Consider the following 72089-nt stretch of genomic DNA (forward strand, 5'->3'; position numbering starts at 1 on the left):
TAGCTTAACTTTTTGACAAGCTAAGAACTGTATACTTTATCATCTAGTTCTCTGACTAATTAAATTTTTCATTTCAACAAGAAACTGTTAAATATTAAACACTAACACAAAAACTTTTTTTTCTTTAATATCTAAATAACGTTTTCTTATGCATACAAATGTTTTATTTTTTATAAAACACAGACTTAAAACTTTTTTGTTAACATTGAAAACAAAATTTTATTTGATATTACTCTGTATTCTACATTTATCAATTCTTTTGTTTTTCTAGATATTTTTTAAAATTACTACTAACCTACAGTCTATCATTTTTATGTGTAGGGCTTTCAGCAAAGCGGTTTCCTAATTAAGTACTACCCTTTTAAAATTCAAAAAGGACCATAAACGAAAATTAGGCAAAACCATTTTTGGTGACTTAAACATATGCTTTTAAATAGTATTTTGAAAATATGTTGTATTAATGGTATTTAGTTTATTCATATTTAGTCCAAGGACTTGGTGTACGAAAAAACCTTTCGGTTATCGAGTCATACACCAGGATACAGTTTAATGTCATGTCACTTCGTTTAAGTACATTAAGAACTTTTATTTTGTCATACAAGAAAGTTTTTTGTTTTACCTAATTTCTATCGGTTTTTATAAATATACATAGTTAAAACATAAACGATATTTAATATAACTATAAAAAGTAAACAACTCTTTATTATTAACTAAATCTATTTTGCTTTCAGAAAACAAAACTTATAGTAATTTTTAGAAAGACGTATAAATGATTTATAAAAAAACAGTCAAAAAGGTCAACAAATCTAAAAAACTGTAACACTGTTTTTATAAAATAGAAATCTAAAGAATTTTCAACTTAAGTATGCTCTTTAAACATTATTTAGTATAAACCAAAAAAATAGTTTTGAAATTTTTTTGAGAAAATTCAAAACCATGCAACCTTTACACAAGAAAAGTAATACTGATCGTAATTAATTACCTTAGTTGTCCATTCATAATTAACAACATCATAACAGCATACTGTATTGTTGCTGTACTGAAATAAATATATTATATTTCCAACGGATACAGCTTCAGTTGTGAATAAATCATTTTTCAAGTTATGATTTTTGAGAGCAGTAAATTTTCTACTTGTATTGTCAAATACTTCACAGTTATTTTTTCCTAGACCAATAACAAACAATTTGTTATGAACAACAACTTGTTTATGATCACTTTTCGGTTTAATCAAATCAGCCATTGGTGACCATTTATCAGCAGTAACATCATATGATTCAACAGAGTTTAAATACCGCGAATTTCCATCCCATCCTCCAGACACCACTATTTTACCTTCAAATAATGCAGAAGCTGCAAAAGACCTCCCTACGTTTGTTCCAGCTACAGCTGACAATTCATTGTTGTTTGTATTAAATTTGAAGCAAGAGCTAAATTCATTTCTTAGAAAACCAGCAATAAGAAACACTTGATCCATATATGCACATATACTGTAATCTTTATGATTCTCATACAATTGAGCTACTTCTGTCCATTCATTCGTAACAGGTGAGTATTTTTCTACAGAGTGTATCAAATGAAGGCAGTCATTTATACCACCAAATATATAAATTTTATCTTTTATGCAAACTGCTTGAGAGTGCCTTCGTGCTTGTTTTAACGGAGTTAGAGCTTTCATATGCTGTAAAGTGGACCCTTCAATCTGGTTCACATTTTTGACAACTCTGTCTGATTTATGATCACGACCGCCACAAAAAACCAAGTTAAAGTTACCATGATTGCAACATCTGTGTTTATAAGGAGAGCTAACTTTAAAATTTTCTTTGTCTTTTAATACATTACCTAACATTTCAAAACACTCTTCAACTTTAGTAAATGACGAAAATTTATTTAGAATACTTCTCAGTTGTTCATCTGACATCAAGTTCAGGCGAATTTTAGATAAAAGCTGCTTAGCATGTTGTTTACGTTCATCGAAATTGTGGCTCAACCATTTGTTAGCAAAGTTATAAACTTCAAGTTCTGAAGTAATGTGCAGTTCAGAACTAGCAAGTATTATTGCAACAAGGGTATAATCTAAACATAAAAAGTTTTGAGTTTCGGCTGTTCTTGTAATACAGTTTTCAATGTAGCTAAAAGTTTGTTTAGCAATGGTTTGTAAATTGAACAGTTCGGAAAACTGGTATGTTGTTACAACATTTTTCATATTAATAAGACCTTTTACTTTTTTGTTTACTCTGTTTTCCAAAGTATTATTTGGGAAATACTCTTTATTCTTGCTTGCTAGAACTATTTCATCTGTTCTTAGGTTATAATCTGTAAAATCATAAATTTTTAACTTTTTATATACTTGTTTCAAGTATAAGTTTACTCTTAAACTTATACATTTAATCCAAATTAAGAAACTAAAGTGCTTAATTTTCATTACATGACAGTTGTTATACAGTTTTAACTTTGGTTATTTAATCAATAGTACATAAAAAACAAATTACCGTTGAATTTTTTACGAAATAAGATCTTAACAATTCCAAAAGATAAAAAATTATTTAATATAATATCTTTAACATTAAAAAATAAATAAATACCCGGTTTAGAAAAGGTTTTGTTATTTAATTGCTCATAAACCTTTTCCCTGCATTTATTCATAAAATAGTAAGGATCAGAATCTCCTCGGCTACTATTTGGATCTTGGTGAGTTTTTTCATGTTTAATCATCTTTACATCAGTATGAACCTCATTATCTTGTTTTGTCTTACTTAGTTCGCGTTTTGTGGTGTTTTCACTCATAGTAATTTACTAAAACCTTTAGAAATTATTAATAAATTTTGAATATTTAGTTAGTCACGGATCCCTCTGTATAAAAAATAAAGGTTATCAGTACTGTACAGTTTATAAATTATAAATTACTTTTATACAAAATTTGCTACCAAACTTTTGTTTTTTTAGTATAAATTTTACTATGGAATTATAAATATCAAATCATCAAGAGCATGTGTTTAAACATATCCCGATCTCAGTCAACTCCATCTAAAACATTTCTAGCTATCTAAGCGTATTTAAGGAAACAGGCAACACTACCAGGAAGCTATAAAAGCAAGTTGGTACGATCCAGGCTAGTATATAGTTAAAAAAACGAGATAAAAAAGTTATAAGAGGAAAATGAGAAAAAATATAGTAATTTTAAATCCTCAATTCGGCAAAATGCGGATTAGAAAATACTTTCTAGAGTGAGTGAATAAAACTTAACAGAAGACCATTCATAGAAGAAAATTTTTGACAGGAAAACATTAAAAGTGTCCTACTTTGTATGCTAAACATGTGACAAATGAAGCTGGCATACAATTGTAAAATGTTAGACATGCAAGAGAAAAAGAAGCGAATGTGTGACAGCAAAAACAAAAGTTTAAGGTCAAAAATTAGTTAAAAAGATTATTGGGAAATATTACCAAAAACAAAAGACATATACAGTTTGAAAAATGGCTTAGATTATGTCACGTTGAAATAAAATAAACTTGAAAGTTAAACTTTTAGTTTAAAATCAAGTTGAAGGTTAACTCTTTTGTTTTCTTTTAGTAGAAAAAAATTGTTTTATTGGTAAAAGTTAACAATATTGCAGCCTTCAGCATTGCTTAAAATTGAGGATGTTTTGGCTGAAGAATCAATTAAGTGTACAACCTAACTCTTATTAGTTTATGAATTTGGCGCTGTAAGCAAAAAAAATGCTTTGTAAGTTAGACGAGACTCAATTTTTTGCTTCCTAATAGGTTAAACTTAAGTAAGAGATCTATTGTAAATTTATTTTAAATCTAGTAGTCTTGCGTATTAATGCAGTTAAACAGTTATTTTTTATTTATGCTGTTTTCTTTTTAATCTAAAAAGAAAAGATTCTTACAAAAGTGCTGGTCAACTATTTTGTATTATATATATAAATAAAAACTACTTTAAATCCCATCATTAAAGTAAGTAAAAAGTGTTTGTCTTTTTAATCTAAATAAACTTGTTTGTAAAATGTTTTGTTTATGCTCTTTGAAATGAAATGCAGAATGATTTGTTGTAAACTAAATATTTATTTGAAAACAGCATTTACGGTATACATTTTGAAACTATATAGTATAAGGTCTACCTTTCTGGGTGATAGGGGCCTAGTTAACTGTACTTCTGTAAGTATTTAAAGAGATTTGCGCGTCTGTATTAGTGGGCAATGAGCTATTGCTAATGTAGATTGTATAAATGCTACTAGGTAATTTGTTTTAACTACTTGGTAATATGCTTGATCTATCTGTTCCTCTCTTTTCAGCTAAGCTCAGGGTGTTAAAACATTACTTAGTAAATTCAGATATATTTTACCTGCTTTTCCTTGACTTATTAGGTTAAATGTGCGGTTAATAACTTATAATTAACTGTTTATAATATCATTTTTTTTTATGAAGTGGTTTTATTAACAAGAGACAAAGCAGATAATCGATCATCAGAAGAAACAATGCTTCAAAAAAAAATTACAAAAAAACAATACAATCTTATGAAAAATAGACTTTCTTGAGAAAAATTAGAAAAAAAATCTTAAGTGTGTCTTAAACAGATTCTTAAATGTAACAGTAAGTCTTAATGATAAAAACGAGTACTTCTTAAACAGAACTTAAGTATGATTTTAAAACAAGTTGATGGCTAACTGAGCACACAAGTATACTTTGTTTAGGTTTTCATACAGTAATTTGATAAACATCCTTTCTGCGCGACTGGTGGTCATTTAAAGAACCACAAAAAGTACGCATTTTTCCACAACCATAGGTGTTGTAAAATGCGTACCTCTTTTTTTATGACTACCTCTTAGTTAACTACCATGTATCAAAAAACTACTAAAAAGTTTTTTTGTAATGAAGCAACAAAAAGATCAATAAACCAAGAGTTATAAAAAGACAAATAATTGAAATGTTAAAAAAATATTTTACAAAAATATCTGAAGTACAATGCCTTATATTTTCAAAGTTTAGCAAAGGTAAAAGTTGGCTTTAATTAGTTTATTTTAATACTGATGACAAGTTTCACATTTAGCTCAAATATTAATTATAATTTTTAAACTACGTCTTTAACCCTAAAGTGAACAAAGATTTTATCAGATAAATACGAATTATTTATTTAACTTTTATAGTATACTTTACTAGTTACGGAGCCCGCCAAAATTTTCTAAACAAATTAAGCAAGTTTACACACATTTATGCTAAGTATGTGTTGCTTTTAGCTGATTAATCTGGTAGCTATACCATTCAGTAGAAGTAGACATTTATTAACAACCATAGTTATATTGCCCCTTTGTTAAAATTTTCATAGCTATTTTTAAAAAGTCAGCAAATAAATTCGCCCTATTCCAATCATTAAAAAATATAATCTTAAAATATTCATCAAGTTTGATAATATAAAAACTAACTTTGGAGGAGTTTGTTTCTAACAATAATAATTCTCATATTAAACACCATATTGTAACTGATAAGGCTGTTAATAAATTTGATAATCTAAATGTATTTTCTTACCTCTTAACTACAATAAGATACTAATTTAAAGTTTTTAAATTACTATGATTGTAAGTAAAAGTTCTAATTAAACTATAGTTTGCAGTTGAGTTTTATAAAAGTCTCTTTAACACTATAACTATTAAGGCATCAAAATGTGAGAAACTTAATCTAAATATCAAAAGAGTAAAAGGTTGTTTCAACAAAACATTTTGTGCTTACAAATGTTATGTAAAATGTTATTAAAAATCAAGTTGTTGTATAAATTGTTGTCATCAATAATTGTTCCGCACAATTTTTCGGCTTATTGCTCTAAACACTCATTTAATTCATACAACTTATTGATATTGGTTTAAGTCATAAAGATTTTCTCAGCTGTAGTAGGATACATGTTAGTTATATTGCTTATATTTACTAATTTTTAGTTTAGTATAATATATTTTTTGTTTAAAAAGAGATAATTTATAGTTATTTTTCTAATTTTACAGCTAAGTACCTTAATTGCTATAAAAGTGAAATTTGATCAGCTTTAATCTACAAATTAGTTTTTAAAGTTAAATAGTTGAGCCTTTTAAAGCTAAGACGAAAGTACTTAAAAACAAAAAACCTGAAGAAAAATGTATACAAAATAGACTTTAAAAAACTAAAATAGAGTTTTTATAAACAAACGCGGAAAATTCTCTATGTGGCTTTTCAAAGACAAAAGAAATCATTTTTGTTTCACGGAAGTAATTTCAAATTTTTTTTCAGAATTAAGTTCAGACATCCCAGCGAAGAAAGAATTTAAATTGTTGATATGTTTCTGCGATTACCGGAACTTGTCAAAATGCGATTCAAAAAAAGGTTTCAAAGAATTACACGACAATGACTTAATAGGTGAATATGAGCTAACAATGAAAAATCCTGTACCTCAAGTATTAACATGTGGAAATCGCAAAAATATTCCAATTGAATAAAGTGGAATTGATCAGTGTGAAATAGCACAAAAACTGACAGAATATGACTAAGACAGTAAAGTTTTTAAATTTTTTGATTAAAGTAACTGCCCTGTATGTCTCAGTACTTACAAAGAGATCTTCGATAAAGACCTTCATATTGTCCTGCCAATTTGTGGACATCCGTTGTGTTGTAAATGTGCTGACAATACTGTTGGGAGTATATATAAAGAATGTCCATGCTGTAAAAGAAATGTAACATCTGATTCATAGAAACTTTAAAAGTTCAATGCTGATTTATAAATAAACCAACAAGGTCAAAGAGGTTTTTGTTGTAAGATTTTAGAAAATTATACTTTTAAAGTGTTTTGTACCACAATAATTTGCGTAAAAAAATTATCAATATCAATGAAACAATTTCAAACTTTTTATTCATAACGTAATGCAATGATCACGAACTAAATGACTCTATAAAACAAGGCAGAAAAAGCGATATATACTATTATCAAGTGTTATTAATTAGTGCTAATTATATTCAAATTATAACTGGTTAAGTTAAATAAGTCTGTTAAGTTAGCAAAAATTATAAAGAACTTGATTAACAAAAAAAGAATTATGGTAGAAATAGAACCATCGTTTAAGTTATTATAAGGGTTTGATAAAATTTATAAAAAAATACTTTTTAGATATGGTATAAAATAAAAATACGATTAAAATAAAAGCACAAATACAACAAACTTATAAAAGGGAAAAGTTGCAAATATAAACATGACAATGTTATGTTTTAAAGTAAAATTTAAAGTGTCTGTAATTACCGACTAATTCAGTTTTGGAGTTGAGGAATAATTTTTTGTCAGCGAATGCTATTTCCAATGTTTCTATATAACACAGAATGCATATTCTACTCGGTTTACGTTGATTAATTTTATGTATTATCTTTTATTTAACATTGTTCTTGATTATATCTTTGTTGAACTTAGCAGTCTGAGCTTAATTTTATGGGTTTTTTCAGATTTTTTGTTTCTGAAGCAATGCTTATGTTCGTTGTATCTTGTTTTAAATTTTTAACATTCTTTGAAAAAAATTACAAAGTAAAAATAGCTGTCTTGATTGGTGTAGTTTTGCAACTATTTTTTAATTAATAAAAGAAAACTATATCGTTATTTTAAAACAGTAATTTTACAAAATGTAAAGTAGTTTAAGATAATATTAGAAATAAAATACTTAAAACCCTGTTCAGTAAAGTTTTTAAATCTTTTTTAATCCATAAAAGCAAGTGGACAAACGTTCCTAAGTAAAAAGTTTAGGATAACTAATTTATTTATTTAAAAGTACTTTAATAAATATGAAATTTATCACAAAAATAGGGAGTCTTCTACTCAATTTTTCTCAATCTAAACACGTAGAGGCATTTTTTAGGGTTGTATTTAATTTAGTTTACCGTAACCTAGCTGTTGTTAAAAGACTAAATAAAGTTTAAAAAAATAGATACCAAAAATGCTGTTTGGTAATAAATTTTAATTTTTTTCAAATAATGACTTATTTTTTCTTATAAAACTATTTAATCAAGAGTATAAACAGTTAAAATTCTTTATAAAGTGTTACTAAGGGTCAACAGGCCTTTGTTATCAGCAAGCTTAATTTCGGAAATAATAATACTAGTGGGCCGCATTCGTACTTTCAGTCTTTACTTCTCATAGCAGACCTAGAATATCTAGCGTATGTTTCGAATTTCCCGTAATTTTTTTCTAAGACCTCACTTCAAACTTCTTATTTTTTTATGTAAATTTCAAAACTTGTCACTTGCGGGCCGAATTCGCATATTCGTGGCTGCATGATGCCTTCAGCCTGTAGTTTACCCTGACTTAATATTTACTTCTTAGAATAATTAAACCATAGTCTTCAATCTACATAAAAATGAATATTAATTAGTGTTAAATTAATTCTGATTACAAGATAAAATTTTTACCTTCTAACGTATATCATTAGTATAAATATTTTATATTTAACAGTTTTGGGTAAAAAATACTGCACACTTGCTGTATTTGAAAAAAGAAAAGAAAATTATTGTCTTAATCTGCGGTTATACTTTCAATTTTTTAAATAAGAAACTTAGTTTAGTCTCGAATATCTTATATAAGGAATTAGGTTTTAAACATTTTCGTACAAAATTTAAATTGTGAATTTGTCTATACATGTACTATTTTATCTTTATTGTGCAAAACGAGAAACAACTTTAATTTATTAAATTTTTTTAAGTACGAGATAGACATAAGTACTACCGACCAGCTGACTTTTACGAATAGAAACTAAAATTATGTCTTTTACAATTAACACATAATTAATATAATGTAAGTGATAAAATATTTTAAACAAAAAACGTCATACTCAAGTAACTTTTGGCAAATATGCATAACAATAGTGTTTTTATAGTAATTAACTTTAAAAATGGTTTATTAGATTAAAGTTATTACCTTAGATTTAGCGGTGTTAATAAGTTTTAAAGCTTAATTTTCTCTATGGTTTGCTTTTTCAGAACCAATTAATTTATTTTAATATAAAAGTGCGCCACATGTGGTAAAAACTTATAAGAAATAAGTTACTTTTAACTACCTAGTAAATTAGTTCATTACTAGTGAATATTTACAACTTTCTGTGTAAAAAAAATAAATAATCTAGCAAGAATAAGTTAACAATTGCTTAAAGTTATTTACTATAGGTTTAAAAAAAAATTAAACTAAAAGTTCTATCTTGAGTTAATTGTTGGTATATAAGTATATATTTTTAGTAGTTATTTTTATAGTCTGTTAAATAAGTTTTTATTTTTGATGAATTTAATATCATAACTAATTTCATACATATTTAGTTTAAAGTAAATATAAAAACTGTATGAGCAACCCTAAGTTATGTATTTTAACATATCACCTCTAAAGTATAATAAGCTATAAAAGAGAATACACCTGTGCTGTGACCTGAATACTTATAAAATCAATTTCTTAACTATGATGTTTTGTTTTAAATCTTTTGGAAATCAGATGCTAAACAGTGATATATTTTGTAATTTCCAACTTAAAAAAAGTATTGGTCAGCTTAAAGTTATTTATTTTAATTATTTCTACTGTTAAGTATTTTTTATTCGGTTTGTATAAAGTACTATACAGTTTCAGCAATAAAACTCACATAACTAGTGCATAGTAAAATTTTGAAAATCTAACCTCTGTAGAGATAAAGTATAACTAAAAAACTAATGGTTGTAAATTCTAATTAAAAATTGACATTTAAAAAGTAATAAATCATATTTTAGGAAACTAAGAGATTTTTAGACCTGACTGTTGTTTAACTTCTTAATAAACTGAATGAAAAAGTGATTAGTTTGAATGAATGTATAATATTATAAGTAAAATTAGATGCTACAAGGGTTATTTTGCATTTTATTAATAATTGATATTTTAAGTATAATTTCACATTTTAAATGACTGTTTAAGACTTACTACTTGCTACAAACTATAAACTCATAAAATAAAATGAAATAACTTGCTGTTTTGTTAATATGTATATACTTCGTTACATCCTGCTGATATTGATTTTTTTAACCTTTTACATATTATTAGGATATTAAGACTATGTCATTAACTTATTTCTTTTCTTCACGTAAATTTTGTAATTAATTATGATATTTTCTCTTAATAACCTTTAAGTTTATTTTACAAGTAATAAAAGTTTTTGAACATGTATAGTTGAATTTTTTTTATACACTTAAGTAAGCTTATTACCTAATTTATTTAATATTTACTTGAGTAGTTTTGAAGTTTTTTTCTTCTTAGTTTTTTTTTTTAACATTAAGTTGTACAATTATTAGTTTTATTTATTGTTATTTTCTTACATGTATCTGATTTTTATTAGTGTAAGAACTAGTTATCGTATTTGAGTAATTTACATATTAAAAAAGTAAAAAAAAATTCTTTATAATTTATATTTTGTCTTTATAAGCACATAGATCAGCAGATATTCTTATAATAGATTATACTCTACAGTTAATGTTAACACTCAGGTTTGTTATTACCAGTAAAAGGAGAAGTATGTTAGTTATAGCAATAAACTTTTTGTTTTATTGTGGAACTTTTTTTTTGCATTTTCTAGGGTTGCTCTTATATATAGTGAAAGAACAAAAATGTGAACGCACATGATCATAAAATTGAAATCTTTCGTGAGACGGTGTGATGCCTATAATAGACTATGGTTTTCAGAGTTAACATTAACACTGCTGGGTTTAATATAGGAGCAAACCGATTTTTTTCTATCACAATTAGTTTTTTTATTTAACATTTCTAAAATAAAATTTTATTAAAATTCTTATTATAACTTATTAAAGTTATATATAAAGTATATGGTGCGAAGCTCAATGACTGAAAGGTCTTTCTCAACACCAATCCATTGACCATAGTTGTGAGCGTTCACATTTTTCGATTTTAGTAAAAATTTTCTAGAAAAAAAATATTTTAAAATATAAAATATTATTTTTTGCTTTATTTTTCTTATCTCAAAAATAGTATAACAGTTATTAAGGTTTGATTAAAACAAAATTCATAGCACACAACGTGCTGATAATAACCCACTATTATCAGAACTAGATATGCATACTGTGCAGAGTATAAAATAAATGTATATATGAAAATATAAGTTTTGTTTAGATTACAAAGCAGAAAAAAAATCTACAAATACAGTATCAAATAAAACATTAAATAAGTATTTAAGAAATAAATTAATAAGTTCATTTTAATTCTCATACTAAATAACATACTAGTATCACAAAAAAAATTTTTTAAACTTTCTAGCTTCTAAGTTTAATTAATTGAATTTTTTTTTACGCATTTGAATGTTTAACTTGGATTCTCTAAGACCATTTACTTTATTGCCCCTTGGCAGAAATTCAAAATAAATCGCTCTCATTTTTTTTTCTATGTATGGATGATTAAATAATTTACCTTCAATTTATATTAAGCCTTGTAAAAATTTAGTAAGATATTTAGTTATCGAATAAAGCTTTATGTATAAACTATAATATTTTTTATTTGACATGAATTTTGTTGCACTAAATACAACACTTAAGTTAGTGTTGGGCAACTACTTTAGTCGGCGGGTTATACTTACCAGTTAACTTTTTTAGTAGGCCAAAAATACTTAATTAAAATAATAATTTAAACAAACCGTTTGTCAAAAACTATCCAATAAAACATAATTAACAGCTAAGTTTGGAATATTTAGGCAAATGAACCTATATTTTGTTTATTTGAAAAGTTTTTTACCCTATAGTGCAAACAATTTTTTAGTAGGTAATATCTGTCCCTTAAGTTGCAATAAGTTGGAGATTAGACTCAAATCTAAGGCTGCTATTTAATGTTTATAAGCTATGAGTATATTTTTATTTTCAGTTATATACTCTATGTATCCCTACTTAAAAAAAACTATTTTGTTAATTAATTGCTTCTATTAATCTAACTTATACAAAACACATTACGACAAATAAACATTTGTTTAGTTTGTTGAACAAAAACGAAAAAAACAAATTATTGCTCATACTTTTTTTTGGTCCAAGGACCTGGGTACACAGAAAGACCTCTCAATCATCCCGTTGCATGATCCCAAATGTAATTAAAATCATAATGTGCTATAAAATGAAAAAAGAACCTTACTGCTAAAACTTAACGAAAATCTCTATAAAAATGAGACTATCAAACTTCACAACATTAAATGTTTTCCTAAACTAAAATTTGATTGATCTGAAATAATTTTAAAATTAAAAGTTATCAATAGTTTTAGCAAATAACTTAACCTTTCATAAATTTTAAGTTTTAAAAGTATGTTTAACAATATAATTCCTTTTCATTTTATTTTAACTTATTAAAGCTTATTATGATAAAATAAAGTAATAACTTTTAAGGAAAAAAAATACAAAAAAGAGCTGTGATACTTGAAAAAAAGGAGTAAAAGAAATCTGTATCCAAAAGAAAAAAATTTAAATACTATGCTTAAACTTAAAAATAAAAAAACATATCCTTTTAATTAAAACTGCTATTTTTTACAAATACTCAGATACAGAGATACTAGATAACAGTTTAACCAAACCAAAATAGTAATATAAACAAGCACAAAAAACACTTAAAATAGTAAATTAGTAATCATGCTAATCTATGCTATTGAATACCAGGTCCTATACACAAAATTATGTAAATACTTACTCAGATAAAATATAAATACTATTCTACTTCTTATAGTTATCTTTTTTCTATATCAATTTTTTTACATGTTGATTTATACCTACAAAAACTAACGTACTGTTCTAAACAAAACCATTGCTTTTACATATGAATATAGTCTGTTAGTGTTAGAGGATGTTAGTATTAGAGGTTTCATATCATATGGTTGGTGTATTAGATTTGTGACCTTTCCTTTTCTTTTTTTCTATTTAATATCTTCCATCTTTTATGAACAAATGATAAGCATTATCCTATTTCTGGAAACTATGACATGTTTTAAAGAAATTCAAAATTTTTGTTAACAATTTGTTTGAATTACGCCGTTTCACTGCAAAGCTATATGCTAGGCTAGATCGTACCCACTTGCTTTTATAGCTTTCTGGTAGTGTTGCCTGTTTCCTTAAATACGTTTAGATAGCTAGAAAAGTTTTAGATGGAGTTGACTGAGATCGGGATATGTTTAAACATATGCTCTTGATGGTTTGATATTTATAACTACATAAGTAAAATTTATACTAAAAAACAAAAGTTTGGTAGCAAATCTTGTATAAAAGTATTTTATAATTAACAAACTATACAGCAGTCCTTCTGAAATGGTTCCGCGACGCTTCTCAGGTGTTCCGCAAAGCCTTTCGAAATTTAAAAAAGAATATTTACTATATTAAACATTTTATGTAAAATTAAATTAGGGGTTCCGCGGAAAAGTTAAGCTTTGGAAAAGGGTTCCGCCACTAGAAAAAGATTCAGAAACACTGCTACACAGTATTGATAACCTTTATTTTTATCGAGGGATCCGTGACTAACTAAATATTTTAACATTTAGTAATAATTTCTAAAGGTTTTAGTAAATTACTATGAGTGAAAACACCACAAGACGCGAACTAGGTATGAAAAATCGAAATAAAGAAGTTCATACTGATGCAAAGATGATTAAACATAATAAAACTCTTCAAAAACCTCTTAGTAGCAGAGGACATTATGATCGTTATTATTTTATGAAGATATGCAAGAAAGAAGTTTATAAGCAATTAAAAATCAAAGCCTTTTCTACACCAGGTATGTATTTTTATTTTATGTTATAGATATTATATCAAATACACTTTTATCTTTTCGACAAGTTAAAATTTTATTTCTTAAAAAATTCAACACCTACTTTGTTTTTATGTACTATTGATTAAATAAATAAAGTTGTAACTGTATAACAAGTGCTATGTAATGAGAATTGAGCACTTTAAATTTTATTCAAGAGTGTTAATTAAAGAGTAAACTTATATTTAAATCAGTAAACAAAATATCAAAAGTTTATGTCTCTACAGATAACAACAACCTAAGAACCGAGGATATAGTTCCAGCTAGCAAAAATAAAGAGTATTTTCCAAATAATACTTTGGAAAACAGAGTAAACAAAAAAGTTAAAGGTCTTATTGATATGAAAAACGTTGTATTGATATACCAATTTTCCAAACTGTTCAATCTACAAACCATTGCTAAACAAACTTTAAGCTACATTGAAAGCTGTTTTACAATAATAGCTAAAACTCAAAGCTTTTTATATCTAGATTATATGCCTGTTGCAATAATACTTGCTAGTTCTGAACTGCACATTACTTCAGAACTTGAAGTTTACAACTTTGCTAACAAATGGTTAAGCCACAATTTCGATGAACGTGAACAACATGCTAAGCAGCTTTTATCTAAAATTCGCCTGAACTTGATGTCAGATCAACAACTGAGAAGTATTCTAAATGAATCTTCGTCATTTACTAATGAGTGTGTTGATATTATAAGTAAAGTGTTGAAAGACAAAGAACATTCTAAAGTTAGCTCTCCTTATAAACACAGATGCTGCAATCATGGTAACTTTAACTTAGTTTTTTGTGGCGGTCATGATCATAAATCAAACAGAGTAGTCAAAAGTGTGAACCAGATTGACGGGTCCAATTTAAAGCATATAAAAGCTCTAACTCCGTTAAAACAAGCACGAAGGCAATCTCAAGCAGTTTGCATCAAAAATAAAATTTATATATTTGGTGGTATAAATGACTGCCTTCATTTGATAAAATCTGTTGAAAGATACTCACCTGTTACGAATGAATGGACAGAAGTAGCTCAATTGTATGAGAATCATAAAGATTACAGTATATGTGCATATATGGATCAAGTGTTTCTTATTGCTGGTTTTCTAAGAAATGAATTTAGCTCTTGCTTCAAATTTAATACAAACAACAATGAATTGTCAGCTGTAGCTGGAACAAACGTAGGGAGGTCTTTTGCAGCTTCTGCATTATTTGAAGGTAAAATAGTGGTGTCTGGAGGATGGGATCGAAATCTGCGATCTTTAAACTCCGTTGAATCATATGATGTTACTGCTGATAAATGGTCACCAATGGTTGATTTGATTGAACCCAAAGGTGATCATAAACAAGTTGCATGTCATAACAAATTGTTTGTTATTGGTCTAGGAAAAAATAACTGTGAAGTATTTGACAATACATGTAAAAAATTTGTTGCTCTCAAAAACGATATAATGGACTTATTAACAACTGAAGCTGTATCCGTTGGAAATATTATTTATTTATTTCAGTACAGCAACAATACAGTATGCTGTTATGATGTTGTTAATTATGAATGGACAACTAAGGTAATTGATTATGATCATTATTATTTTTCTTGTGTAAAGGTTGCATGGTTTTAAATTTTCTCAAAAAAATCTCAAAACTTTTTTTTGGTTTTTACTAAATAATGTTTAAAGAGAAAACTAAAGTTGAAAATTCTTTAGATTTTTATTTTATAAAAAAAGTGTTACAGTTTCTTAGATTTACTGACCTTTTTGACAGTTTTTTATAAATTATTTATACGTCTTTCTAAAAATTACGTATAAGTTTAGTTTTCTGAAAGCAAAATAAATTTAAGTAATAAAGAAGAGTTGTTTACTTTTTATAGTTATATTAAATATCGTTAATGTTTTAATTGTATATATTTATGAAAACCGATAGAAATTAGGTTAAACAAAATGCTTTCTTGTATTACGAAGTAAAAGTAACTAATTTTAAGAACATTAAGAACTCTTTATCTTAAAAGTTCTTAATATTTTTAAACAAAGTGACATGACTTTAAACTGTATCCTATATATCCATAAAATAAAACAAAATTCAAATTAGTTTTTGAGATATGACAGGTCAAAGTCAGGCCACATAATAGGTTCCTTATGGGAAGGGAAAACTAAAACAGCGTAAAAAGACTGTTTTATTTGAAATCTATCTCCTCCTACATTTTTCAAGCAATCTTCTTTAAACTTTAAACTGTTTGAAATAGTTAGGTAAACATAATACAATAATAAGTTTCGGTAAAAGACATCTGTTCTACTAAAAAATCTATTTGGAAATGGTTGCTCAGTGAAAAAGTAATAGACAAAAAGTAATAGACCTTTGTTTAGAAACATTCCATTCCCCTTCAATTTTACAATTAAGAATAAAATCTATATGCAAGTTCAGCAAATCACATTTAAGTGGGTGTTTCTACTTAAAAATACTTTTATCTTAAACTCTCATGAGGTGGTCCATCTTGTGAGTCCCATCATCATTTTTACCTTAACAAGTAACAATATACCATTTGTCTGATGATCCTTCACTAATTAATGTAACATAATAATGCCCTACCAAAATATCTTCAGAGGTTGATATTTATTTTTTCTTTAAAAATAAATTAAATAATAGTTAATATCAAAAAAATACCTAGTAAAATGTAATTCTACTATGTGTATATAATAGCTCTTAGCAAGGTATCAGCTTTTATATATTATAAAGATTAAAGTTTTTGCTAAAATTAACTAAAAATTAAATAAAAACTTTTAGTGAGCAAAAAACAATAAAAGGCTTAATAAACTATTAAACATTTAAATGTAACACTAATAACTTGAAGAAATTAGCATGCAATTCAAAATATTAACTCTATATTTAAACAAAATCTAAAACAAGCAAATACAAATAAATTAAACATAAGTTCATGAGTTCCTTCATTCAGCTACACAAAACACACAACTGCACACATAGAATGTACTTTATTATGTTTTTGATGAAATGTTGCATCATTGATTTTAAGCCTTATTTCTCATAACTGTAGCAAACTCTAAATATTCTCTTAAGTTCAACATAATGAATAATGTAAGTAACTGCAGCAGTTCATTACAATGCAAATGAAATGACATTACATCAGTAATATATTTATGGCTAGCTGACTCCACACATTTTACATTCAAAAAAAAAAACAAAACTAAATATAAAAATAACGGAAGAATTTGCCCTTTCTATTATAAAAAAGTACAATTTTACAGATAAATTTTTCATATTTTGTGTAATAATGACGTCATAATACATCAAAAGCAGTTGAATGTTTTTAAATGTATGCCTACAATTATAAGCTTTCATTTAAGGTACAAATTATAAGCTAGGACATGTATAAGTGATTTTATTACTGTTTGAGTCAAAAAATATTTGATTTTTGGGGTTGAAATTAGTTTTTTTGCTATTTTTTTAGATTCTTCATAATGAAGTAAAAACACATCCTAATCATATGTACTCATATGAATTTTACAATATGACCAAAAAATGTGCTGTACTCCCTACCCCTACGTTAAAACTTAAAAAAAAGTTGTATCATGATGTACCCTTAAAAAGTTAGCCATGACTATACATAAATACTAAAACAAACTAAAATAATTAAAACAACACATGCAATGAAATAGTAACTGTATAATAAACAAGATAAGGCTCTTTTAAAATATACTTGACTAACTTCTTAATTAGAAGAATTTAAGTAACTTACTTAACCAAAAAACAGCCTGATTCTAAATTTTGCAAAGTAGACTTTTGTGTATATATCAAGGTTTCACTATGAAAATGTCCTTATCACAGATCCTCAATACTAAAACCATTACATACAATAACTACTTGTTCAAACAGGGTAATAGTTCAACATGTTTCTAAAAAAATTTTGCAATTTTAGTCTGACTTTACAAAGGATTCAATTAAATTTTACTATTTGAAGGCTTTGGAATATAATGATTTTATAAATAAATTTCTAAGAAAATTTTGCAATTTTAGTCTGACTTTGAAGGATTTTTTGTTAAATTTTTACCATTTTAAGGCTTTGAAAATTAAGGAACTTTGTAAGTTAGAACAGATAAATTCTGAAATTTTGACCTAAAAAACTGACTTAGCCTGACCCATGGCAACCCTGCTTACTGTAAAAGAAAAAAAAAACTTATTGTTATTCTTAATATAAGAAAGTTTGTTTGAACAAATTTTTGTTGTTGATATTTTAAAGCTAAATAAAGTATTTTGTAAATTAAAAGTACTTTTAGAATTATAATTAGGGGACAATTTTAAAATATGCTAAAAAGTGAGTAATTTATCTCCTAATTGTCTTAAAACTTTTATCCCTATAACTAAACTGTTGAGTAATATTATTTTCCTCATTTTAAGTATTAACAGATTTATTGCTTTGTCAAATATAACCTTGAAGTTAAAGTTGTATGCAGAGAGATTTTTTAATATAGATGTATACTTTTTTTAGAACTGCATCAGTGCTATATATAATTGAAGCTGAAAATATTTTCAATATAAACAATAGAACAAATAAAATTGAATGAAATCAGTAAACAATTTTATTGAGAACAAATTTTTATGTAACCATTACAAAAAACTGTTAGGAATATTTAAGTTTAGATTGAAAATAACAAAAAAAGAATACTTTAACAGATAAATTAACTTAAAAGTTGTGTTAAGTAAAGTTGTGTTTAAAAAAAAAAATTAAAATTGTTAAATTTTACAAAAAAAAAATTATAACCTGACACAAAATGTATTATATTTATACAACTAACTCATCCAGGTAATTGAAACAGATTGTAATTTATTTTAACTGGGACTAAATAGTAAATATAGTTAACACTACTATAACTTTGATTAGCTACAAATAGATAATTGATTTTATTATAATTGTAATTTGGTTAAATTCAAATTTAAACACATTTTATAGAAATTTTTTATACTTTATCATTTCTAAACTTATTTTAGTAATTAATTTTAGTGTAAAACAAGAAACATTAAAAAGCTAACCTCCATACCTAATAAATTAACTTATCTGCAAAAATCAAACTGTACTAACATTAGCAAGTTTCATTTGATACTACATAAGCAACTTTATATAACTAACGATATAAAGTTTTAAAGTAGTTTCTACTTTCATTATACATTATTTAAGACCTTACCTTTAGGAGGTGACCAGTGAAAATCTCCGTAAGATGCTTTTAATAGAAGATATTCTATTAAGAGTTGCTTTCTTCTGAACAGAATAAACCCAGTAGCTCTTGACCTCATTTTACTTAAATAATTCTACGTAAAAGCTAGGAATGAGAAAAAAAATTAAAACCCCACTTTTTAGTAACTGTTTGAAAAAAATTAAAAAAAAAATTTAAATTCAAGCAAAAGTTGGCTAAATTTAACAAACTTGCTTTTATAAGTTTAAGTTTATTAAAAACCCTAATAATTTTTAATTCATAAACTCTCATGTATAACTTTCATCAAACAACTATTAATGAAGCAGATGCAATTAATTTTAAAAAAATAAACTGCAAATTTGGAACATTTGCAATTTTTTATGTTTGTTTATTTGAGTATTAAAAAATAAACACAAACTATGACTTTCAAAATATGTATTTTTCTTTCATATGTTTTTAGCATTGATAATCATTTAAAACAGCAAAAAACTTTACTACTAAGACTACTTTACTAAAACATACTTTCTATTAAAACTCTATACAATTATTTTTTAGAATTCTCACGAATATTTATATAACTTGAAAAAAAGTGTTTTAAGAACTATATAAAAATAAATTATTTGATTTTTCAAAAAACTAATAACAAAAATGAAACAGTTTTCTTATAAAAAAAGTATAGTTTGAAAACTATTGATATTGCACTTCTAAAATATTGTTCAAACATAAGTAATGCAAAACTTTCTGGAAATTTGCTGTCTTTAGTTTAAAATTGAAAAAAGATGATGAATTTATGGAGCAACTTAAAGTTTTTGAAAAATGACAATAAAAAAGTGTGGTCATATGTTTATATCATAAAAAAATCAGTAAAAATTACTATTACTCAAAGGATAATTGAAACTTTAATATTTTAAAGAAACTGGATGACTTATAGTTAATACTTTGAAACTTCTTTTAAGAGTAAATACTTTCTTTTAAAAGAAAAGTTTACCTCTGCCTTTTTATTAAAAACTTGCTATACAAATTAAGTATTCAAGTCAAACATAAAAATAAGTAAACTAAAAACAAGGTTGCCACTCTTCTTTCCAATTTTTTTCCAGGTTTTTAAAAGTACACATTTTTGGGTCTATTTTTTATTTAAAGTTAAGGTTAAGGTAAGAAACGGTGTTAAATAGTATAAAAACATTGAAAAGATACTGTAAAGCTACTTTAAACATCTTTTTTAATAAAAAAATTGATGGTAACTTTTTAAGTCAAATTGAAATTTTACTATTGAACATGTGAAAATTGTTAAAATTCCAGGTTTTTCCAGGGTTTTTTAGAGATTGTTGTTAAAAACTTCAGGGTTTTTTTTAATTTCCCAAATTCCAGGTTTTTCCAGGTCATTTTTGCCTAAATTGTCAAATTCCAGGTTTTCCAGGATTTCAGGTAAAATCGCAACCCTTTAAAAACATGAATTAGACAAATCAATGTGCTAAAAATTTACATAAGTATTTTATAATTTATTGTTATGAATATTTTTGAAATCAGCAAGAGCATCATTATTGAGTTTGTCAGTATATGCTTACAAACTCAAGTATAAACCTTTGTAAATAGTCATAGCTTTGAATTACATAAATTAAAATTAAATATTAAAAATTGTAAAATTAGATTGCATGTATTTTACTTGGCAAGCCAATTAAAAAAACACTATTGGACTTTAATTTTGAGTGCAGCTTTACTTTTAAAAACTTTAAATAAATTGTCAAATTTATTTATTAACTTTATCTAAAGGCATAGGGGGGAGAGGATAAAACACTTTTTTAACGATTTGATCTTATTTTATATAGTTTTTACCAAGCAACAAGATACTTTTTACAGATTTAAAAAATTCAAAACAGTTTTTGAGATATGGCCAGTCAAAGTCAGGAGCAACAATAGGTTCCTTATGGAAGGCGCAAACTAAAACAGCAAATAATTAGAAATCTATCTTCACCTATATTTTTTGAGATAACTACCTCAAATTTTTAGAAAATGTTTGTTGCAATATTTAAAAAACCCGTTGGAATATAATTTAAAAGGATTAAAAAATAAAAATTTTATAATCCAAAAAAAAAATATTTTTGTTTATTTTTTATATAAAATTTTTATTTTTTTATTTAAAAAAATTCTTTTCGACAGAATTTTCTAAACATATCAAGGAGCACTTGCTGAAATTTTGAGGTAGTTATCTCAAAAAAGGTAAAAGATAGATTTTTAGTGAAATAGTCTATTTTTGCTGCTTTAGTTTGCGCCTCCCACAAAGAACCTAGTGTTGCCTCTGACTTTGACTGCTATATCTCAAACTCTTTGAATTTTTACAATCTGTAAAAGTCATCCTGTAGCTTAGTATAAACTATATAAAATAAGATCAAATTGTGAAAAAAGTGTTTTATTTCCCCTAGCCCTTGATCAAAATAGATTTTGTTAAAACATAATCTTAAAACTAGCAAGAAAATTTACTGATAACTAAATTTGTATCAGACCAGTGAGTGTTTTCAGATTATATATATACACATATCAGGGTGCTTATAAATGCAGCAACCTTAGGGGTTTTAAGCTAAAAAATTATTTTCATTTGGCAAATACCACAAAAACACCCTTGCAAAATTCTAGATTATTTTAAGAAACTTTCATGCTAGTATCATTTAATTCAATAAAAACTGTCCCATTGTCAACTGTATAGGACCCAAAATATGATCAACACTGTTGATATATGTATTTTAAATTTTGTAACAAATATTAAACATTTACATCTTAATTTAAAAATTTCATGAACTTAGTTTGTGATCTTTTTATATTCTTTAGTAAAATGTTTTTTAAAGAAAGTTTGATTATTTTAGTTGTTTTAGTTTATTTACCAAATGTCAGATCAACAAACTTTATCTAAATAATATATGCTCTTAAAGTTGTCAAAGCTACTAATCTGTTTTTTCTGTTGTATTATAAGTTTAAGGGCATAGGGGAGCAGGGTCCAACATTTTTTTTTACTAAAAATAACATTGGATCTTATACGAAAGCTTAAAGTACAAACTACAAGCCAGTTTTTATAGAATTAAAAAATATCATTCAAGTTTTGAGATATTGTAAATTTTATAAAAAGTTTCCGATACAAACGTATGGATCCCAAGTTTTTCAGGGTCAATATTCTCAGAAATTTGAAAATCACTAAAAACCTATCTTATCCTTCATTTTTTGAGATAGGGACCTAAAATTTTCAGGAAACCTTACTTTTATAGTTTAAAAGACTTTGAAAATTGGAATTTTAAATATATTAAAAAGTAAAAATTTTAGATAAAAAAAACAAAAAAAAAAAAAGGTTATTTTTATTTAATAAAAATTTTATTTTTCAAAATTAAAAAAATTCCTGCATTTAATCATTTTTAAATTTAATAATACACTTTCTGTGAAAATTTGAAGAAGATTGCTTAAAAAATGAAGGAGGAGATAGATTTTTAGTGAAATGGTCTTTTTTTGAGTTTTTAGTCTGCGCCTTTCATTAGGAACCTATTGAGGTCACTGACTTTGACTGCTCATACCTCAAAAAATACTTTGAATTTTTTTAAGCAGTTAAAAATGTCTGATAGCTCAGATAAAACTCTAGAACTTATAAAAATCAAGGTGGACCCCCCCCCCCCTATGCCCTTAAAACAAATACAAAATATTTATGTCACAATAAAGTTTTGCAAGTAGATAAAATGTGAACCCTGTTGAAAGGTCGTCAGTAGTTTAAGTATTCTATCTCTGCTCTAAAAAGCTTGTCTTCATTTAGATCTGTAAATAGTTATACCTATTTAGTATTTAATAAATTTCCTAAAAACACCACTAAATATAAAGATAAGAGTTATTATTTTGTACTTTGTAACAAATAATAATTACTGCCTACTTACGCATATTGCACGTACCTTACAAGTGAATTTATTTTGTTAATAGCACATTCTCAAACTATTGTTTAGAGCCTAAATTAAATGGTTATGAATTAAATTAAATGGTTTCAGTTTGATTTTGGTGCAACATAACCTGGTAAATTACCATTTGCTCATAGAACTTAATACTTAAAGATAGATACTGGTTTATTTGGTTTTGCAACATCTGCTTGTGAAATTGCACGCTTGGCAGCTGACATAGTTTGATTGTTGATATTTTTTGTTGCAGCGTCAGCAGATACTTGCTTGAGGATTTGAGCTTAATGATTTCCTACACTAAGATTTAATGTTGAGATATATCTTGTGACTGTTTCCCAAATGACTTGTCACCAAGGATTTTTTTTTCTTGTTAGTCTAATGTTAATTTAAAATGAAAAATAGATTTACAGGTGATGACAACTTGGTTGTTTTACCTTCAAAAAATGCTAATTTCTGAATAAGGAAAAGTGAGTTTGATCTTTTTCTACCAGAAAAAAATAAATTCAAAAAATATTACAACAATAGATAAAAATGACATAAAATCATTAAGTGCCTTCATACAACTTTATCTATGCACAATGCGTTTTTGTGACAGTTGCCAAATTTAAAATATATTCCAATTAAAAACTCCTAGGTCACACTTTTTGGGTACCATAGAGTTTGGAGTTTGCAATGAAAGCGATTTCAGAAAATCAAATGGTGTCAAGGTAAAAGTATTTTTAAAAAGATCTAGAACTTTGCACAGGATGTTTTTGTGGTATTTTTGAAATTTAAAAATGTTTTAGCCTAAAACTGAAAGTAATTTATAACCACCCTACTGAAATATAAATTTTTAAGAAAATTAGGGTCTACTGTTTAAACAATTAGTAAAAAGCTATCTAATGCTTTTATTTTATTCATGATGTGAAAGACTTTAAAAATCTTAACACCAGGTTAATTTAACATGTTTGCTGCAAGTATTCAATTTTTATTTAATCCAAAATATGTCCTGGACATGAAAATTAACTGTTCTGTTGAACGACCCAATAACTCATAGGTTTTTTGTACTCCAAGTTTTTGGACCAAACTTTTAGAGCATGTTTTTTGTTGTTCATTAAATAATATATGTATAAAAAAAGTATTTTAAATAGATGATAAATAATTGTTTATTTCATATTAAGTTTGTTACAACTGTTCAGTAAATGATTTTGCAGTTTGTATAATTCAACATTCAATCTTTCAAAACAAAAATGTTATACCTAAGAGACGGAATCTAATTCCTTTTAAATTTAGTTTAGTTCAGTTTCAGATTCATTTTTCTGTATGAAAAAAAAAGTAAACTGGGCAGTTGCAAATATATTAACTTGGTATGAATGAGATTAAATATTTATCAAGATATATACAAAAATTAAAACAAAACTCCATTTTATTATTGAAAACATTTTCTACTCTTGGTAACCTAAGAATATGAGTTTTATTTTCTATAAAAAAATAAAAAGTATATTTAAGCCTTTGTTATAAAGTTTTCGAATTTTTATTTTAAATATAAATATCTAATATTTTTAAGTAGAGTTTGATAAAGCATTTATTATTTAAGTTCAGTATTTTATTCAAATAAGTTTGTATATCAATTTAAACTAAAAAAAAACTTTAAACTACTTGATTTGAGTGAACTTAAAGTACTGTTACAAGGTTTATTGATCAAAAAACGCTTAAATATTTGGTCCTAGGACCTGGTAAACAAAGAAACTTTTAATTATCGAGTCACACACCACGGTCTTTGTACCTATTTTATTTTTGTTGTATAGCACACAAGAATTCTCAAAAACAACTATAACTTTATACTTTTATTTCTAAAAAATTGAATCAAAGAAGCTTTTATTTATACAGCTTACAATTTGATAATAAAAATATAGCAGAGGTTTAAAACTTGTCTTGCTGTATGAATTTTTACCTTTATTTTTAAAGCCACTTAAAATTTTTATTAATAAATAAAACTTGGTATTTTTTTAAAGTTTTTAATTTATGGAATCTTATACAAGTAAAGCTTATAATTCATTATTTTTTAAAGTTTCACTGTTTAGAATTCGTCTTAAATTATGAGTTTGTACTTTTATATTTTTGTGTAAAAGCAAACAAGAATTATTAAAAACAACTCAAATTCCGTTTTCATACTTTTAAAGGTAAAAACCAAGGAAGTTAAACTTTTATAGCTTATAAATAAAAGTTTTATTTTTATTTTTAGCTGTTTAAAACTTGTAACAACTAAATAGTTTTATCTATTTAATTTTCGCTTTAAAGCAACTCAAACTTTGTATTCATACTTTTCTAGAGTAAAAACTAAAGATGTGATAATTTTTCTAGCTTATAATTGGTTATTTTCTAAGTTTCAGCTGCTTATAATTCGTCTCAAATTAATAGTTTGCACCTTTTTGTTTTCGCTGTAAACAAATATCATTGGAAAAACCTCAATGCTGTCTAGGGCATGACGTTAAAGTGTTCAGGTGTACAACTCGATTACCGAAAGGTTTTTTGTACACTAGCACAGTTGCCAGAATTTTATAGCTATTTTTGCCCTTATATAATTTTCAATGAAAACTTGACATACAAAATATTTTAACCGTTTGGTATCTCACAAGAGCTAAGTTTGACTTACTTTGAATATCAATGAATGCTTAGCTTACTATTAAAAAGTTATAGTATAGTGCTTTTCTCACAAATTTAAAGTTTATGAAAGTAAACTTTTTCATGACTAAATACTTAAACTAAAGCCTTTGCATCAGAGCAGAGCAACTTCCTATACTGATTTTTAGGTGATTGAAAAGCTACTTTCAAAAATTATAATTTTTTGTTAATAAAAATAATAATTATTTTTAAATGGAGAATTTTGTGAGTTCGCACATTCGGTTAAATGTGCAAGTTATGAGTTTGCACTGCTGCTTAAGTTTGCATTTTAAGAAATTGTGTTTATAGTATTTTTTCTATTTTTTGCTAAGTAAATTAAACTTGAAAACTTTTTTTAAATGTAGTTATTTTTAATTCATTAACTTCTATTTAATATACTTGAACGAAATATATTAAAAAATATTATGATACAATGCAAAAACTACATTAACATTAAATGGTCTAATCAACAAAAACCATTCGCTAGTTTGCAGTTTTAGCGATATTTTAAAACTAAATTTATATAAGTAATCAATACTTATGCTTTTAAAAACAAAAAATTCCCTAAATACTTTTGTTTCTTTATTGAAAACTTACCTTATTTGTAATAAATATTGCATTCAATGTTTACATTTTTATCAATACCTAAACTATTTTACATTACCTTTAACATTTATAAGCTCTAGGTAAAAAAAAATAAGGCTTTTTCATAATTAACATTTTTATAACATTTGAAAGTCATGTAAAAGTTTTAAATGGTTAACTTTTAAAAAAATTGTAAATTAACCCTATAGACAGTAAAATATATTTAACAACAACAGTATACATAGAAGAATTTTTATTTAAATTTAAGCTGGTCTTATAATACTTTTTGTTCATCATAACAATGAAAAATATAAGGATTAAAGCTATTGAAAAAGATACTTTTATTGGTACTTTTAAAACTGAATCATAGAAAATAGAACTTCCGATTAACGGTTATTTTTTATTGATTATTTTTTAGATTTGAAAAAAAAAATCAAATGGTATAAGTTAATCTACAAAAAACGCTTTAAAAAGAATAATAAAAACTAAAGCTTTTTTACAAATAAAAATCAAAGAAAAAGTAAATGTCAATATATAAACTGAAAAAGTTAAGAAACAGTTTATTATTTGTAATTTAGCAAAACTAAAAGTGTGAATACACCCTAAAAACAGTAAAATCTATTTATTAATTAAAGATACATATAAGCTTTATTTTTAGTTTGAAGCTGGTCTTATAATCCTTTATGTTCATCATAAAAATGAGAAAACATTTGGATTAAAGCTATTTTAAAAATTACTTACATTGGTATTTATTAAAAATATTTAAAAATATATATGCTATTTACATTCTTGTTCTAATAGTTTTATGTCATTAGCTAAGTGAAAATGAAAAAAATTTGATTAAGAATAGTATCTACACTGGTATTCATAATAGTTAAATTTTAATCAAAATGTAGAGCTTAAAATTATAGTTTTAAAAATTGAATTAAAAACTTTCAGTGTGTAATAAAAAAACTAACTTTTATCCATAATTTTAAAAATAAATAAAATCGATGGGAAGATATGGCTTAAAATACTTTTTACACTCATATAAAATTGAATATCAAAAACTACAACATTAATTGAAAGATTACACACTTAACCTCCAATGTACAAGGTAAAAAAAATAATTAGTTTAAAGCATTCATATATTACCAATGATGTAACAAAAAACAGAGATTTATAAAAAAAAAACAAATTTAATATTAAATGTTTTAAAACATTACATGAGCTTACTTATATACAATAATTAACAATAAGCTATGTTCCTTTAATCTAATTAATTTAAAATTTACTACACAACATTTTTGATGATATAGTATATTTGAATTCCGTTTTAGAAGTGTTTTTTCTTCTGAGATTAAAAAAATTAAACTACATGTTTTAAATAACTTACTACAATACAACTTTCAAATAAGTTTTAAATAACTAAGCTTTAAAATGCATTTTATATTGCAAGCTTGAGTAATTTTGTTTGTTCTACATAAATATGAAAATCAATTAAAACAAAACATTTTGAAATCAATTTTTAAACATAAACTTATCTAAATGTAGTTTAATAAAAATAAGTATAAAAAAACACTAAATAATAACCTTTTTGTCGATATTAAAGTTGACTTAGAAAGTAAAGAAACTTTTAATGCAATCAAAAACTAAATTGCTTTAAACAGTTACTTTTTTTTAGAGTCACCTACTTCTTTAAAAAAGCTGAAAGTAGCATCAAAGTTAAAAGAAAATTCACACAAGAAGGAACTTTCTTTTGAAAATTTTACCTTTCCAACATAAAATTATATAAAAATATTCGTTAAAATGTTATATGTTTGATTTGTTATTAACATGTAGAAAACAAAAACTGCAAAAATATATCTTTTTGTTCAATTTAAAGTAGATTAACACACTCTTATAGTTTAATACAACAAAAAAATAGAATTAAACAGGAGATTTTAGACACATTTTAAGTTAAAAAACAATACTTTATCTAATTGTTAAGACTTTTACACAAATCAGTGATTGATAAAACTATAATTCTAATAAAATGATAAAACAATAGAGGAACATGTTCTTTGTTTAAAAATAAATTAAGTTTAACTTTTTAGAAAAAAAAAAATGTGAGTGATAAAACTACAAATATGTACTAAACTAATAAATAAAAAACATCTCTAAAAAGTTTTCATTTCCTAAAAACTCAGATGAAATAAAACACTAAGAACAAACTATTTCAATATATCAAGCATACCTAGCTCTGAAGTATGTGATTTTACACTTAAATCTTAATAAAGATTGCAAAACCTCTAGGAAACACAACAACTTGTTCATAATAATACATACTGTTATCTTAAATTACAAGACATGTATAAAGGTAATTTAAAAATTTTTACAGAGTTTAAAATTTCAGCTTAACCATTTAAAAATGCTTTTAGCATTAAAACATATTCTAAAAAAACAAGTTTCAAACCTCTTGAATTATATTATTGGGTAGTTGAAGCATCTAATGTGGGTCTGCTGTTTTTTGAATTGAACTTTTTAATTTCGGACAAAGAAGCTAATTTGAGGTTTCTATCCAACCACTTTCATTGGTAGTATTTTTCATATCAACCTACAGAATATAAAAAGTATTTATGCTCCCTTTAATATATATATACTGGTTATGAAAAGTGCATGAACAAATGCATTCAAGTAGACCAACCAAAGTCAAAAATAAAAGTCAAGCTATATACAATTTAATCATACAATTTTTTAACTTGTGATTAAAGAGATTTTGATAATAATGTTTAAATGTTCGAGATGATCAACAGAACTAGAATTGACTATTTTCTAAAACTATTTCATAAGAAAAGCGTTACAATTTATATGTATAATTTTTGTAGCTTGTTTTACTTAATTTGCTTTAAACAACTTTTACTGCTTTAATTTTGGGTAAATTTACAATTTTTAATAATAAGCGTTTTTTGTAAAAAAAACTGTTACTTGGTTAAACCCATTCATATTACAAAAGACTCTAAAAATAATTTTCAAAATGATTACAAATAAATAATAATTATATATAATATTCTTACAAATTTATAAATTAAAAACTGAAAAAATTAAATATGAAATTAAAACCTTTCTACTAAATAACTAGAAGAACTTAATTAAATTCTAAAAAAAATAACTCTTTACAAGCAGAACCAATATTACATAATGTTAATAAATTTGGTATATAAAAAATAGTTACAACTTTTGGATGCTTACCAAAATAGCTGATTTTGCCAGCCTTAACAGTAGCCTTGTCAACAAAAAGGAAATTATAAGTCATCTCCAATTTTCTTTTTGAGTAATCCTTGCACATGGGCCAAAGGTCATGTTTTATTACAGCTTTGCACTCGGTACGCCTCAAACGAGCAGCTTGTACTTTATCATCAAACATTTAAGCAAGCAGCTGCTTATGCCCAGTATTGCCTCAAGCATCTTAGCTCGAGTTTTAACATGTATTACAGCTATTGTGAATGATGAGGGAGCCTGAAGTAGATTTTTTTTTAAGCCTCCACTACAAATAATTGATTGTAACTTATTAGTAATTATAATTTCAGAAATCTACTTAAATTCTCTTTATTAAAATTAAAAAAAAGTCATACTACAAAAACTTTTGTGAAAAAGTCTTAGAGGCCAAAAAAAAATCAGTAAGTTTAAAAAATGATCTTTGCTCTTTTTCCAAGTATACTTATAATTTAGTTAATTTAAATTTAACTTACTTTTTTGAATTTAGTTTTTATATTCTTAGTTTAATTAATTTTGTGTTTACAAATTAAGCAACAATTACAACACTGTTACATAATTAATTTACAAAAATTTTTTTAGAGTACTTCAAAGTTTCTGTAGGGTGAGGTTTGATTCATATTTAATAAACTTTTAATAAATAAAAATTCATATATGTCGAATGAACACTCATAGTTAATAACACCATATTACAGACGGCGCATTCAACTAAAGCAGTTTTACAAATGTACAAAAAATAACTTTAAATAATAGCTATATTTTTATGAAATGTTTTTAGCTCAAATTAATTAAAACTACCATTTGTTAAATGCTGGCTACTTATAGCATGGTGCATTAGAGTAAAACTTTTAGTATTTCGGTAATATTTAAAACCCATCAATTATTTTGTAAAAATAAATAAATTACATATATAATCTGTCCATACTATTTATAGGTTTTGTTTATGTCTGTACAGTTTATTGTTATGTTTATTATATTCTATAACTTTTACTTAGAAAAATAAGTGAACAAACTAAAAAGCATCTAGAAATTTATCAAACTATACAAATATCTGCTGAAAAATATGCATGCAGTTATGAAAATTAAAACAAAACATTCATGCTCATGCATTTCTCTTTTATCAACATTTATTTCATATAAACCTGCTTGCTTTTGATGTAACAATCAAGATTAAAAAAATATTTTAAGAATTTAAACAAATTTTAACATTTCATAGCATAACATTTGTTTCAAATCAACCTGCTTGCTTTTAATGTATCAATTATTTTTTCTTTAAAAAAATTTAGTTTTTTTTTTAAAGAATTTAAACAAGTAGAACAACAAAAAACAACATGTAATTCATAAACAAATTTAACAGGGAAGCTGAATATTGACAAATTTGATATCAGTTCTGAGTACAGATATTGAAAGTACACAGTCTAGTTTTAGACTAAAGTTAAGGTTAAAAACTGTGTTAAGTAGTATAACAACATTAAAAAGATACAGTTAAGCTACTTCAAATGTGTTAGAAAAAAAATTATGAGAGATTCTTTATGTCAAACCAAAATTTTACTACTTAATATGTAAAATTTGTTAACAATTACAGGTTTTCTAGTAATTTGTTTTGAATATTCAAGGTTTTTTTCAGGATTCTAGATTTTTTTACCACTCTGTCAAAAGTTTATCTTTATGTTTTACATAATTTCTATAATAATTCATTAGTTGGGTCTGTTTTACATTCCATACCACTTGTTAAAATATTTTTAATAAACAGGGTAGCCAGTGATTTAAACAAAAAATTCTTCCTGGTTATCTGATTTCGTTCTACATTTTAGTTTTTAAGTACAAGTTTAGTTGTTTTTTTAAGTATAAAATTAAACTAAAGGTGAAAAATAATGAAAAGATACTATACAGCTACTTGATATAATGGGTTTTTTATTAAACAAAAATATGAAAAATATTTAAACATATTATCAGTATATAATAGTTCATTTTATAAAGAACTTGTTTAAATCTTTAGTTTAAAATTCAAGGTAAAATGGGGAACTAAATAAGTTTTCTTTTAAAAATTTTTGAGAAAATTTTATAAAGTGTGTTGTACCTTTATACAGGGTTGCCACTTGTTTTTAAATTTTTTTTCCAGGTTTTCCAAATTTCTTCCAGGTTTTTAAAAGTACACACTTTTAGTTTTAAGTTAATTTTTATATAAGAAACTGTGTTAAATAGTATAAAAACTTTGAAAAAAAACTGTAAAGTTACTCTAAATGTGTATTTTAATAAAAAAAATTTTGATGATGACAAAAAAAATTTACTTATATGATAGATTTTTTGTGTCAAACTGAAATTTTACTACTGAATATATCAAAATTATGAAAAATTCCAGGTTTTTCCAGGTTTTTTGACCAAAATTCCAGGTTTTTTCAGTTTTTTTTCAAAATTTCTCAAATTCCAGGTTTTTCCAGGTTATTTTTGCCTAAATTGTCCAATTCCAGGTTATTCCAGGTTTCCAGGTATAGTGGCAACCCTGTTTATAATCAAATTGAAAAGTATTTCAAAAAACAGTGTAAAATTAAGTGCAGGAGCACAAATATAGAAAATTAATATAATATGACAAAGTGTTAGTAGCCTCCTAAAACAGATCAAACTTATTTTTAGTCTGGAACTATTAAAAAAATCATCAAAGTAAATTGTATATATAAAAATATAACAGCTTGTCCAACACTATGCAAAATTAAATCTATTGTTTTAATCAATATTTTCCAATCACCATATAAAACAACAAACCGAACAAAACAGTTGCAAATGTTTCAAAATGACATTAAAAGACCAAGAAGTGATTTTTGTAATTATTTTGAAAATAATTTAATGGCATGGGGCATATAATCATAAAACACTTTTTTTCACAATTTGATCTTATTTTATATATTTTTACTAAGCTACAAAATGCTTTTTACAGCTTTTAAAATTTCAAAATAATTTTTGAGATATAGCCAGTCAAAGTAAGAGGCAAAAATAGGTTCCTTACAGGAGTTGCAGACTAAAACTGCAAAAATAGATTATTTCACTAAAAATTTAACTTCTCCTCCGTTTTTTGAGATTAGGTATTTTAAAAGTCTGGGCCAGAGAGAACCTTGTATACACTAAACACATTTAACTTTGATTATAAAAACTAAAATGTGCAATATTGTATCTACAGGTAGAATTTAAAAAACAAATTTACCACTTCTGTATCAAAACAGATCCTTTCTATTTTTTTTATAAAAATATCCTTTAAAGATTACCCTTTTGAAACAGTTAGTATTTTTTAATCTTAAACTAATATATCTACCAAAAATTCAACTTCACAAACTTCATACAAATTTTGTCTAAAATATAAGTCCATTAGCAACCAGAGAAAAAGCACATTTTCAATTTATAACTTAAAATTTATTAAAAAAAGAAAAAGAAAACATGTGAGGCTCACAACTAAGGTCAATGCATTGGTGTGCAGAAGGACCTATCAGTCATGGGCTGCGCACCATTTGCTTGTGACTAATACTTTGAGCTAAATTTAAAAACAATAATAATAAGTAAAAAATAACCAAAAAACTTAACAACTATTTACACATACAATAAAAAAAACGGAAAGCACTTTTTTTAACCTATTACTGCCAATATTGACCATGGAAACTATAGTCTACCATGGGCTCCGCCCACACTGTCTCCTACCCTAAATTTTGATTTTTACATCTTTTAAATTTTACTTTTTCCTTTCTACAAAAGCAACCAAAAAAATGCAATAAATAACTCAAAAATAAATAAAAGGAAAGAAATAGTAAATTCACTACAATAAAATGTTTAGTATAATCATAATACTTAAGAGCACCATGTATTTCAAATATTGTCTAGAAAAATTTTGTATATGTATGTAGGTAAAAATTTTAAATATTTGCTTAACTGTTTTATTGATTTGTAAACTTGTTTTATTGAGTAAAACAATTAACATGTCCAACCAGCACAAAGTTTGTTTTAATTTAAGTAAATTAAATGAAAAACGTAAAAAATGTCCAAGTGCAAAAAAGAGTTAAAAAATTTGCTTTTTCACATTGCTATGTTTACTTATAGAACAATATTCTGGAAATTTTAGTTTGAAGTTTAAAAAGTTAATTTTTAAGATATAATATGTATAAAATGAAATGATAAAATACTTTCTATCAAAAGGAATAGACATTTTTTTAACTACTATACTATGAATTGAGCTGTTTGATTTTTTCTATATGGTGAATAAATATCAGTCTCAAACTCTACTCCTTATTTTATTCAAACAATGAAATTTTTTTAATTATCTTAAACTAACAAACAAGATTATTATCAACTTAACCTTTTTAATGACAGTTTTTAATAAGATTTCTAAATATTTTTTAAGGAAAGAACTGATTGTAATAGTTTTACTTTTATCATTCAACAAGCTTAAAGCTAAAATTTAAGTTAATTTAAAACTTATTTTGACAAAAAATTCCTTTTTCATACATTAATTTCAGTTTACTAATTATTTATGCTGTTTTACTCTTTATTAAAGGTTACTTTAGAGCAAGAAGCTTTTACTAGATGAGCTAAATGTTTGAGTCACCAGAATTTAAAAATTTTAAAGTTTTTAAAAAAGGGGGTTTTATTTATTCTAAAAGCAATTTTTTTATCAAAACGGCAATATTTTTTTCCATAAGCTTATAGTGTAAAATCACTTATCGCAATTATTTAAGGGCTAAAAGCTAATTTATTACCACCTTCCAAAAAAGCAATTTTTTTACTAAGATTTATAGCTTTATAGCTACTTATGGTAACTGTGTACACTAGGTCCTAAAATCAAACATTTTAAGCGTATTTTTTGTCTTTCAATAAACAATAACTTCATTTGTCTATTTTGTGGTAAACACCTTTTTTAATTAGTATATGGTAGAATTTTTTAATGTTCATCAACTTATAAAATGCTTAAGCATTGTTATAAAATAGGCATATTGTCAAGTTTACATACTGTATTTTAACATACTTTCTTTTACGTTATACATTTAAATAAGAGAACGCAGAATGTTTTGTAAGTTCAAAAAAGAAACAAAAACGACTGATTAAAGTTATCACATATATAAAATTATCAAAAATGAGTTATTTTGATATTTAAAGACGATTAGTTGGATTTTAAGTTGTTTATAAGTTTCATCAAGTAGAATTATTTTACTTTCAATTAACTAAATCAACAAATAAATTTTAAAAACTAAAAATAAAAGATCAAATTTTTTTCGTTTTGATGACTCATCAAATATTAGGGAAACCACCTTAACGTTTCGACAAGACTCGAATTCAAGCATCGGAATCTGGATCCTGTCGAAAATAATTTTGAAAAAAGTGTTGGGATCTTAAATTTACCTAATATGTTTAGTTATTAAAAAAAAAGTGTTTTTAATAGTTATATTTAAACTCTCACAAAATAATTCAATAAATTTTAAAAGTTTAACAAGGTATTACTTAAAGTTTTAAAACTTACACTAAACATTTAACAATTATCGACCGATCCCTGGCTAGTGTCACGATTTTTAAAATTTAATAAATTACAAACATGATAAGTAAAATACTTGCTTTTATTTTTAATACTTTAATAATTCTAATAAACGAAAACAACACTTGAAAACAAAATTAGCACTAAACAGTCTACGCTTACATAATACTTTAATAGATAAGGTTTTACCTTATCATATTGACAAAGAGCATTACAAACTATTTCAACTTATTACGCTAAAGATAAATTCAGGTTGTTTAATCAGCAACTATCGACTTCTATTGAGTAGGTGTTTCTCCTCTACAGGAGATCAGAATTGTGTGAACTGAACAAAGTATCTCGGAATTATTAAGTCTTCTTGGCGGCACACGTAGTGGTTTCGATCGTCTGATATCATCGATCTGGAAGTTCTGATTCTCCTACCTCGGCTGTCTTTCTCGTAAGTTTCATTTAAAAGTTCCAGACCGACTGCGATGTACTTTGTGAAGTTGCTTTTGAGCGATGTACTTTTATAAGACCGATAATTAATCTTCTTCTATTTCTCGCATTCTAGTATCTCATTGACAAAAACGCTGATGTTCGACAAGCCATCCAATACATTAAACTTTTTTTATCTTTATTATTGCTAAACTTGGTTTTTCTTTTGGAAAAGTTAGCAGCAACCATGGAGCTTGATGTGAGGTAGACTCCAGCGCCAAAGGATCCTTGGGTCGACGGCTTGAAACCTCTTTCGATTATTCCCATGGCGTTACTGGCACTGGTACCATGGAACAACAATAAATTGTTCTTCTGATTAGCTGTTAGAATGTTATTGATGTTCATTGGCTTAAAATATTGTTAATGTCATTAATTTTAAAAACTTTTTTCTTCATAGATTGCCTGTTAATATTTTATTAATGTTTTTTGGCTGAAAAAGATCAAATAAAGAAACCAGACAAGACAAATATTTAAAAAAGTTCTTACTTTGCTGATCAATTGCTACATTTCGTCGTGTGACGCGGTAAATCTTGTCAGTTTTGAATTGCGTGTTTCCCAAGGTTGTGTCTTCGATACTTTTCCTGATCAGTTCGTAGTCTTCATCTCTTTTATGCAGTACAACAAGTCTTTGGAGTACATTCCAGTCAGGGTGAAACTGCTGTAAAATTATTTTAAATTCAGTTTATGTTCTGTTAAAACATAACTCGAACTATTTTAGCTATGATTTAATATACTAAACTGATGATTATATCGCAACCGTTGATATAAACAGGACTAAAGGGTCATAGTTATTTTAATTTATTGAGATAAAGATTTAAAACAGCTATATACACTATCAATTAAAGTTTTTTACTCACTTTCCGACAAATTCTCGCTTAAAAAATCTAGAATTTAATATTAATAAGTATTCAAACTACACTAGTTATATTAACACTTTAGATGGTTTTTTGATAATATATTAAATTAATTAATTAATTATTATAAAATATTCCTAAAATATGAATTTTTTCATATTGATCTTACACTTTAATTGTTGCTAATATGGATTTTAAAAACAGTATGAACTGACTGGTTTACTTGTTTTTAAATATAAAATAAGAAGACTGTTACTCAAATAAGAATTTATAGAAAGCATAATAAAAATCATCTGAGGTTAATGTCTTCGTTATTTATATTTAAAATCTTTAATTAGTATTTATACAGCAGTCACCAAAAAGTAAAGATGCTTCGCGCTATTTATAATAAAGAATGAAAGTTACCCTATACAATCAACAAAAATATCCGAAACAACCTACGACCGGTTTCGTCCTTATTCGGACTTATCAGACGGTCATAATCGTGAGAAGTGCTTTATTTTTCTGACTTTACTCACAAACAGTAGCTTTAGTGTATATGCGCTTAAGCCGGATTGGTCATACCTCAACACGGGGTTTCTCGTGACTATGCCTACATGAAGAATCCTAATAAGGACAAAACCGGTCGTAGGTTGTCTCGAACATCTATTGATGGTCGTGTGGTAAACATAATTATTTTTTATATGGGAAATAATAAAATTGATAAAATTATTAGTTAAACTGTTATATTAAATTCTATTTAAGTTAAAAGCAATGTACGAGCTAATGTAAGCCTATGGTAAATAAAGGTAAGTTAAATAATATTAAAAGAAGATTATCACTGATAAGCTTAATGATTCTACTAATAATTCTTATAAGTTTAAAACAAACTTTGTTCTTAAAAATAAAAATTTTTAGTTTTAACTTTATATAAATAAGCATTAAATAATGATTATTAAGTACTTAATATAAAATACTTTAAACACGATTTACTTTTATTTTGCTACATAAAGATTTAATAACAGTTACATTTTGAAAGCTATGACATTTTTCAAATTTCAATAGTTTAAACCAAAATTTCAAAACTTGTTTTCATAAATCCCTAATCAGCATAGTTTAAAGAAAATCACTCTCTATTACATATTGCCTTTTATTGGTTAATTTCCGATCGAAGTTATAGCTTCCAACTTGTAATTGCTACCTTATAAACAGTTTTGCCTACATTTTATATTTCGCTTTGTACATTAAGTAGAAATAAATTCATGGAAATCTTTCTAGTCTTTAAACTGTTAAATATACATTTAATTCGTCTATTTATATTTTTTTAAAAATTTAAGAACATACTTTGTTGACTAGAATAAAATTGGTTTAACTGAAATAAATATTAAACTATCTTTTTTTGAACTTTTTCTTCGATTTTTACTAAATTTTCGTAAACTGATTCACGAGCACAAGTTTCTGTTAAAAAGAAAAACATGAATAATAAGATTTTTCTAAATATTTATCTTGTTTAATGCAAACTGCAATGTTTACACCAAATATATTTAAAAATTTTCATTACAGATCTATAAACTTAGTAATAGTAAAATTTAAAACACATTACATATTAAAAGTTTTAAGAATAATTTGAATAAATTTGAAAATAATACTTAAACGACCTTTTTAAGCACAAGCTGTTTAAATACAGTATAGTAGTAGTTTGAAATTACAATAAGGCATTTCAGAAATTTTACAGATTTAAATTACAATTTAAAATAAAAGCAAACTATTTATTTTAAGCTATAAAAATTACTTCATTAATTTTGACTGGTAATAAACAATTTACTTTTTAAAGAATCATGAACTTCGCAAAAGACTCCATCAAAACTTATCACAACCAATAAGGAGAACTACTTTCAGTGTTTATAAACTTTAATCTCTCCTGAAGAAGATAACTAAAACTTTTTGTATTATTTAAAAACCTAAACGATGTTTATGCATTTAAATGTATTACAACCTCTACTTTTGTTTAGAAAAATCTCAACATTTTTTTTTAAATGTAGGTTAAAACAATTAACTACTTTTACTATTTAGATTTTAGTGCCAGAAAATTGTTTTAAAACTGTTCTAAAGTTAAAAAAATTTTATGTTTAGTTGATTGTTTGAAATAAAATCTTGCAAGAAACTGACAAGTTAGAAACTGGTAATTTGTACTAATATTAGGTAATTAAGTATAAGAAGGCTAAAAAATAATCAAGAATGAAATAAACAATAAAACAAAATAGCATTTCGATAACTAAAGTTAGAATAAAAAAACATTAACTTTTTTCTATTAAAAACAGTCGTTATATCCCAACCCCAACAAACAAAAGATGAATTCAAAATGCTTGCAATTTTTTCGTCGCACAAAACATTTGAGCAGAAAATATTTGTATCAATGCTTTTTTCATCATGAAGATAAATAGCTGTTAAAAATTTATAATCATTATTTTGATGCTTAAGTTATGGTATTACAGCTTAAGTTAACATTCATTAGTATACTTTTAAACCTAAATATTGAGTATAAACAATAACCAATTTTATTTTTAAAACTTTGTATTGTTTAAACTGTTTTTAATTATATTTTTAGTTATTGGTTATTATTATTATTATAATGTTTATTGTGCAATGTTGGACTCAGGCATCAAAACCTGAGCCACTTAAACAGGACACACAAAAAGAGAAAAAGAAAATAAACTTATATTCAAATTTTAAGATAAATTATATATATATATATATATATACAAACATAATCTAAATGAAAACACAAAGTTAAACACAATATGATAAACAAATGAACTAAATTGAAAATTCAATTCAAAATAATTCAAATTTATATATTACCTAGTACACACAGTAAAGAAGTTTGTCTAAAATCATGGCTTATAAAACAACTACAAAATATATAAGTAAACTAATAGTTTGTAGGGGGGAGGTGTAGGGAAACGAATATTTTTTCTTTTGTTTACAGTGGAAAATTAGTGAATTTTACTGGTATTTATCGTATTTAAATCAAATCTTTTTAGCTTTAAACGAAATTGTTCTACCCTCTCACAAGATATTATATCCTGAGGTAGTCTGTTCCACATAGCTTTTGCTCTTTGAAAAAATGCGCCTTGCCACTGACTGTTTTGAAAATCATGTTTACATTTTATTTTCAAATTATTTCCTCTTAGTTGATATTTATTTTGGGAAAAATTAAAAAACTGATTAAAAGAACTTTCATATTTGCCATTGATAATTTTGTAAAGAGTTAATAAATAAAATTCCCATCTTCTATATTCCAGTGATTTCAAGCCAAATTTACTCATTCTATCATTATATGACGTGTAAGATATGTTGCAACGACTACAAATATGACGGGTAAAACTCCTTTGCACAGATTCAATTTTGTTAATATCCTTTTTTAAATGGGGTGACCAAATTTGGGTACTAAACTCAAGTTTAGGGCGAACGTATGTTTTAAATAGTTTTGTCAGAATTGAAGCAGAATTAGTTTTAAAACTTTTTAATATTTGATAACATGTAGTTTTTGCAATCTTATATAAATAGTTGATATGTTCATTCCATTTCAAATCTTTGGAAATATAAATTCCTAAATCTTTAAAAACTTTAATTTCTGGTAACTTGATGTTATTGATTAAGAGGTCAGTTGGAGAAGATTCTTTTTTGTTAATGGTTAGAATTTTACATTTGCTAGGATTTAAGTTTAGTTTTCTTGTTTTTAACCATATGTAAATATTATCTAAAGATAGTTGTAATGAAGTATTTGACTGACTAAAGATTTTCGCATCATCTGCAAATAAGCTTAACTCACTTTTAATATCAATGTTTAAACAAATATCATTAATATAAATTAAAAAGAGAAGGGGACCAACTACACCACCTTGTGGTACTCCACTGTAGATTGTTAAAGAGTCAGAAAGCGTATTATTGATGAGTACTCTTTGTGATCTACTATTTAAAAAGTTATTAAACCAATCAATCAAGCTTTCATGTAGCCCATACTGATTTAAAATTTTTAATAATCTTTTGTGTGATACTGAATCAAAGGCTTTTTGAATATCCGTATAAACTACTTTAGTAAATTCATTTTTGAGATAAGGAACTAACCAAGAATGTAAGCATGTTAACAGTTGAATGGTTGATGAGCGGTTTGGAACAAAACCAAACTGTTTGTTAGTTAATAATTTGTTATCAAAGAGGTGATTGAGAATTTTTACAGATACAATATGTTCATAAATTCTTGAAAAGCCACTTGTTAGAGATATTGGTCTGTAATTTAATGCATCGTGTATATTACCTTTCTTGTGCACAGGAATAATAAAAGATGTTTTCCATTGTTTAGGAACATCAGATAGTTCTAGAGAGCAATTAAATATTAATGAAAGTGGAAAAATTATTGATTGGATAACATGATTGATATAATAGGGAGGAATGTTTTCTGGCGTTCTTATGATTTTATCTTTTAAGTGGTTAATTGAACTTATAATGTCTTCATATGTTATGAAAAAATTTTGCATCTTACTACAATTCTTTTGGGGTAGCTTAAAAGACTGGTAACTCTCGTCTTTTTTAAAAACATTTTGAAAATTTATGTTAAAAAGTGTTGCTATTTCAAAATCTGAGGTTACTGTTTTGTTTTTATCATTATCATATAAGAGATGTATGGACTTATTTAACTTAAGTTTAGATTTCACGTAGCTATAAAACTTTTTTAAATTTGGGTTTTTGCAGAATTTGTTTTCATATTCTAAGTTGTATTTTTTAACAGCTAATTGACATTCTTTAGACTTGTTTTTGTATTTTATCAAAAGTGATTTATTTGTCTTACTTTTTTTGTATAGATTCGCTTTTTCTTTTAATAACTTTTTAATATGAGATGGATATTTTTTACTTTTGTTATTTTTAGAATAAATTGGAACAAAACGTTTGATTGAGATTTGGATTGAGCTAATGAATTGATCGTAGAAATACTGGAGATTTTCTGAATTTTTAAATACAGAGGTCCAATTAATTTTTGACAGGAAATCATTGATGCTTTCAAAATCTGCTTTTTTATAGTCATATGAGACTTCTTTGGCAATAGGTATTATTTTGTTTTCAATTTTAATTGTTAGTGAAAGCAAGTTATGATCACAAGTGTTTGTTAATGGAAAATTAGTTGAGTGTGATATGATTCTATCTAGACCAAAATGATTGCAAATTATGAGATCGAGAATGTTACCATTCTTATGGGTTGGATTTTCAATTACTTGGGTTAAAAAATTGTCTGTACAAAAATTAAGAAAACACTCATGGGGTTTATTGAAATCCGTGCTAGGAATCCTCCAATCTATATTTGGCATATTAAAATTACCAAGAACATAAAAAGAACACTCTTTTGGAAAAACCATTTTAATCATTTTGATTACATTTTGAACAGTCAGTGCGCATCTAGCAGACAGTGGAGGAAGGTAGACACAACAAAATCTTAATTTCATCTTTTTTAAAATTACATCTACACATAGGTATTCAAAATTGATGTTGCTAGTAGAGATAGAATAGTTTTTAACTTTAATAACTTTAAGCGAATTTTTGAAAAGGATAGCAACACCTCCACCCCTACTAGACCTATCACTTCGGTAAATGTTATAGTTAAAAGGACACACTGTGGCATCGTTGACCTTATTAGTCAACCATGTTTCAGTCAAAAAAAATAAATCAATGTTATTCAAATTTATATAGTTCTCTAAAATATAAAATTTATTTAAAACAGATCTTATATTAGTGTAACAAACTTTTAAATAGTTGTTGTTACAATTTATATAGGAAAAGTTGTTAGTGTTAAAATTAATCCTATCACTTAATAAATTTATACCCTTTGACTCACGATTTCCTCCACTAATCCCAGATGTCCTGGGAGCGGTAACGAAAGGGCTGTTTTGTCAGTTCAACTATCTTGTTGTTCCTTATAACATATTTTATGTCCAATTTTTTCTCATCAGCGATGGCTTGCTTTATTTTAACTTCTTTTCTCAATGCTCTGAAAGCTTCAATTTCCAAGAGAGTTCTGTCAGGGTTGATGTAGATTTTTGATTCAATTTCACCATTAAACATTTTCAAATCTCTCAGTCTTAACAGTCTGTGTTTGGATGCTAAATTGTTTAATTTGACTATAATTGGTCTGATTTTGTTAGCTGCAATTTTACCAACTCGATAAAGTGACTTAAACTCTTCTTTTTTCATTTTATTTTCTCCTAATACTTGTTGAACAATTTTTAGATCATTTTTGCAACTTTCTAGTGCATTATGAGTTGGATTTTTACTTTCTAGAATGTTAAATATTATTACATTTAAAGCCTTTTTTTCTTTCAGTTTTTGTTCATTTTCAGCCTCTATTTTTTCTGCTACTAAATTTAATTTGGTACTAATGTTTGTGATAATTTCTGTTGGTTCACTTTTCTGCATAGCATCAGCATATTTGGAGAATTTAGTTTCAAATTTGTTAAATTTAGAAGAAAAATCAGACTTAAATTCTGAAAAACTTTTTTGTAATTCTGTTATTCTATTTTCTATATTGTCTATTCTCTTACTGCTGAATTCATCTTTTTGAATCTGATCAATGTTATTTTCAATAATTCTACTTTTTTCATTATAATCTTCCTTCAATTTAAGCATCTCAGCTTGAAAACAACTAAATTCATTGTCCTTCTTACTTCCAATGGCAATCAGTTTTTCTTTCAGCTGTTTCCTAATTTTGGAGGACTCAACCAATGCTTTAATTTCAGCTTCAACAGACATTTACTTTTTTATATTACAAAACCTTTCTTATTCAATATATGTGAAAGCTATATAAATTAACGTTAATTAATGTTTTTAGTTAAAATTAAGTTTAGTTTTTTTGTTTTTAGCTAAGCATTCAATTACACGAAGAAAAACCGCTTTATTAAAAATGTCTCTGTTCATAAAAAAATTAAAATTTCATATAGAAGCAAGACATCCTCAAAATAAGACTTTTTTGAATGCAGATAAAAAAATATTAATGTTTTAAGTTTAAAACAAGTTTATTTTATTTTAAAAGTATATAGCTGTGTTTGAACATTTAACTACACAATGAAAATTCACTGTAATAGAATTTTTACTTCTTTTATACCTTATATATTTTTACAAGTTTTCATACCCTAGTTTAACGTTTAATGCTTCATAATTTTTTTTAGCTATAGAGCTAAACGAAATCTGAAAAAAATGTATTTGTGCTTTTCATTGAGTAATAAAAGATAGTTTCAAACGGTCTTAACAATACATAAGTTTATTTTATTATAACAACTATAACATTAAATTTATATTAAACATTAAAAAAAAATTAGTTTTATTAACTTTTGTTTGTCTTAAAGTATTGTAGCATGCATAAAACAGCTGATTTACTAATAAAAAAGCTTCAAAAAGTTTAGCTGCCGAACAACCGATTTAGTCAAAATGTTATAGCTTAAGGGTAGTTCAATTCAATTTAGTTTTAGATTCATTATTTCAGTATGAATAATAAAAGTAAACTGAACAATTGAAAAATCTTAACCCTGGTCTGCGATTAATTACTTATTAAGATACATACAAAATTTAAATTAAAGCTACATTTTTATTTTTATTTGAATATTGAAAACAATTCTTACTCTTAGTAGCCGAAGGATGAGAAGTTTGTTTTCTATAAAAAATTGAAAATACCTTAAGCCTTTGCTAGAATATTTTCAAACATTGTATTTAACTAAAGATGTATATCTCATTTATTATGTATAATTGGATAAATGTTTATTATTTAAGTTCAGTATTTTAATCAAATAAATTTATTTGTCAGTTACAATCAAAACTAACTACAAAATTCTTGACTTAAGTGACCTTGGAGTATTTTTACATTGTTTATTGATCGAAAAAAAAGATACTAAAAATTTTTGGTCCCAGGACCTGGTAAACAAAAAAACTTTTGATTAATGAGTCACACACCACGGACCTTGTACCTTACTTATATTCGCTGCATAGCACACAGAAATTCTCAAAAAGAACTTAGACTTTGTACATTTTTTAATTCAAAGAATTTTTTATTTATACAGCCTACAACTATATTTTAAAAAAGTTACAGCCGTTTAAAACATGTCTGAATGTAGGAATTTTTACCGTTGTTTTTCCCTTTAAGTTAACTTTATATTTTCATTAACAAATCAAACTTTGTATTTTTAATTTTAAAAGTGTAAAATATAGAATCTTTTATTTTTCATGCTTATAATTTATTATTTTTTAAGTTTTCGCTTATATTTTTCTTTTTGTAAGACGTTCATATACAGAAAGGACTATTTTTCTTAAGTTCAAAAAATCAAAAAGGATTGATAAAAGGTATCAAAAAGATGAAAATACAAAAAAAATAAATTTTGCTACTTGAAGACGATAAGAGTAGTTTTATGTTATTTGTAAGTTTCATTAAGTAGAATTATTTTAATTTATTTAACTAAACCTAAAGCAAATTTTTTAAAAACTAAAAAGATCGAGATTTTTTTTCTTTGCTGACTTAGCAAATATAAGGGAAAGCATCTTAACGCTTCAACAGGACTCGAATCCAAGCATCCGAATCTGGATCCTGTCGAAAATAATTTTGAAAAAAGTGTTGGAATCCTGAAAGTGCTTGAAATTACTTAATTATTTTATTTGTTTAAAAATAATATTGTATTTAGAGGTTATATTAAACTTACATTAAATATAACAAGAAATTTTAAACGTTTAACAAAAAACTACCAAATACCGACTGATCCCTGGCCTAAGTCGCGATTTTTAAAATTTAGTAAATTACAAACATGATAATTAAAATACTTGATTTTATTTTTAACACTTTATTAATTCTATTAAACAAAAACAACACTTTAAAACATAATTAGCACTAAACAGTCTACAATTACATAATACTTTAATAGATAAGGTTTAGATAATCAGCAACTATCGTCTTCTATTGAGAAGGTATTTCTCCTCTACAGGAGATCAGAAACGTGTGAACTGAACAAAGTATCTCGGAATTACCAAGTCTTCATGGCACACAAAGTGGTTAAAATGGTCTGATGCCACAGATCTGGAAGTTCTGATTCTCCTTTCTCGGCTGTCCATCTCGTAAGTTTCATTTAAAGCTTCTGGACCGGCTTCGATGTACTTTGTGAAGTTGCTTTTTAGCGCGGTACTTTTTACCGAGTTAACAGACCGATAATTAACCTTCTTTAATTTTTCGGATTCTAGTATCTCATTAACAAAAACGCTGATGTTCGACGAACTATCGAATACTTTTAACTTTTCTTTATATTTATAATTAGTATCCATGGTTTTCCTTCTGGAAAAGTTAGCAGCTACCATGGAGCTTGATGTGAGGTAGACTCCGGTGCCAAAGGAACCCTTGGTCGACGGCTTGAAACCTTCATTGATTATTCTCATGGCGTTACTGGCACTGGTACCATGGAACAACAATAAATTGTTCTTCTGATTGGCTGTTAGAATGTTATTGATGTTCATTGGCTTAAAGTATTGTTAACGTTATTAATTTTATAAGCAGTTTTCTTCATTGATTGACTGTTTAGACAATTTTGATGTTTGTTGGATGAAAAAGATCAAACAAAAAGAAACCAGACAGGACAAAAAATACTTACTTTGCTGATAATTTGCTACATTTCGTCGTGTGACGCGGTAGATCTTGTCAGTTTTGAATTGCTTGCTTCCCCTGGTTGTGTCTTCGATACTTTTTCTGATCAGTTCGTAGTCTTCGTCCGTATTATTCATCTCTTTTATGCAGTACAACGGGTCTTTAGAGTACATTCGAGCTAGGGTGAAACTACTGTAAAAAAATTTAAAAAATTGTTTTCTATTGTTTTTTTTTTACATTGGGTCTATTTGTAAAAAAATTAGTTTATTTGAGCTATGATTAACAAAATCAAACTGATAATAATATTTTTAGCCGTTTGTATGGACAGAACTAAAAGGGTCATATTTAATTTTATTTATTTATAAGTTAGGATTGAAACGAAGGTCTTAACCACCTAATACACTGTTTAATAATTTTTTTTGATCTTGCTCAAAAAATCTAGAACTTAATATTAACTAATATTCAAACTAAACTAACTTTATTAACATTTTAAATGTTTTTTTTTAAAATTTTTTAAGTTAATTAATTGTTATAAAATTATTCCTAAAATATAAGGTTCATCATATTGAACTTAAATTTAAATTGTGGTCTAATATGTATATTTAAAACAGTATGAACTGACTGATTACTTGTTTTTAAATATAAAATAAGAAGACTTTTACTCAAATAAGAATTTATAGAAAGCATAAGAAAAATTATTTTAGGTTAGAATATTTGTTTGTTACATATTTGAAATATTTTTAATAAGTATTTATTACAGCCATCACCAAAAAGTTGAGGTGTTTAGAAATTTTTTATATAAACTATTAACGTTACCACATGACAATCAACAAAAGTATCCGAGAAACCCTACGACCGGTTTCGTATTTGTTCGGGTTCACCAGGCGGTCATTGTCGTGAGAAGTGCTTTATTTTTCAGGCTTTTCTCACAAATAGTCGCTTCAGTGCATATGTACTTAAGCCCGCTTGGTTAGACCTCAATAGGGGGTTTTCTCAACTACGCCTGCCTGTTGAGTCCCAGTAGGGTCAAAACCAGTCGAGCGTGTCTCGGATACTGTTATTGATTGCCATATGGTATTTTTTATTATCTATTATTAAAGATGTGAAATACTTCAAATTTTTTGGTGATAGCCGTAATAAACACTAGTTAAAATTGATTGAACGAGCGTATACTTAAACCACACATCAAGCTGACAATGTCATAGATGTTGGACGATTTGGCTGCCTTAAATTTTTCGGACTTAACCTAAAAATGGTTGCTTTAGTGCATATGCACTTAAACCAGCTAGAATAGTTCACAACAGGGGGTTTCTCGTGACTATGCCTGCCTGAAGAATTCTAATAAGGACGAAACCGGTCGTAGGTTGTCTCGGATACTGCTATTGATGGTCGTGTGATAATCATCATTATTTATTACATAGGTAATATTAAACTTGATAAAGTTATTTACAAAAGCATTATATAAAAGGCAATTTTAGTTAAAAGCGATGTACGAGCTAATGTAAGCCTTTGGTAAGTAAAGGTAAGCTTGGTAATAATAAAAGAAGACTACAACTGATAAGTATAATGGTACTACTAATATATCTTAATATGTCTAAAACAAACTTTGTGCTTAAAAATTAAAACTTTCAGTTTTAACTTTATATAAATAAGCATTGAATAATGATTATGAAGTACTTAATACGAGATACTTAGAAACACGAATTACTTTTATTTTGCTACATAAAGATTTGATAACAGTTACATATTAAAAGCTATGACATTTTTTTAATTTCAATAGTTTAAACCAAGATTTCAAAACTTGATTCATAAATCCCTAAACAGCATAGTTTAAAGAAAATCACTCTTTATTACATATTGCCTTTTATTGGTTAATTTCCCATCAAATTTTTAGCTTCCAACTAGTAATTGCTACCTTATAAACAGTTTTGCCTACATTTTATATTTCGCTTTTTACATTAAGTAGAAATAAATTCAAAAAATATGCTTAGTCATTTAACTGCTTAATAAACACTTAATTTGTCTATTTTAAAGTTTTAAAAATTTAAAAACATGCTTTGTTGACAACAATAAAATTGGTTCAACTGAAATAAAATTTTAACTAACTTTTTTTGAATTTTTTCTTTGATTTTAATTAAATTTTCGTAAACTGATTCGCGAGCACAAGTTTCTGTTAAAAAGAAAAACATGAATAATAAGATTTTTCTAAATATTTATCTGGTTTAGTTTAAACTGCATTGTTTACACCAATTATACTTGAAAACTTTTATTACATGATTTATAAACTTCAGAGTTAAATTTAAAACACACTATATATTGAAAGTTTTAAGAATAATTTAAAAAATTTTTGAAAATATAACTTAAAGTACCTTTTTAAACACGCAATGATTACATACAATTGTAGTTTGAATTTACAACAAGGCATTTCAGAAATTTTACAGATTTGAATTACAACTTAAAATAAAAGCAAACTATATATCTTATATTATAAAATTGAATTCATTAAATTCAAGAAGTAGTAAACAATTTACCCTTTAAAGAATCGTGAACTTCGCAAAAGACTCCATCAAAACTTATCACAACCAATAAGGAACTACTTTCAGTGTTTATAAACTTTAATCTCTCCTGAAGAAGATAACTAAAACTTTTTGTATTATCCAGAAACCTGAACGATGTTTATGCATTTAAATGTATTACAACCTCTACATTTGTTTAGAAAAATCTTATTAATTTTTTTTAAAGTAAGAGAAAACAGTTAATTAATATTACTATCTAGTTTTATATGCCAGAAAATTGTTTAAAAACTTTTTTAAAGTTTAAAAATTTTTAATGTTTTGTTGAGTCTTTGAAATAAAATCTTGCAAGAAACTGACAAGTTAGAGACTGGTTATTTTATTAATATTAGGTAATTAAGTATAAGAAGGCTAAAAAATAATCAAGAATGAAATAAACAATAAAACAAAATAACATTTCGATAAATTAGGTTAGAATAAAAAAACATTAACTTTTTTCTATTAAAAACAGTCGTTATATCCCAACCCCAACATACAAAAGATGAATTCAAAATGCTTGCAATTTTTTCGTCGCACAAAACATTTGAGCAGAAAATATTTGTACCAATGCTTTTTTCATCATGAAGATAAATAGCTGTTAAAAAATTATAATCATTATTTTGATGCTTAAGATATGGTACTACAGCTTAAGTTAACATTCATTAGTATACTTTTAAACCTAAATATTGAGTATAAACAATAACCAATTTTATTTTAAAAATTTTGTAGTGTTTAAACTGTTTTTAATTATATTTTTAGTTATTGGTTAAGCTATATAAATTAACCAATAATTCAAAAAAATTGCATAATTGTAGTTTAAAGCCTAAAATGGTTTTTACTAAATTATGTTTATAAAGAAAGTTTTAACGAAATTGAAATAAAGCTTAATCAAAATTAAAAGTGTTTAGTAAAAGATCATTGTAGAAAAAAATCTGTTGAAGAAACATTGAAAAAGCAGTTTTTTAATGCGAAGAGACATAATATGTAAAAAAATAAAATTAAAACGCTTTTGACTGTCACTCCTGCAGTAAATTGTAAACTTCATATTAAAACAGATAAATGCAATCTCACTACCCAGAGGTTTTCTACAAGTACCCTTATTTGCTGCATTTATAACTTCATGAAAGGTTTTTGTTGAAAAATTAGGGCCTACGTTTTTGTTGAAATATCTTTCAGGAAACTTAGTTTTGAATTGAGTTAAGGCTGCCGCTTCATCGTGAACTTCTTCAGGCACTAAAATAAAGTATAAACGAATTAATTGAAAAAAATGTAAGTAAATATCCTAGGTATAAGAAGTAAAGCTTTTTTTCATATTTTAAGAAATATATGAGCAAAAAACGGACCAAAATAGATCAGGGTTGCCACTCGATTTTTCAAAAATTTTTCCGGGTTTTCCAAATTTTTTCCAGGCTTTTAAAGTACACATTATACGGTATATTTATAGTTTAGAGTTAAGTTAAAGGTAAGTAATTGTGTTAAATAGTATAAAAACATTGAAAAGATACTGTAAAACTACTGTAAATATGTTTTTTGATAAAAAAAAAGTTTGATGATGATAAAAATTTTGATTTTTGTGAATGATTTTCTGAGTCAAATCGAACTTTTACTACTAAACATGTTAAAATTGTTAAAATTCCAGGATTTTCCAGGTTATTTTAGTGATTTGTTCGAAATTCCAGGTTTTTCCAGTTTTTTTTTCAAAGTTTCTTAAACTCCAGGTTTTTCTAGGGTTTATTGCATAATGTCAAATTCCAGTTTTTCAAGGATTTCCTGGTTTCCAGGTAAAGTGGCAACCCTGATAGAAACATAATAGTATTTTGTTTTTAACTAACTCAGTTCTCTGTTTTTTAATACTTTTTGGACAGATCCAAAATCTTTATATTCCCATAAATCATCATCAGATGAGTAATTATCCTCACTATCACTTGAAAAACTAGACATTTTATATATAAATTTCATAGGCTGCAGTAAAAAATAAACATATTAAAATAAAGACTTTCAATGTTCATATTTTATTATTTAAATTTAAAACCAATTTAAACATATATATTAAAAAAACAACATTTTCATTAAAAAGTAAAAATATAATAATGTAAGCTCTAAAACTTATTTCGCTTAATTAGAATTCCATTTTTTAGTTACTTTTATTTAACAATAGAAATTAATTCAATATTTTTTATTTTATGCAGTTATACTATAATTCAATGCTAAGTAGAAGTTCTCAGTAAATAAGTAAGAATAACTACAGGTAGCTTTTAAAAAATAACATTATAGTTTTAGTTGTATACTATTTATTAATGAATACATTTCAAAATTAATATCAAAATGACTTAAGAAGTCAGAGAATTCTTTCAAATCAGCTTTTTGTTTTTCATACAAGTATTAGAAAATATTATTTTTCAAGAATTATTAAAACCAAAATCATGCATTTCAAACTAAGAAATTTTTAAAAATTATTCATAACACTTATAAGACCAATGTGAAACTAATAATCACATATCAACGATGCTTGGAACCAATCTAAATTGAAAATTCAGACAAATTTTACATTAAATACATATAATTTTACATTATATCACTAAGGTAAACTGAAAAATCTTAAACTACTATAATGCACAAAAATAATAGTTTTGTAGTTGGTTGTTATCAGTGTTGCCAATCTTGAGTCAACAAATACATCCTGTTTTACCGCTATTTAGCTTGTGTTATTCTCATCATCTTAAATCATTTTAAAATCATTTATTTCTACCGTTGAATTTTTAAATTAATAATTGGGTTTAAGTTTTGAATGTCAACTACTATAGCTTATATAATATATTTGCCGTAAAAACGCAAAAGAAAGTATTAACATAAAATTTTCATTCCTTATACCTATTATAACTAAATATAGCTGAGTACTTAACGGAACTTTACTGGAGAACTTTTGAAAAAAAGTTAAAAAATAAATGAAAAATTATTTAACTTAAAATATTTAAATTGCTGAAATAAATTTGCCTAAGCCAAAGTTAGTGATGTATGAAAACTTAATTCTGTTTATATAGATTTGTTTGCTTTCTCCTCTGCCAGGAAACATGGTAGTGAATTAATTTTAAATGAATTTACTAGAAATTCTTTACCAGTTACTTTGATACATTTTAAAGCTTTAAGCAGGGGTTGCAATTCTTTGAGTCAAAAAAAAAAAACTAACCTGAGTAACCTTGAACTGTCCTGAATTATCTTGAATTTTTTCAATCCTTTTTCAAGTTTTAACTTTTTAAAATCAATAAAAAACAAGTTTTTTAACAACATATAGAAACTAAATCAACTATACCTCATTCAATATCTAGAAAAGAAACAGGCCTGAGTTTTCTAGAAGTCTAAAAACAATTCTGATTTTAAAATTTAAGCTTTTAATAATTTTATACTTGTTTAACTTAAAGAGTTAAAATACTGGTTATAAAATATTTTTCTTTAAATTTAAAATAAATTTTTCAACTAAAATAACAAAAAATGTAAATAAATAAAAAAAAAAACTTTTAAAACATGTGATAAAAAATATTGATTAAAATTAAAAAAAAAAGAATAATAACTACATATAAGTACTTTATAAAAAAACAAATACCATAACACTATAAAAAACTAACTTTACTTTCAAGACTGTCATATCAAAAGCTGTTACAGTAAATACAAAAGAAGTTAAAATATAAAAAGTCGTGATATTTCACTTTGAAACGTCTAGTGCAGGGTTTCCCAGAGTAGGCCAAGTGGCCCTCTTTGACGGACATGAGCTGTAAAGTTGCCACAAGGGAGCCATGAGGTTATAATTTGAAATTTACACGAGATTGTTATTCTGACGTTGCAAATTAAGGGCAAAAAAAAAGTCATAGGGGTTTAAAAGGTGGTTTTTGAGTAATCTTTTGAAGGAGGCAATAGGTTTTTTAATTTCTCTTAAGTGTATCATTTAAAAAAGGTTTGGGAAACCCTTGTCTGGATTTTAGTGCAGACAAACAATTTAGTTCTTTAAAATTTTTATCGAAAGGCCCTATTTATCTCCATCAATATTCAAAAATAACTACCTATAAAAATGCCTAAGACCTTTGTGTTTTATTTTTATCATCAACCCCAAAATATATAGTGTAAATTTCAAATTATGAATCCTTGGCTCACAGTTTTACAGCTTATGGCCTCTAAAAATTCCTACTTTATCACATAATATCTAGTATAAGTTTTAAAACTACTATTTAAATTGAATAAAAACAGTTTATGACCCTCTCCGTCTGATTTAAAAAAAACACAAGTTAAAACGCCTGATATTTTTTTGCTCTCCTTCATCAACCCCTGAATATATCTAAGGTAAATTTCAAATTGAAACCTCATGACCTTCTTAAGGCCCCTCTACTGCTTATGACCCATTTAGGGAAACCATGAGGTAAATTAACTTACGGCTAAAACTTTAATATATAGCAAAAGAAAGGATATGTTTTAAACAAGTACTAAAACAAAATTAATTATCTAATGTTTGTGAAATATGCAGATACTTTTAGTAAATTGTTAGTAGGTAATTAAAGACATAATAAATTGTAATTTAGAGTAAATAATATACAAATTAATTACATAACAACTATTTTTTTGTTATGTATGTGGTTAATTTTATTAAAATATAAAAAAAGATCAACATTTTAAGGCAAAAATTGTAAGAAAAGCTTATGAAAATCTGAACACCCCTAGGTAAACAAAAGTAGTAGACAATAAATAATTAACAAAAACTAAACTAGTTAATTAAAAAAAAAATTTAGTTAAAATAAATTTTGAAGTATAAATTAAAAAAAAAATTAGTACAAGCATTTTATATCTACAAAATTTTTTAAATATGACATAATATTAACATCTAAAACTTAAATGTCACTACTTTGATGTCAAGTTTAAGTAATAAAAATGAGCTAATAAAAAAAAACCTGAGTAGCTAAAAAGTAAAAAATATAAACAATAATGGTAAAATATGTACAGTATTCTGCTGTAGTATAACCCATTTTAACATTTTTATTTGTTTAAATAAAACAAATTTTATTTTAATTAAATTCACTTGCATATATGAAAAGAAATATTTCAGCATTTTAAGTATAACTATAGTATCTGATTCAAATATATTTTAGTTGCATGAAATTCAGTAAAGAGCTTTAATTTACGAACCAACTCTCAAAAATTATAACTGAGGTTAAAAAACAAAAATCAAATTATAAACTATAACAGCTGTTTCTTAGTGGAACTTTTAAATTTTAATAAAAAACTGTAAAACTATGTACTTAATCTTTTTACTTGATATTCGACATTCGAAAAATTGTAAAGAGTCAGAAGAAAATCTACCAGAAAAAGAAAAATTAACTTGTGTTAGTTTTACTTTGTTATTTTATCAGAGGTCGAACATGCTCTAGAAAATCAGTATAGACACGGCCCTGCTACTGCGGCTAACAGAAAAAAAGTGTAACTTGCTTGTGTTTAGTACAAAAAAGTAAACTGTAATATGTTCAAAGTATATCAGACATAACATACCCGATTTAGTTTAAAAGTACCTAATAATGTTCGACTCTGTAAACTACCAACTTATTTATATACTTCCGACCTAAGGTTTTTAGAAATAAAGAATTCTATTTTATTCAAAACCGTTAGTATATTTTAGCTTAACTTTTTGGCAAGCTAAGAACTGTATACTTTATCATCTGGTTCTCTGACTAATTAAATTTTTCATTTCAACAACAAACTGTTAAATAACAAACACTAACACAAAAACTTTATGTTCTTTAATATCTAAATAACATTTTCTTATGCATACAAAAGTTTTATTTTTTATAACACACAGAATTAAGAATTTTTTGATTACATTAAAAATAAAGTTTTATATATTACTCTGTATTCTACACTTTTCAATATGTCAAAATAATTCTTTTGTTTTTCTAGATGTTTTTTAAAATTACTACTAACCTATATTCTATCATTTTTATTTGTAGGTCTCTAAGCAAAGCGGTTTCCTAATTAAGTACTACCCTTTAAAAATTCAAATAGGACCATAAACGAAAACTAGAATTTTTGGTGACTTGAATTTATCTTTTTAAATAGTATTTTAAAAATATGTTGTATGAATGGTATTTAGTCTATTAATATTTGGTCCAAGGACCTGGTGTACGAAAAAACCTTTCGGTTATCGAGTCATACACCAGGATACAGTTTAAAGTCATGTCACTTCGTTAAGTACATTAAGAACTTTTAATCTTAAAAGTTCTTTATGTTGTTAAAATTAGTTACTTTTACTTTGTCATACAAGAAAGTTTTTTGTTTAACCTAATTTCTCTCCGTTTTTATAAATATATACAATTAGAACATGAACGATATTTGATATAACTATATAAAGTAAACAACTCTTCTTTATTACTTAAATTTATTTTGCTTTCAGAAGACAAAACTTATACGTAATTTTTAGAAAGACGAATAAATAATTTATAAAAAACGGTCAAAAAGGTCAATAAATCTAGAAAACTGTATCACTGTTTTTATAAAATAAAAATCAAAAGAACTATCAACTTTAGTATTCTCTTTAAACATTATTTAGTCAAAATCAAACAAAAGTTTGGAAATTTTTTTTAGTGTAACCAGTGGATGTTGGTGCCTCATGGCCCAAAGGTTCAGAGAGGTCAGGTTGACCGCCAGAGGGCGTATTGTCAACCTGACCTTTTTCTCATGCACCTGCTGTAAACGTGCAGAGGCCCTAGTCCGCTTGCGCTTGGGGGATAGCTTAACAAGGGGCTCGTTATTACTGCTTAGGTTATTTTTACTCATAATTATTAAATATAAGAACAGACAGGAAGTTGAAAATGGTACTATTTATATACAAAATAAAAACACACGAATAATACTGCGACACTATTTAAAAATATACTAACTAACAAAACACCTGAAAGGTGTCAAACTGAACAAGTAGTTTATGTTTATAAACACCCAATAATTTAAACTACTTGAAAAACCAAATACAAAATACAAGAGTCAGACTATAATGTATAACTCTTTATAGAATAGTTTATCTAAAACACAATATATTAACTAAGTTAATTTTACTACAGAATTATAAGCTGCCAATCACAATTCAATAATGCAGCTGATACTGAAAAAGCAATCAGAATAATATTTTGTTAGGAAAAACATTATATATACTAACACTAATTACAATGTATTTGTCTATTAGTCACGCTTGACTGCACTAAAATTGCCACGTGAAATGTTCATGTTTCATAACAAACACAAAATCCGCAAGTCAGGGTTAGTGTTTGTTACACTACCCTTCCTTGCAGATTTTTTTTATGAAGAGGATCCTCACCTTACCTCCTCCTGGCTGCTCAAAAATTGTGTCACTCACCCCTGCCGCCGAAATTTTTTTTTGCAAGGGTTATCTTCCCAAGCACTGCAGCATACACCTTTCTTCAGGTGGGAAAGTCAACGAACTCCTCATTGGTGAAGTAAATGATGTCGTGGGGAATGAAGACTTGTTAAAAATTTGCAAACGACAAACTTCCCCCTCCACTAACATGGGGTGGCACTGCAAGAAAAACATCCTGGTTGACTGTAGAATGTCACGGATTGGACAACGATCAACACACCATCAACAATTTGGTGGCACTTTGATTGACCAGGGTAACTCCCTCTCATGGTGATGATGACCTTGCGGTGGCTGGGGAGGTGATACGGGCTGCTGGATTTTGTACAAGAAAAGGCCACTCAGATGCCCTTTCCAAGTCTTGACATGGTGCTTTGATGAAACATCGAGCAACAATTTCATTAAAATTAAAAAAAATAGTCCTGTCAAAATAGTTTTTTTTCTATTTAACTTAATTGAGAAGTTTCCACTCTTTGTGTGAAAACTATCATGAGTTATTCAAATTTCTCTTTTTCTTTTTTTTTTTCATAAATTCCCATAAAATTTTTTATGAAAATATCTAAAACCAATAAGAGTAAATTATTTATTTATTTTTTTAATTCCCTTTAATATATGTAAAACTGGCCTGAGTGTGTGGCAACTTCCAATTGTCTAACAATAAAATGTACACACATTTATCAAATAATCTCTACATAGTTCAAACTAGTAATAAGGTAAACTTAAAAAAATATTTAAATTTACTGCCCAATAAAGGTGAAACAACAATAAAAACTCAGTTTTTTTCAAATATTTTATTTTTATCAAAAAACCTGTAATACTTAAATCATAAAAATATTAAATCAAAAAAAAATCTTAAACAGTTTTGTGAATGAAAATTGGTCATATCATTAAAATATTTGGCAATGCACTTGAAAAAACCTCCAAGTGTCAAACAATTTTTATATATTCTTTTATCATATTGATATCACTAAAATAACCCCAATAAGTAATTGGTGTCATTTAAGTAAGGTAAGGTTGTTCAATTTGATGTAATAAATTTAAAAAAATAGGCTAGTTGCTGCAATGTAAAAGTACTTAAATTCAAATCAGCTCAAATTCAAAATGTGCAAAATAGCTCAAAAAAGTTATAGTTCAACAAAAAAAAAAAAACTTGAAATGTGCAAATCTGTATTAAAAATTTTTAGTACGACATCAAGCATAATAAAGGTGGCCAGTCTATAAACAGAGATTAAACAGGCAGACCTCACAAAATACAGAAACATTACCAACTGTGCTGTCTGATCAAGCCCTATTATACAATGGACTTAAAAAAAAATTGTTATACTTTATGGATCATGAATCTTCAGAGCTTGATGTTTCAGCGTACTTTACTTGATTTTTACGTTCCCTTGAGTTATAATTGCCAGAAGATGTAACCCGGGGAATATATGCTTTTACATTTTGCATAGAAACTTTTACTAATCTAGAATTTTTCTGAATTATCATGCTGTTCTCTGAGCGTGAGTGCACTTTATACGGACCGTGATATAATGAACTAAGTTTCCTTTTATTTTGTCTTCTAAGCCATACCCATTTGCATTCAAATATGTTTGGTTCGTAATAAAGCTTATTATTATAGCGTTTGAACTCTCTTCCAGTTTTTGCCATTGTGTTTAAAAACATCTTAGTATTTAAGCAATTGGGTGTACTAACAACTGACCTCTTTTTAACTTCGTCAAACATCACACTTCCTGAAAGATTTGATGATGCCCCTAGGGCATATTGTGATGGGGTACAGGGCGAGCCTTCCACAAAGGTATTATTGATGACTGCTGTTATTAATGGCAAATGTAGAGCCCATGTTGTCTTATCTGTTAGAGCGCGAAGTGCTACATTGAGAGTTTTATGTTGTCTTTCAATGAAGCCATCATTTTGAGGGCTGTATGGGTTTACTAAACGATGTTCTACTCCTAATTGTTCAAATGCTTCAGTCAGTACAGTATTTACAAACTCACGGCCATTGTCTGAGACAACTATTTGGGGAACGCCAAAGGGACCAACCCAGCATTTGAAAAAAGCATTTCTAACCGTTATAGCTTTTTTATCTGGAATTGGCATGGTCACAAGAAAACCCGTGGCCCGGTCTATAGCTGTTAAAATAAATTTATTGTTACATGAAGCTTCATTTAACGGACCCACAAGATCTATGTGAACAAACTGAAAACGTTCAGTATTGTCCGGAAAGAAACCAATTTTTGGCCGATTATACCTGGCAACCTTTGTTGCTTGACATACTACACAACTTTTGACCCAGTGTGTTATGTCTTTGATCATAGTGGGCCAGTAGTAGTCTTTTGCAATGGCCTCGATTGTTTTCTCTATACCCAAGTGCAATCTATCATGAGCCATGTTGAATACTCTTAGGCGCAAGGCTTCGGGAAGAATCACTCGTTTATTGCCTTCCTCTATCACCACTGCTAATTTTTCTGGTTCTAGATATTCAATTCTTTTATCCATTCTACATACAATATCCATTAACCCTGAGTTTTTAGCTTGTAATGTCGCAATTGCTTTCTTATTAATTTTTTTAGAACTAATTGCCTCTGTATCTGTGTTTTTTTCTTCCGAGCTAAAAAATCGGAGTTTATGAGTAGGTCTTCGTCAATAATACTATAATCATCTGACTCACTGTCACTTGTATCCGACTCAGACATGTACACATAATCTGAATCCTCTTTGCATACTTTCACATACATCGCCGTGCTTTGTGGTGGTCTACTCAAGCTATCGGCCACCACGATTTTTATACCGTCAACATGTTTTACTGTTGGGTTAAACTCTTTTATAGCACATATCCAACGTTGTTCCGCAGGAGATTGGTTAGCCACCTCATTTGTAATGGCCCTTTCTACTGATCTACTGTCAGTTCTTATTATTAAAGACCTCCCCAACACTCTACTTTGAAAGTGCTTAAGAGCCAAGTATACTCCACGAAGCTCCTTATAAAAAGTGTGACGTACCTGCTTGGATGGGGGAAGTTTTTAAGAAAAGAAGGCCAGAGGTTGCATTTCTCCATTTTTACCTCCTTGTTCTAACACTGCACCGACATGACTGTCCGACGCGTCAGTGAATAGAATCAGAGGTTTGTTGTGATCCTCGTAGCTTATTGTTGCTGATTCAACTAACTTAGCTATTGTGTCATGATAAGCTTTGGTTTGACTGTCTGTAAGTTTAATGATTTTCCTATTGCTCTTTTTAGGTCCCCCTGAAATTTCTGTAAGTGGTGCCATTACTTCAGATAAATTTGAAATCAATTTATGATAATAACTGACCATACCAATAAACCTTTTTAATTCTTTTCGTGTTGTTGGTAATGGTAGTTTTTTTATCGCTTCGACTTTAGATTCCATAACATCAACCCCGTCAACACCTACTGTATGACCTAAAAGTCTACCTTAGTCTTTGCAAAAGAACATTTTGCTTTATTTAAAAATAAACCGTTTGTTGACAATGTTTCCAAAACCTGTTTTAAATGTGATATGTGACTGTCCGCGGAATCTGAAAACACAAGAATATCATCTAAATATACAAACGTGAAGGCCCTACATGAAAACAAGATACTATCCATAAACTTCTGTAAACGTGTTGGCGCATTCCGCAACCCAAAAGAAGTCACCTTAGGGACAAATACTCCGGAATTAGTTATGACAGCAGGATATTTTTATGAGTTTGGATGAAGAGGCAAACTATAGTAAGCCTCTTTAAGATCTAAGGCGCTGAAAAAAGAGGTACCTCCCGGAATTCTTTCCGAAAGCATATCTATGTGCGGTAGCGGGTATGAAAATGGACGTGTGTGGGCATTCAAAACCGTGTAATCGACTAAATACGCAAATCACCATCTTTTTTGGGCACTACCGTGATTGGTGATGCACACATTTTGGCATCTCCCTTTACAACCGCTCCTCTCGCAATTAGATCTGAATAGATTTTATCTACTTTTTGTTAACAAGTAAAATTACATCTCCGCGCCTTAATCATTCGCGGTTTATAGTTGTCAACTATAATCTCTAGAAAGTGGTTGTGTTTTCTCGGAGCAGTGTAATCAGGAGTTTTTGTAAGCTCAGGGTAGTTCATCAGTAGTGTTTCACATTTTGCCTCTAACGTGGTATAATTACTGTATTTAACTTCTCCTGAATTTGTTGACAAAACTACTGGTGTAGGCAAGTTTGCAGCCTTGAACAATTTAGCTGTTCGGTTAGATTGTTGGTGCCACAACTTTAATGCAAATGGGCATATAGTTAATTTGTTGGCCATTAAGATATTCCTAATATTCCATAACTCTGGGATTCTTGTATAGCCCAGAAGTTGTGTTTAACAATATCTAAATTACCTATTTTAAGTTCAACACAAGCGCTTCCTATTGGGTGGATTTCATTGTTGCCAATTCCTTTTATGGATTTACTGAATGGTTTAAAATAGTTGTTAATACCATTTGTTAGATTCTTTGGCAACATTGAAACTTCGCACCCAGAGTCAACCAAAAAAAGTACATTAGTAATATTGTCCTTTACAAATAGTAGACTCTGTGGTAAGGTTTTAGGATCAATTGACGGGGTGTTTGTGATAGCAAATGACCAGTTGGTGTTGAAGTTCTGACTTGCCTTAACATCATGACGCATCTCACCTTTAACGTTTGGCTGACAGCTCTGTGATGGCTGATTAGACCGCCATGGTTTGTTAGTGGAACCTACAAAAGTAGGTTCAGTAGGCATAGTAAGAGGTTTTCTGTCCCCATCTTCTTGTCCTCTTAATGTCTTGAAGATGGGAGCTCGTTTTTTGTTTGACGTTGTACTGTGATGCCAGCCATTCTGCAAGTATCGGGTGCATTACATTCATAGGTGTTATTACCATATTTTCTGTGATTTTTGCAAAGAAAGTTTGATGGCATAGTGTTGGCATTAATGTTTTTGTCATAATTTTCACGTTAGTTATAAACTTCTCCCGAATATCCCTGGGTACGTTTGTGATCATAATTTCTAAAATATTTTTGTCTTTGTGGAATATTATCTTGCCACCTTTGTTTAGTAATGTAGCGCTTATTATATTTTAAGACGTTAGGTTCATATGTAAAATTTTTAGCTTGTTCACAAACTTTCTGTTCTTCAATGTTGCATATTGATTCAGCCCGTCTTAAGAACTCATTATAACCAAGCCCAAAACATTTTTTAATTTTCTTTTTCAGATTATCTGGGGCATGTACATACATAAAATATTTAATTCTGTCTTCCTCAGCTGCTCTTGCCCATTGTTTGGCTGACAGAAACAATTTTGGAATTTTACTGGTCCCGACCATGATGGGCTCACACCTAAGATTCGAGGCAACTTACTGCCTTTGCCTTCTAAAAATTTTAACAAATTGTAGTATGTTCTGTCCTCATCATAAGCTTCAACAAAGTCTATTATGTCAGCATGCGGCCAGATTCTTTGAAGAATTTCAAACTTTTCTGTATCATCAGTAATGCCATAAGTACTACACCTATCCTCAAAAAATCTTAATTCAATAACAGGTTCCCTTATGGCTTCAATCTGGGGAAAAAGTTTGCAGGTCTCTAAAGTCCTTTGTTTCAGACTGATGTTATGTGTAGCCCCTAGAGTGTTGGAAGAAGTATATACAGGACTGCTACCACTATTATGTTTTTGTTGAAGTTTGGTTTGATTTTCCCCTATCCTATTGTAAATTGAGTCAAGTTCTTTTTTAGTTTAGCCTTTTTCTCTAATATCTTAGCTTTTGCTACTAACTTTGTCAGTTCTTTAATCTCTAAATCTTCTGTTTCTAAAGAACTGACATCACTTAAAGACTGGTTTTGTTTATTGTGTTGAGTATGGAGGCATGAGGTTTTTGTGGGCTATAGTGTTCTTCATTAGGGATGTTTAAATAATAATTAGTTGTTTTTGGTTTATTCAATTGTTTGAAAGGCTGGTTATTTTTCCCTTGAGAAACGCCAATGTAAGCAGTGGATGTTGGTGCCTCATGGCCCAAAGGTTCAGAGAGGTCAGGTTGACCGCCAGAGGACGTATTGTCAACCTGACCTTTTTCCTCATGCACCTGCTGTAAACGTGCAGAGGCCCAAGTCCGCTTGCGCTTGGGGGATAGCTTAACAAGGGGCTCGTTATTACTGCTTAGGTTATTTTTACTCATAATTATTTAATATAAGAACAGACAGGAAGTTGAAAATGGTACTATTTATATACAAAATAAAACACACGAATAATACTGCGGCACTATTTAAAAATATACTAACTAACAAAACACCTGGAAGGTGTCAAACTGAACAAGTAGTTAATATGTTTATAAACACCCAATAATTTAAACTACTTGAAATACCAAATACAAAATACAAGAGACAGACTATAATGTATAACTCTTTATAGAATAGTTTATCTAAAACACAATATATTAACTAAGTTAATTTTATTAAAGAATTATAAGCTGCCAATCACAATTCAATAATGCAGCTGATACTGAAAAAGCAATCAGAATAATATTTTGCTAGGAAAAAAAAAAATATACTAACACTAATTACAATGTATTTGTCTATTAGTCACGCTTGACTGCACTAAAATTGCCACGTGAAATTTTCATGTTTCATAACAAACACAAAATCCGCAAGTCAGGGTTAATGTTTGTTACATAAGAAAATTTAAAACCATGCAACCTTAACACAAGAAAAGAAATACAGATCATAATTAATTACCTTAGTTGTCCATTCATAATTAAAAACATCATAACAATATACTTTATTGTTGCTGTACTTAAATATATATTTTATATTTCCAACGGATACAACTTCAATTGTTAATAAATGCTTAATATCATTTTTGAGAGCATCAAATTTTCTACATGTATTGTCAAATACTTCACATTTGTTTTTTCCGAAACCAATAATAAACAATTTGTTATGAACAACAACTTGTTTATGCTCACTTATCGGTTTAATCAAATCAGCCATTGGTGACCATTTATCAGCAGGAACATCATATGATTCAACGGAGTTTAATAATCGCGAATTTCGATCCCATTCACCAGACACCACTATTTTACCTTCAAATAATGCTGAAGCTGCACAAAACCTCCCTCTGTTTGTTCCAGCAACAGCTGACAATTCATTGTTGTCCGTATCAAATTTAAAGCAAGATCTAAATTTATTTTTAATTTTACCGGCAATAATAAACACTTGATCCATATACGCACATACACAGTAATCTCTATGACTGTAATACATGTCAGCTACTTTTGTCCATTCATTCGTAATAGGTGAGTATCTTTCTACAGAATGTTTAGAACAAAACCGCTTTTTTACACAACCAAATATATAAATTTCATCTTTTATGCAAACTGCTTGAGAGTGCCTTCGTGCTTTATTTAACTGAGTTAGAGATTTCATATACTGTAAAGTGGACCCAACAATCTGTTTCAAATTTTTGACAACTCTGTCTAATTTATGATCACGACCGCAACAAAAAACTAAGTTAAAGTTACCATGATTGCAGCATCTATAGTTATAAGGAGAGCTAACTTTAAAATTTTCTTTGTCTTTTAATACATTACTTAACATTTCAACAAACTCTTCATCTTTAGTAAATGAAGAATATTTATCTAAAACAGTTCCCAGTTGTTGTTCTGACATGAAGTTCAGGCGAATTGTAGATAAAAGCTGCTTAGCATGTTGTTCATGTTCATCGAAATTGTGGCTCAACCATTTGTTAGCAAAGTTATAAACTTCAAGTTCTGAAGTAATGTGTAGTTCAGAACTAGCAAGTATTATTGCAACAAGGATATAATCTAAATATAAAAAGTTTTGAGTTTCAGCTATTATTGTTATAAAGCTTTCAATGTAGCTTAAAGTTTGTTTAGCAATGGTTTGAAGATTGAATATTTTGGAAAATTGGTATGTTGTTACAACATTTTTTATATTAATAAGACCTTTAACTTTTTTGTTTACTCTGTTTTCCAAAGTATTATTTGAGAAATACTCTTTATTTTTGCTAGCTAGAACTATTTCATCTGTTCTTAGGTTATTATCTGTAAAATCATAAACTTTTTTTATACTTGTTTTAAGTATAAGTTTACTCTTAAACTAATACATCTAATCCAAATTTAGAAACTAAAGTGCTTGATTTTAATTACATGACAGTTGTTATATAGATTTAACTTTAGTTATTTAATCAATAGTACATAAAAAATAAATTACCGTTGAATTTTTTACGAAATAAGATCTTAACAACTCTAAAAAATAAAAACGTATTTAATATAATATCTTTAACATAAAAAAATAAATAAATACCTGGTTTAGAAAAGGTTTTGTTATTTAATGGCACATAAACCATTTGTCTGCATTTATTCATAAAATAATAAAGATCTGAATCTTCTCCGCTACTAATTGGATCTTGGTGAGTTTTTTCGTGTTTAATCTTCTTTACATCAGTATGAACCTTATTATCTTGTTTTGTCCTATTTAGTTCGCGTTTTGTGGTGTTTTCACTCATTGTAATTTACTAAAACCTTTAGAAATAATTACTAAATGTTAAATATTTAGTTAGTTACTGTACAAAAATAAAGGTTATCAATACTGTATAATTTGTTAGTTATAAAATACTTTTATACAAAAGTTGCTACCAAACTTTTGTTTTTTAGTATAAATTATTTTTATGTAGTTATAAATATCAAACCATCAAGAGCATATGTATAAACATATATCGATCTCAGTCAACTCCATATAAAAGATTTCTAGCTATATAAGCGTATTTAAGGAAACAGGCAACACTACCAGGAAGCTATAAAAGCAAATGGGTACGATCCAGGCTAGAATATAGTTAAAAAAACGAGATAAAAAGTTATAAGAAGAAAATGAAAAACTTAATAGTAATTTTAAATCCTCAATTCGGCAAAATTCGGGTTGGAAAATACTTTTCAGAGTGAGTGAATAAAACTTAACAGAAGACCATTCATAAAAGAAAATTTTTGATAGGAAAACATTAAAAGTGTCCTATTTTTGTATGCTAAACATGTGACAAATGAAGGTGGCACACAATTGTAAAATGTTAGACATGCAAGAGAAAAATAAGCGAATGTTTGACTGCAAAAACAAAGTTTAAGGTCGAAAATTAATTAAATTTCTTTTTGGAAAATATTAACAAGAATAAAAAGTTTAAGAAATGAGTGTAAAATATGTCACGTTGAAACAATGGAAACTTAAACTTAAAAAAAATTACAATATGTAAACAAAAAGAACAAGTTACAAAGTGGCTGTTTGCATTACCTAAAAAAATTATTTAAAAATATGCGTTGATAATCTTGTTGGATGTTGTTTAAAATGCACTATTATTTTTTGTTTAACTATATTTGTATTCAACGAAATAAAATTTTGCCTTGAACAGCCGTTTCAGCGCTCTAAATGCTCATATCTGATAAAAAAATAATCATATAAGTAGAATTACGAAATTATACAACAGTAGATTTTACGTAATAATAGTATAAGTACTACATTCTAAGCAACTTTTGGGTAAAAAAAGCAGATAAAACAGAGTTATAAATCGTTGGCAAGGACATAGGAGTTAGATTACTTTTTTTGTTTAACTTTATTTGTATTACACCGTTTCACTGCAGATCAGCTTATCAGATTAAAAAAGCTGTAAAACAAAATACAGAGCGATGAAACTAAATAAATGTAGAAATCGTCACTAGACTAAGAACTATGTAACTGCAATGTCCAGTCAATAAGGAGTGTCAATTGGAAAGCTTAACTTATAAAGCCGTCGTCATAAAAATAATGACGATATGTAGTACATTGGATCCACCCGAAGAACTTTTAAAAACTGATTACACGAGCATAGATATCTTTTCCTAAACTCTTCAAGAAGAATACCACCAACTGCACACAACCTGCCAACTTTTTATGGTAATTATATTGAAAAGATGAAAAATACACAACAAAATTGAAAATAATTAGACAAATTAAAAGCAAATTTAAACCAAGTTTCATGTCTTCATTATGCAACACAGCGTCTACATTAACCTAGGGAATATTTTTAAAGTCGTTTCTAATAAAGTTTTTAAATCTTATTGCATCTACTTAGTTAATTTTCACTTTATTTTAATTTAATTATTTGTAATGTGTATTTTTTGTTGTATATATGTTTTGTTCCTGGACTTACGACCTTTTTATTAATAAGCTTTAAAAAAAAAATCCCACTTCTAAATCTTAATAAATACATTTAAAAAAAGCTTAGTATGGAACTTTTTTTGTTTAATATTTTTATAATCTAACCTTAACTTTGATTTTTTCTTCTTCATATTGATAATGAGTATTACTTCAGATAAGCAATGGCTCAAGTTACTAAAATATTAATATAAATACCTACCTACGTTTTTTTTATTAACAAAATGTTAATGCTTGCTTATACTTAATAAATTTTTACTTCTATTTGTATTTTAGTTCATCGCCCTGTACTTCGTTTTTCAGCTTTTTTTAAATTTGATGAGCTGCTCTGCAGTGAAACGGTGTAATAAAAATAAAGTTAAACAAAAAAAGTAATTTAACTCCTATGTCTTTGCCAACGATTTATAATTCTGTTTAATCTGCTTCTTACCCAATAGTTGTATAGAATGTAGTACTTATGATATTATTAGGCGGTAAATTAAAAAAAAAAATTTGTAACCTGACTAAAAAGTTTCAAATATTGTTTTTAATACCCATAATAAAAACTTGGTTAAGTTGTAACATTCTGAAACCACCAAAAAATTTGGATCGGAGACTTGTTGAAAATTTTTAGGCTTAAATTTGCTAATTAAGCAAACTTTTAGAATATTTTTCATTTAGTTTTTAATTTTAAACAACGAAACTTAGTTTTGGGTAAAGTGGGTTAGAAATAAGGGTGTAAATTAAAAAAAACTTAAAAAAAGTTAGTTTATTTTAATTTTAAATTTGCTGACTCAGCATATGCAAGTTAACAATTTTAATTACTGATTTTTCAAGCTACCCCTTGAATTTCCTAATGGAAAACTTACTCTTTGTACTGGTAAGAGTTATTTTAGCTGAAAGAAAAGAAAATAGTGGTAAGTCAATAGTTTGGAAAGATACAGCATTTAATTTTATTCATGATATTTTATTTTCAATCAAACTAATAACTTTTTCATTCAGTGTATTAAGAAATGAAACAACAGCCAGGTCTAAAAAACTCAAGTTTTTTAAAACCATTAATTAAATAGTTATATTTAATCTCTACAGAGGTTAGATTTTCAAAATTTTACCATGCACTAGTTATGTGAGTTTTATTGCTGAAACTGTATAGTACTTAATACAAACCGAATAAAAAATACTTACAAGTAAAAATAACTAAAATAAATAAGTTTAAGCTAACCAAACTTTTTTCAAAAATTAAACACTAAAAAATACAAAGCTGTTTAACATCTGATATCCAAAAAGGTTTAAAACAAAACATTGAGATTAATAAATTGATTTTATAATACAGGTCACAGGTGTACTCTTTTTATAATTAATGATTTTTAGAGGTACTATGTTTAAATACGTTATTATATACTATATAGTTTATATATCGACTTAGAACTAAATATGTATGAAATTAGTTAGGATATTTGATTCATCAAACACAAAAATACCTTCAACAGACTATAAAAATAACTAATAAAAGCCATACCAACTAATTCACTCAAGACAGAATCTAAAGTTTAGATTTTTCTTAAAACTATAGTAAGTCACTTTAAGCAGTTGTTAGCTTATTCATGCTAGATTATTTATAATTTTTATAAATAGAATGCAAATATTCACTAGTAATGAACTAATTTACTTGGTAGTTTAGATTAATTTACTTCTTATAAGTTTTTACCACGTGTGGCGCACATTTTTATATTAAAGTAATTAAATTGATTAAAAAAAAGCAAATCATAGAGTAAACTAACCTTTAAAAGTTATTAACACCGCTAAGTCTAAGTTAATAGCTTTTATCTAATAAACCAGTTTTAAAATTAAATGCTAAAAAAAACACTACTGTTAAGCATAACTGCCAAAAATTACTTGTGTATAATGTTTTTTGTGTAAGCAAACAAAATGTTATTTATTATCAAAATATTTTAACACTTACATTATGTTAATTGTGTGTTAATTGTAAAAGATATTAATTTTAGTTTCTATTCGTAACAGTCAGCTGGTTAGTAGTAATTAAGTGCATTTCGTACTTAAAAAAAAATTAATAAATTAAAGTTTTATCTCGTTTTGCACTATGAAGATAAAGCAGAACATGCATAGACAAATTAATAATTTAAATTTTGTGCAAGAATGTTTTTAACCAAATTCTTTATAAAAGGTTTTTTGAAATAAAACTAAGTTTCTCATCGTAAAAATTATAAGTATAACTTGGTATAAGACAGTAAGTTTTTGTTTTTTAGCGTTGAACTCTGCAAGCTTTTAGTATTTTTTACCGAAAGTTGTTAAATATAAACCAGTTACATTAATGATATATGCTAGAAGGTGAACATTTTAGCTTGTAATCAGAACTAAGTTAAAATTAAATTATATTTATTTTTATGTAGATGGAAGACTATGGTTTAATTAATCTAAGAAGTAAATATTAAATCAGGATTAACTGCAGGCTGAAAGTAACATGCGGCCCACGAGCATGCGAATGCGACCGGCGAATGACAAATTTTGAAACTTACATAAAAAAAATCTGGAGTTGGAAGTGAGGTCTTAGGTAAAAATTACGGGAAATTCAAAACATATGCTAAATGTTTTAGGTCTGCTATGAGGAATAAAAAACTGAAAGTACGAATGTGGCCAGCTAATATTATTATTTCCAAAATTTAGCTCGCTGATAACAAATGCCTGCTGACCCTTGGTAACATTTTGTTAGGAATTTTAATTGTTTATATTCTTTATTTTGAAGTTTAATAAGAAAGAATAAGTAATTTTTTAAAGAAAACTTAAATTTTTGGTTAAGCAACGTTTTTGGTATATACATATATATATATATATTTAAACTTCATTTAGTTTTTTACTAGTTGGTAGGTTACGGTTAACTACTATAAATACACCCCTAAACAAATACCTTTCTGTGTTTAGATTGAGAAATAAAATGAGTAGATGACTCTTTATGTTTTAAGATAAAATTCATATTTATTAAAAATGTTTTCAAATACATCAATGAGTTATTCTAATTTTTTTTACTAAGAAACGTATGTTCACTTGCTTTAATAAATTTATAAAAGTTAAAAAAAATTTACTGAACAGGGTTTTAGGTAACTTATTTCTAATATTTCCTTAAACTACCTTACATTTTTTAATGTATAACGATGTAGTTTTCTACTATCAACCAGAAAAAATTGCAAAACTAAACCAATATTACAGCTATTTGTAATTTATTTTCAAAGAATGTTGAAACTTCAAAACAAGATACAACTAACATAAGCATAGCTTTAGAAAAAAAATCAGAAAGAATTCCCAAAGTTAAGCTCATTTATTCAGACCGCTAAGTTCAACGAAGGTATTATCAAGAAGGTAATACATAAAGTTAATCAACGTAAACCTGGTAGAATATGCACTCCGTGTAATATAGAAAGATTGGAAATAGCATTCGATGTCAAAAAATTATCTCTCAATTCCAAACTGAATTAGTCGGCAACTGCAGATAACTAACTAAATTTTACTTAAAATCATAACATTGTCATGTTTTTATTTGCAATTTTTACATTTTTATAAATTTGTTGTATCTGTGCTTGTATCTTTACCTTACTTATATTTGTTATCTTATTTTATACTATACCTAATAAGTAATTTTTATTAACTTTCATCTAACCCGATAATAATCTAAACGATGTTTCTATAATAGTTTTTAAGTTGTTAACCAAGTACTTTGGAACTTTTGTTAATTCAACAAACTTGTTTAATTTGATCAGTTATAATAAGAATATAATTAGTACTAATTAACAAATCTTAATAACAGTATATATAGCCTGTCTGCCTTGCTTTATAAAGTCATTTAGTTCGTGATCATTGCATTACGCATGAAACAATGTTTTCAATAAAAAACTCAAAGTTTGAAATAGTTTCATTAATGTTAATAATTAATTTTATGCAATTTGTTGTGGTATAAAACACTTTAAATATATAGTTTTCTAAAGTCTTACAAAAAACTCTTTGATTTTGTTGGTCTACTTCTAAATCAGCATTGAACTCTACAAGTTTGTTTGAAACAGATGTTACATTTCTTTACAGCATAGACATTCTTTATATCTACTCCCAACAGTATTGTCAGCACATCTACAATACAATGGATGTCCACAAATTGTTCGGACGAATTGCAGGTCGTCGAATCACTTTGTAAGTACTAAGACATACGGGGCAGTTATTATTATTATTAGAGTTTATTGTGCGAAGATGGACTCGACTCAGGCATAAAACATGAGCCGCTTAAACAAAACACACGAAAAAATAAACAAACAAATAACCTTCAATAAAAATCAAAAAAATAAACATAACATAGTAAAAAATTACTAAAAAATAGTCCTGTATGATCAAATACCAAATTATAATTTGGTATGCACAATAAACAAAAGGAAATAAATTCTCATATACAAACTTATGCATAGACTATAAAACATTACATAATTAAAAAAATTATATATAGAAACTAAAAACCTTTTGTTTTTCATCAAAAATTTTTACAATTTCACTGTCTTCGTCATATTCTGTCAGTTCTTGTGCTATTTCACACTGATCAATTGTACTTTTTTCAATTGGAACATTTTTGCAATTTTCACATGTAAATACTTGAGGTACAGGAATTTTCATTGAAAGCTCACATTCACCTACTAAGTCATTGTCGTGTAATTCTTCGAAACCTTCAAGTGTTTTGGGTCAACCTTTGATAAGTCTCGTACTTCGCACGAACACATCCACGATTTGAGATACTTTTTTTTTCTTCGCTAGGATGTCTGAATCTAATTTTGGAATAAATTTGAAAACTACCTCCATGGAACAAAAACTATTTCTTTTGTCTTCAAAAAGTCACATAATGAATTTTCGGCGTTAGCCTTTAAAGCTCTATTTTAAGTTTCTAAACTCTATTTTGTATACATATTTCTTCAGGTTATTAGTTTTTAAGTACGTTTGTTTTAATTTTAAAAGAATCAACTATTTAAATTTAAAAACTAATCTATAGATTAAAGCTAATCAAATTTAGCAACATAGGTATTTATTAGCAAAGTTAAAAAGATAACTTTAAATTGTCTGTATTTAAACAAAACATTTATTATACTAAACTAAAAATTAGGAAATCTAAGCAATATAACTAATAAGTATTCTTCTACAGCTGAGAAAATTTTATGACTTAAACTAATATCAATAAGTTGTATGACTTAAATGAGTGTTTAGAGCAATAAGCCGAAAAATTGTGCGGAACAATTATTGATGACAACAATTTATACAACAACTTGATTTTTATAAAACTCTTATATATAACATTTGTAGGCACAAAATATTTTCTTGAAATAACCTTTTACTCTTTTAGATGTTTAGATTAAGTTTCTCAGATTTTGATACCTTAGTAGTTATAGTATTTAAGACACTTTTGTTAAATTAAACTGCAAACTATAGTTTAATTAAAACTTTTACTTAGAACCATAGTAAATTGAAAAACTTTAAATAAGTATCTTATTGCAGTTAAAAGGTAAGAAAATACATTTAGATTATTAAATTTATTAAGAGCCTTATCAATTACTATATGGTGTTTAATATGAGAATTATTATTATTAGAAACATACTTCTCCAAAGTTAGTTTTTATATTTTTAAACGTAATGAATACTTTAAAATTGAAATTTTTAATGATTGGAATAAGGCGAATTCATTTGCTGACTTTTGAAAAAAATTTATAAAAATTTTAACAAAAGAGCGATGTAGCTATAGTTGTTAATAAAAGTCTACTTCTACTAAATGGTATAGCTACCAGATTTTAATCAGCTACAAGCAACACATACTTAGCATATATGTATAAATGTAAAAACACATATGTAAGTTTAAAACTAGTTTGGCAACTCTGCTATATAGAAAAGTATCCTGCCGATTAGGTACGCACTTTGTGCACAGCGCAAAAAAAAAACTTGCTTAATTTATTCAGAAAAGTTTTGGCGAGCTCCGTAACTAGTAAAGTATACTATAATAGTTAAATAGGTCGTATATATCTGATAAAATGTTTGTTTACTTAAGGGTTAAAGACATAGTTTAAAAATTATAATTAACA

The 72089-nt window shown here is 26.7% G+C and overlaps 1 protein-coding gene across 1 annotated transcript; it reads left to right on the forward strand.

Moving 5' to 3' along the window:
• The first annotated feature begins 14263 nt into the window (after positions 1 to 14263).
• Positions 14264 to 30765, forward strand: LOC145836745 (kelch-like protein 25). Its single transcript, XM_082944521.1, has 2 exons — positions 14264 to 15110; positions 30716 to 30765. Exons 1-2 carry the CDS (start codon positions 14264 to 14266, stop codon positions 30763 to 30765), a joined length of 897 nt encoding a protein of 298 aa, XP_082800647.1.
• Positions 30766 to 72089: the final 41324 nt, after the last annotated feature.

This window comes from Thalia democratica, chromosome 5, assembly GCF_965202585.1.
Source record: "Thalia democratica chromosome 5, ktThaDemo2.hap1.1, whole genome shotgun sequence".
Taxonomy (NCBI): Eukaryota; Metazoa; Chordata; class Thaliacea; order Salpida; family Salpidae; genus Thalia; species Thalia democratica.

Excerpts from the sequence above, each read along its gene's own strand:
- LOC145836745 (XM_082944521.1), top strand. The coding sequence starts at position 14,264 with ATGCCTGTTGCAATAATACTTGCTAGTTCTGAACTGCACATTACTTCA. Across the intron at positions 15,111-30,715 it reads TGATTTGATTGAACCCAAAG|GGAAGCTGAATATTGACAAA; the intron begins GTGATCATAAAC and ends CAAATTTAACAG.